We start from the raw sequence: 72089 nt of genomic DNA, 5'->3' as shown, positions 1-72089 counted from the left end.
GTTTGCAGATCATGAAATATATTACTTGTGAAGGCCGGTTCAGCATCGTGTATGCATATCACTTTCAGCTACTCACTGAGTTGAGGCACCGAATTGACCTTCCTGTAGAGCAAAAACTGAGCATCCCTTATTACCTCCTGCAGTCCCTAATGGAGTGTGCTACAAAGCTAAGAGAGGGCATACCTGATCAGATAGCCCACCATGGGTTAATAAAGCTTCTTGTGGAGGATGCATTGCACTCATATAAGGTCCCCCTCTCATGGGAATCCTTCCGGAATTTAACAAAAGATGGGGATATTAAAATGTTGATCGAAGAAACGGGTTCCTCCAGCAGTGAGGAACACGAAGCTGTGGCCGAGGAACAGAGAGAAGAAGGCCAAGAAACCCCAGCAACCGTACAGAAGGGAGAACAGAGGAAGAAGCATGAGGGAAAGGAGGACAAAGAAAAGGGTGGCACACCTCTCCTGTCAGCAAGGGAAAAGAGGATGAAGAGCAGAATGGACAAAGCAGAGGTGGCCCACGTCAGCCCAAGTACCTCAACAGCACCTGCACCCAAAGCAAAAAGCAAAACTCAAGCAGGCAAGCAAGCGGAAGTGGAGACAGCTGTGTCTACAGGAAAGCAAAAACAGGCTCCTACAGGAAGCCCGAAAACACAAACTCAGGCTTCTACAGGAAGCCCAAAAATCATTGAAAAACAGGCTTCTACAGGAAGCCCGAAAACAAAAACAAAGGCTCCTACAGGAAGCCCGAAGATCAGTAAGAAGCAGGCTTCTACAGGAAGCCCAAAAACGGAGACAAAGGCTTCTACAGGAAGCCCGAAAGTGCAAACACAGGCTTCTACAGGAAGCCCGAAGACAGAGACAAGGGCTTCTGCAGGAAGCCCGAAATTGGAAAAAGGGGCTTCTACAAGAGGCCCGAAAGTCATTGAGAAACAGCCTCCTACAGAGAGTCTGAAGGCAGAGAAAGGGCCTTCTTCAAGGAGCCCAACAGCGGGGAAGAAAGAATCTTCGACAGGAGGCCCGGAAGTGGGCAAAGCAGGGTCTTCCACAGGAAGCCCGAAATCTGAAAAGGAGGGGCCCTCTACAAGGAGCTCTGAGAGAGCAAAACGCAAGAAAGAGAAGGCTGGCATTCTCGAAAAGGAGGCAGCAGCGGCACTGGCTGCCCTCAGTACACCTCCAAAACCGAAGGAGAAAAGGGAGAGGGAGACCCCTCTACCATCTGAAGCCAGGAGAAGCAAGAGGATGACCACGGGCAAGCCACAGCCTCCACCCAGCAGCCAAACCACTTCAGGGGATGTCCCTACTTCACCCAGTGCAAGAACCCCATCTAAAACATCAACCACCCCCGAAAAGGGGAGCCCAAAAATAACTTCCTGGACACGAAAAATAGGCCAGTCGCCTTCCGAAGCCCGGCTCAAGGAAATAGGAAAGGGGGAGGAAGCATCACCTTCGTCACCACCAGGGGCAGCAAAGGCAGGGCCGCCAAAAACGGGAAAGGAAGAAGCGCCACCCTCGGCAGAAAAGGCAGAACCACCAAAAACAGGGGAGGAAAGGCGTGCTCCGGGCTCTAGTTCTCGGCCAAAGACGAGGAGCCAGGGCAAAGTTGCTCAAGGATGAGCAAATAGTTTAGCTGGGGGGTGATGATGAGCCCCAATTTTTGGTACAATTTGGGCTCATTTGGCCTACTTGCTCTGCTCAAACCATTCATTTTTTATTGCTTATGCATGCATTTCTTGGTTTATTCGTGTTGTTTGTAGGAAGAAGGGTAGACATTTTATCTACGTGACTAATGCATGATGCTTTCAGGTTTTTGGCATTAAAAGGGAGAAAAAGACAACGAAGAAGGAGACAAGGAGACAATGAGGTGGCACTACTGGTTTTTAGGAGAGGATGTCCACGGTCTTGGGGACCTTCCTCGTGATTCCCACCAAGAACTCCGAGCTCCAATCCATCTCCCCACCGAGCTTAGAAGCAGCCAGCTGTTCTACAGGAACAACAGTTATAACTGTTCTACAGGAACAGTAGTTATGACTGTCCTACAGGATCAGCAGTTAAACTTTAGTTGGACAGCCGAGCTCCTAAAATCAAGGACACCTGTTGGATGATCGTTTTTGCATAAATACTGAGGCCGTAGCCTTGGATAGAAGCTTTTTGAACCTTGGCATTACTCTTGTAATTTGGAAGTACGAGCTAGAGCTCGGTTTTTGTTCCTTTTTGTAAGCCAATTTGGCATGACATCAGATTATGAATAAAGAAGGCAGATTTTGATCTAGTTCTGAGTTTTCTCAAGGAGCTATAGCTCTCAGGTTAGGGCCCAACCTGAGAGCAATAGATCTCCTCAGTGTTGTAATGTGTTTGCATTTCGTTCCAGCACTTTGAGTTTGTTTACTTTCACATGCAATTCGAATTTACAGTTTGTTAATTTAGTCGTTTTCATGAGCATAGATAGGACTAGTTTATGGTGATTTGCTTTCAGTTGCTTAAGTTTGATAGGAGGATAGATATAATCTCTTGGAGCTCCAACAAAAAGGTTGTAAAGGCTCACTGCCATCTCTCTGTTAGGGATTGGGGTGCAGTCCATGACCAACCACCAAAAAGAAAAGCAGTTCTTCTCATTCCCATGCAAGCTGCAACATAAACGTTTTCATTGAAGATCCATCCATGCATTTTTGACATCGAACCATACTTTCACATTTCATTTCCACGCATAGGTTTCATGGCACAGTTATCATAGGTTAATGAATTTCTCGTTTTGATGCATAAGTCATTTGTTTCATTTACGCTGCTCCTTCTCAATCCACTTTTTTCTTCTTCTTCTTGATCTATCCTCAAGTCCTATTTAACCTCTGTCTTACTCATTTACCCTCCAACTCTCTCATTTTCCACATAGCTCCATCTCCTTCAACTTTCATAGTTCCCATCCTTCCAATCATCAAACCACTGCATACACTCTTCCTCCATCTGATTCCTCTGCTCCTGAGCCATTACCAGCTCCATCTCCATCTCACCTATCCTTCCACACCACTCCAACCCTTCACCATCTTCCAAAACTTCCATGGCCAATCATCCTGTAGAATTGCATAGCCTTCCTGTAGAAACCCCTGAGTTTCCTGTAGGATCCCCTGCAGACTTCCTGTAGAAGTCTGCAAACTCGGTTGCTGAGCATCCGAACGTGGTAGACTTCTGGGGATTGATGCTGGAGACCCTTTGGGACCTCCCATAGCCATTCTGACCTTGCCCATGCTTTCCTTCCATTCCAACCGCCCCTGCACAACCAAACCCTAATTAAAAGCATCATCACAATAAGTCCAACCACTTAATGAAAAAGTACAAAAACATGACTTTTCAGATGCAAGTAGCTTAGATGCATGTATTTCAGTTCACCGCAAGTAATGGCATTATTGGTAGTTGTTTCATTCACGGTTTTGCATAGTTAGGGTCTAGCTAGTCAAATTAGGGTTTCCTAGGGTTTCCATGCTTTATTGGTTTTCAGTTTCCTTCTGCAATTAGACTAGTCTCCTTTGAGTTAGCTTTCGTCCATCATTGATAAAGCTTCTTCTGTGAGCCTATAGAAGTTGGCTTGAGCCCTAGCGGACTTGTGCCAGCTGACCAAGTGACAGCTGCGACAAGAGCTAGTACTTGTGCATACAACACCGTCGCTTCCAAGTTTGTACGAACTACCGGGTTGATAAAATTAAGAGACAGGAAGCTCCAGGAGTTGTAGCATTATTGCTACAATACTGGAGCCCACCACCAGTCTCAACCAACCCAAAGTCAGCGTCATAGTGAGTACAACTCCAATGGTCCCAGACCAATATCATCCTCCACTGACTCAAAGTTAGTCTCAGAGTATGTACCACTGATCCCAGACTAGTCTCAACCGACCCGAAGTCAGCGTCATAGTATGGTACAACTCATACCACTGGTCCCAGACCAGTATCATTGATCCCAGATCAATGGAGGTCATCCTAGCGTAGGGAGTGCGGTAGTTACAACGATGCGTCCATTGGTACTACTATGGTCCCTAACTTCATTTCCCTGCTCATTGATCAGATGAGAGGTACTTCCCATGAGTCCCAGACTGCATGGGTAGGATGCCTCGATAGGAGAACTAATCAATCCTGTTCTCACAGGAGAACACATCAATCCTGCTACAATTGCCATGGAGAACACATCAATCCAGGCCTCACAGGAGAACACATCAATCCTGCTACAATTGCCATGGAGAACACATCAATCCAGGCCTCACAGGAGAACACATCAGTCCTGCTACAATTGCCATGGAGAACACATCAATCCAGGTTTCCATGGAGAACACATCAATCCAGGCCTCACAGGAGAACACATCAATCCTGCTACAATGTCACCACGGGGTGTACATGTATACCACCAGGGGATAGTGAATAATCCTGTGGTCATATGCTGCTCCAAGAAGCACCCCGCACCCCCCTGGAGCTCTCAGAGCTCAATGCATCATACATGACCCTCATTGGAGGGTCTTTGAACAACTCCAAGTTTTTCACGGAAAGTCAGAAATTTTACTTTCCCAAGGGGTTTTGTCAGAATGTCGGCGACCTATTCATCTGTACCGATATGATGGAGCCTTATAGGTCCCCGTTGCACCATATTTCGAATATAATGGTATTTGATATCAATATGCTTGGAGCGATCATGGAATACGGGATTATCTGACAAACGAATCCCACTTTGGTTGTCACAAAGGATCACAGTGGTATCCAATGTGAATCCAAACAACTCACTGAAGAGCTTTCGCAACCAAACTGCCTCACAAGAAGCCATGCTAGCAGCAATATACTCTGCTTCGGCGGTGCTCAAAGCCACCGACTTTTGTTTCCTGCTCATCCAGGATATCGAAGCAGATCCCAAGGAGAAACAACACCCAGAAGTGCTCTTACGGTCCTCCACATTGCCTGCCCAGTCAGCATCTGTGTATCCAAATAGTCTCACATCTCTGGCAATGTATCTTAACCCATAAGTGATAGTGCCACGAAGATATCTCAGTAGATTCTTGGCACCAATCCAGTGTATGTGGTGGGGTTCAACCATATGCTGGCTCAACGTGTTGACTGCAAAACATATATCTGGACGGGAGTTCGCTAAGAACATTAATGCTCCGACGAGTTGCCGATACTCGGTAGCATTTCATAAAACAGGTCCAGCAGCATTATCGCTTAACTTCTTGAAGTCAAGCTCCATCGGAGTAGTTACAGGCTTGCAGTCCACCATTCCGAATCTTTCCAATATCTTCACCACATATTTTCCTTGAGATAGGAAAATTTCTCCTGGCTTTTGCCACACTTCAAGTCCTAGGAAGTAGTGCATCAGTCCTAGGTCTTTCATTTCAAATTCAGAGGCCAGCTCCCTCTTACATTTGTGAATGAGAGGGTCTGCACCTGTTAGAAAGAGGTCATCCACATACAACACCAGTATGAGAGGCTTGTCATCTTAAACCTTAAAGTAAAGGTTAGGATCGGCTTCACTCCTAGTGAATCCTAGCTTCATCAAGTAGCTATCGATCCTCTCATACCATGCTCGGGGTGCTTCCTTCAGCCCATATAGAGCTTTCTTCAACCTGCAGACATGAGAATTCGATCATAAATCTCAAATCCTTCAGGTTGCTCCACGTAGACCTCTTCTTTGATCGAGCCATGCAAGAACGCAGTCTTGACATCCATCTGATGTAGGTTCCATCCTTGTGAAGCGGCAAGGGCTATGATCGAGCGGATGGTCGTATATCTGGCAACCGGTGCAAATATCTCATCATAGTCTATACCTTCCTTTTGGGAGAAACCTCGAGCAACAAAACGAGCCTTATACTTTTCCGTGCTTCCATCTGCGGCATGCTTTATCTTGTAAAGCCATTTGGAAGTAACAACAGTCTTGTCCTAGGGTCTGGGAACTACTTCCCAAACATCATTCTTTATGATAAACTCATATTCTTCGGTCATAGCATCCTTCCATACTTGATGCTTGACGGCGTCTGAGAATGACGAAGGCTCATTTTGTATGATCGTGCTCATGATGGTCAGGTATCCTTGATACCTATTAGGTTTCTTACTTTCATGAAAGGTTCTTCGGGGTGCAGCATATCCTTCAGCATCATCAAGTAACCCCTTAAGCCATGAAGGCCTCTTCCTAGAAGAGGAAGGCTCATATGGAGGAGGATCAATCAGATCATGGGTTCTTCTACATCAGGCATTGATTCATCATCCTTTTCTTTCGGTTCCCTGGTGTCAGCTTCTTGAGAGCTCCTCAAAGTCGGAAGATTGATCACCTTGTTGAGAGCCATATCTTCGTCAAAGGTGACATCATGACTAATTATGACTTCCCTTTGACCGGCTACATAGATTCTATAGCCTTTAGTATTTTCACCATAGCCCACGAAAATTCCCTTCTTTCCAGATGCTCCCAATTTATTTCTTTTCTCTTTCGACACATGAAAGTATACAGGGCTTCCAAAAATTTTAAAATGAGAAACATCAGGTTTCTTACCAGTGAATTTTCCTTCAGGAGTCTTGGAACCCAATGCTTGATGAGGGCATCGATTTTGTACATATACGGCAGTGTTTGCAGCTTCAGCCCATAGAAACTTAGGAAGACTTTGATCATGTAGCATGGCCCGGATAGCTTCCATAATTGTGCGGTTCTTCCTTTCTGCCACACCATTTTGTTCAGGAGTATATGGTATAGTAGTCTCCCTCTTGATGCCAGCCTCTTTAAAAAAATCATGGAACTCATTAGATTCATATTCAGTCCCATTGTCAGTTCTTAAGATCTTGATCTTATTTTCGGTTTGATTCTCGATTAGGGCTTTGAAGTGTTGGAACCAAGGGAACACTTCATCCTTCTTTTTCAAGAAGTATATCCAGGTCTTTCGAGAATGGTCATCTGTAAAAGTGAGATAATATGAGTATCCTCCCAAGGAGTTCACAGGCATCATACCTGATATGTCTGAGTGAACTAGTTGTAATATATCGGAGGTCTTGCTTTGACTTGAAGGGAATGGTCCCCTTTTGAGCTTTCCTTCGGCACATCCCGGACATACACCTTCTTTCTCTACTTGGAATTCAGGCATCCCTGTTACCATCTGTCTTACATCGGGTAGAGCTTTGTAATGAAGGTGGGCAAACCTCCGATGCCAAAGTTCGGACTGAAGCATTGTGTCACAAGACATGACACCTAGCGGACTTCTACCGACTTGATATAGAGAATCAACTCGAAACCCAAGAGTGAAAGCATCTTTAACATTATTTTTCCATATGCGTACCTTACCATCACTGAAGGTTACCTTATAGCCTTTGTCTTCCATTGCCGAGATGGATACCAGGTTCTTTTTGAGATCAGGTACATATAATACATCTTGTAAGTGAATCGTATTACCTTGATTCAGTTTAAGAGAAACATTGCCTACACCTTTCACTGGGTATTTCATGTCATCTCCAAGGACAATTTCCAGGTTAGTTTCTTTCTCTACCAGATTATAGAGTACTTCTTTGTAACCAGTGAAGTGTCTTGAGGCACCACTATCAATGAGCCAAATTCCCATTGAGTTCGAAGGAGCGGAGGTAGATAGAGCAGCTGGTAGATAATATTCAGCCTGCTTATCGTCAACAGTGTTAGATTCATACCTGGAATTTCTAGCCTTCTTGAATGGTTGCCCTCTTCCTTGATTTCCCGCATTCCTTTTTCCTTTGTTGTTGAATTTTCCATTCCTTCGATTACCATGAGAGGGATTTTGATCATCGTCACGGTGAGAGTCCTTTCTATCAGGGCATTCCCTTGCATAGTGACCTGCTTTATTGCAAATGAAACATCGTCCTTTTCTTCCACCCTTAAATCCAACCTTTCTTTTCGATTTAGACCTAGAATTATTTCTTTTCTTAGCATGAGAAGAAAAAGCAGCAGGAGGACCTTTAGGCAAGGGCATTTCCTGCTCTTCTACCCTTGTTTGTTCTTGAATGCATCTAGCCATTAATTCCTCGAAACTAGGAATTACATTATTGTTCAGAAGAGTAGTCCTGAACACATACCATTCAGATGGTAATCCTCCGAGAGTTGTGAGTGCCATTTCTCTGTCAGTAATGGTTTCCCCAATAGATAGGAGATCGTTCTTGATCTCGGTGATTCTTAAGAAGTATGCTTGCATACTTTCATCTTTACCCTTCTTGATTTCCCTCAACTTATTTCTAAGAAACAAAACTTGATTTGCATCATTAACTTTAAATAAACTCACCAGTCTGTCGTAGATTTCCTTGGAGGTGTCTAGATCAGAGATGTAGGCCACCAAGCGCTTGTTGATAGAGTCCCAAATGATCTTCTTTGTTTTGACTTCTCCATTTTTCCATTTGTTCCAGGCAGCAGTGTTGGGCCTTAGTTATGGTCTTATTTTGCTTTAAGAAACTTACCTAACCATCTATTTATCATCCATTTTCACTCCATTCATTCCATTTTAATGAATATTTGATGTCCAATCAGGTATTTAGCTTTAATTTGTCAATTTCTAAAGTTTTTATAAAAGTTTGATTTTAAGTGCAATTTTGGCAATTTCAGAAATTCCCGTAATCACTTCATGGTTGATATGGATGCAGGCCACTTCAGCACGATTGGGATACATGAATGGAAAGCTTGGGAACTAGGACCAAGCCACCTATGCTTGGTTCCAACAGAACGAGCTTTATTATGCCTATTTGGAGCTAGTCAATCATGACTAGTCATCCAGAAATCCCATCTAAATAGGGCAGTTTTGAGATTCCATGATATTGGTCATATTTCTTGGGATGAGGGTAGTGAATTCAACTTGGATAGATGGATTAGAGTAGCTAGGTTTGTTAGAGTGAATGTAGATCAGTTTGTTTCATGAGACTCCTTATTTAAGAGCCACAACTTTGATGGCTCATACATTGACTTATTATACTTTTATGCTGTAATACTTTTGGTTTGAAGACTTAATTTGAAGACTTCTGCTATTCTCATTTTGCTGCTCAATGCTATGGATGTGTGACTGATCTAAGCTTCTGATATCATCTTTCAAAGTGTGCAAGGCAAGGGTGGAGGGCCCCCACTCCAAGCTAAGTAAACTTCCATGTTAAACTAGTTTTATTTCATTGCAATTTGGTTGATTGTAGCCTTAGTTTTTCAAAGCCTTATTTCAGATTGCTTTATGATTATGCATAGTGATTGATTTCATTTGTTAATGGCTTATTCATCACTTTATTGAGTTGGAAAACAGATGTTCAAGTTGGGCATCCCTTCTACTAAATGATGGATCAAAACTAGTTTCTTTTGTTTACATGCAAGTAGTTTTATTTCCATTTAGATTTAGATATTGAGATGAATGAATTATGATGGAATATCTTATGTGTCTCTTAAGTTAAGAGCTTCTTTCATTTATAATTTATGCATCTTGAGTTTTTTTGGTTTCAATCTCTAATTCATTAAGTAATAATTGAGGTGAAGGTGGACTTCTTGAGTTCAAGAACCCTTTCAATGTTTTTCTCTTTTGAGCTGATTGAATTAGAGTTATAAGATGTATTTTCTTTAGCTTTTAATCATTTATCTTTCAAGGTTTGGTTATATTAGATCTTCACAAATAGTGAACTTGCCTCAAAGAATAAACAACCCGGATTGATAATAAATAATTGTGTTAGTTTAGGAACATAAATTAGCTCAACATTTTGGCGTCGTTGCCGGGGAGGCAAATATCGGCATAGTCAATAGAGAGATAAAATCCAAAACAAACAAAAACATTAGTTACGTTTCATTTCTTTAATTATGTTTCTTTATGCCTAGATTTAGAGATCCTCAAGGTAGATTTATCAAAAACCCCCCACAAGTAGAGATAGGATCATCACATACACTAGTTACTGGTAATCCAATAATTGAGGAATTGGTAGAAAAGCAAAGAACTGGCCAAAGATTAACCTTGATTGAAAGGCAAAATTTGTTAGCTTGGGAAGCAAAGCAAAAATTCTCAACTTCCGGAAAACAAAAAGAGAAGGGAAAACAAATTGTTTTTCCATCCATCGATCCTCCTATCTTCCCACAACTTGAAAGTCCACTTGAAATTGAAATAACTAAAACAATGGCAGAAGAGGGACATGGATCCATTCATCTTAATCCTGAACAACAAAGAGCTGAAAATGAAAGACAACAAAGAGAATGGAGAAGGAAGAGAGAGGAAGAGGCAAAACAAGAAAATGATAGGAAGCTAGAAAATGACCGGAAAAGACGAGAAGATGGACTTGACCAAGAATCTACTTTCGGTTTTCCAATAATAGATACAAGTGTAATACTAGGAGAAGAAGTAAAAATGAAAAACATTCCACCTTCTGTGTTGCCAAACTTCTATGGAATGTCTACAGAAGATCCTGATTCATTCATGTTTGAATTTTATATCTTATGTAGAACATATGGTTATAATGATGATGTTCATAAGCTCTGTCTTTTTCCTGCAACATTAAAAGCAGCAGCTTTAAAATGGTTTATGGGTTTAGGAGAACAAACAATAGCCTCCTGGGATGATATGCGAACCATCTTCCTTAAGAAATATCAACCTTATTGTAGATCTAGAGATTCAAAGGAAGATGTGTTTAGAATGACACAACAAGAAGATGAAAATCTAGAAGAATATTTAGAAAGATTCACATATAATCTTCAGAAGTCTAAACAACATTCTCTAAATCAAGAAACTGTTCGCACAATCTTCCTCAAAGGCATAAGAGATGAATACCTTGACATTTTGAATGTGATGGGTAAAGGAGATATTTCAAACCTTCCATTCGATGAAATTGTCGAGTTATGTCAGAAATATTCTAGAGGAAGATCAAAAACTGGAAGAGGGGAAGTAAGTTCCAAAGCAGCCAAGTCAGCTGCAGGAGGGATAACAAGAGCTGAAATAGGAAGTCTATTGGAAAATTTTAAAACAGATCTTTTGAGTACATTAGGGACACAAGTAGATGTGCTAAAGGCAAACAAGAAGAAAGAAGAACAAGAACAAGCCTTAGCAATATTTTGTTCAAAATGTAAAAAGAAACATCCTTTGAGAGACTGTCCTTTGGATAGTATTCAAGTGTGTGGTCTTTGTACAGGTAATCATTCCACAGAAAATTGTGTAACATTGAAAGACTTACAAATGAATTCAATGGAAGAAGTGCCAGGAACAGATGGTTTCTATTATGTTGCACCAAGAAGACCATGGCCACCTAGAATGCCTCAACCGAATCAGCCACAATTCCCTCAGCAAAATTATGCTTATCCATCTTATAATCCTTGGACCCCTCCAATGCCATGGCAAGCTTGGCCTCCACAACAATATCCACAACAACCTGCACAAGGTTGGAGGGGATATGGTTATGGAAACCAACAACCTCAACAGTATCAACAACATTACCAGCAACAATACGAACAACCATTTTCATACGCACCATATCCTCCATCCATGCCATTTCCGCAACAAAATTCTGCATATCCATTCCAACAGCAGAATCCACCACCATTGTTGACACAACCACAACAGTTACAGTTACCTTCAAATCAACCCAGACCAACGCAATTGCCAGCCCAACCGGTGGCCAATCCGAATAACAAAGTGGACAAATCTGCATACACTGTAGAGGAAGCAGCATGTTACCCTACATATTCAATTCTTCCTCTTGATGATGTCCATCTAAGGTCTGGAAAAGTACTTAAGAAGGATTCTCCTCCAATTATAGAAGAACCAACTGAACAAGGAGAATCATCTGAAACATCACAAACTAAGGTACAAAATCAGAAAGGAACAAATGTTACAACACAAACACCACCTTATCCTGAAAGGTTGGTAGAGCAACAAAATCAAAATCAAATAACACTTCCTGAATTTGATATCTTAGATGAGTTAAAAAATGCATATGTTAAGATTCCTTTGTTAAAATCCATTAAAGAAATACCGATATACGCAAAAACAATAAAGGAATTGTGCATTCGGAAAGAAAGAAAGAAAAAGGATCCTACAACAATCCAAGTCATTGGTAAATTAGCAAGTCTCATGTCTACTCAAACTATAGTAGAAAAATATATTGATCCTGGTATCCCAATGGTTACCATATCAATAAATAATTTCTCTGTACCAAATGCATTAATAGACTTGGGAGCAGCTATAAACGTAATGACAATGGGGACAATGAAAACTTTGCAATTAAACAACATTAGATCAACTTCAACAGTCTTGGAATTAGCAGATAGATCTAAAGTTGTTCCTGAAGGAATGTTAGAAGATATCATAGTCTCCTTGGATTCATGGGAATATCCTGTTGACTTCTTGATCTTGCAACCAAAGACAAACTTGGGAGGACATCCTCTGATTTTAGGCAGACCATGGTTAGCCACTGCTGATGCCTTCATAGGATGCAGATCTGGAAGTATGATAATTTCACATGGAGATGAAAGGAAACATATCACTCTTTATTCACCTGCACAAGCCACTTCTTTAGAATCAATACTTGAAACTCAGGAAAAGCAACAGACAAAAGCAGTTTTAAGTATCAATCAATTCTTTGATTTTAGAGAAGAAGAAGAGAATGAAGATTTGATGGACCTTTTTATCTCAGAACCAAGTATTTCAGAGCAGCTTAGGAAAGCTCAATATGAAGCTGCAAATGAACTTCTGAATCAATGTTTTCAGGAAACATGTACTGTTCAAACTTTGCAGAATTCTTTGGTAGACATCTTTCCTGTAAACACAGTTATCAACCCAACAATCAAAACAATTGAGGTACATCCTGGGAAACATTTAAATATTGGAAACCAGCTGCAATCAAAACAAGAACAAGAGGTAATTGCATTACTACAGAAATACTCAAAAGCATTTGCCTGGGATTATACTGATATGCAAGGAATCCATCCTAGCACATGTATCCACCACATCTATACAGATGATAAACTTAAACCTGTTAGACAACCTCAAAGACGAATGAATCCTATGATGAAAGAAATAGTGAAAGAGGAACTGCAAAAACTGTTAAATGTTGGATTCATCTATCCTATTTCAGATAGTCAATGGGTTTCACCACTGGTTGTTGTACCAAAGAAAAATGGAAAGTGGAGGGTATGTGTAGACTATCGAGAGTTAAACAAAGCTACATTAAAAGATCATTTTCCTCTATCATTCATTGACCAGGTGTTAGACTCTTTGGCTGGAAAGAAATACTTCTCTTTCTTGGATGGGTTTAGCGGATACAACTAGATTAGAATAGCAACAGAAGACCAAGACAAGACTACATTTACTTGCCCATGGGGAACCTATGCATATAATGTTTTGCCATTTGGTTTATGCAATGCACCTGCAACTTTTCAAAGAGCAGTGCTTGCGATATTTGCTGATCTAGTCCATGAGTGTGTAGAGGTTTATATGGATGACTTCACAGTTTATGGAAATACATATGATGATTGTCTCAACAATCTTGAAAAAGTCTTGAAGAGATGTATCGAAACAAATCTGTCATTAAGTAACGAAAAATGCTATATGATGTTGACAGAGGGTATAGTTCTGGGACACCATATTTCCGGTTCCGAAATTAAGGTGGATCCAGCCAAAATCCAAGTCCTAGTTAACCTGATGCCACCTACAACACAAAAGGAGGTAAGAAGTTTCTTAGGCTATGCAGGCTATTATAGACGATTTATTGAAAACTTTAGTAAAATAGATCAACCCCTGTTTAAACTATTAGCACGAGATGTTGAATTTCAATGGACAAATAATTGTCAAAATGCTTTTCAAATTCTAAAAGACAAGCTGTCAGTGGCACCCATACTTCGAGGGCCAAACTGGTCTTTGCCATTCCATATTTCCACTGACGCATTAGATACTGCGATAGGTGCCTCTCTTGGACAGAAAGAAAACTTGTTCAATTATGCAATATACTTTATAAGTAAGAATCTGACACCTGCAGAAATGAACTACACAGTCACAGAAAAAGAAATGTTAGCCGTCATACATGCAGTAAATAAATTCAGGCATTACATAACAGGATATCAAGTTTTTATTCACACAGATCATTCAGCAATAAAATACTTGATGAATAAACCCATCACCAATGGACGAATTACAAGATGGCTCCTGTTATTGCAAGAATTTAATATCACAATACAAGACCGGCCAGGCAAAGAGAATCAAGTGGCTGACTTTCTGTCCCGCATACAATCACCTGACGACCCAAATCCAGTTATAGACAACTTTCCAGATGAACATCTGTTTGCCATAACAGTAAAGACACCTTGGTTTGCAGATATTGCAAATTATTTGTCATCTGGAAAATTTCCAACTCAATTCACTAGCAAGCAAAGAAAGAAAATTGTTAGAGAAAGTTCTAGGTATAGTTGGGTGAATGGTGATTTATTTTATACTGGTTCAGATCTAATGATTAGAAAATGTGTGCGTGAAGATGAAATATTAGACATTCTCAGAGCATGTCATGATGAACCATGTGGTGGTCATTTTGCAGATAAACGAACAGCATATAAGGTGCTGCAATTGGGCTATTACTGGCCATCCGTCTTCCGAGATTCTAAGGCATATGTCAAGCAATGTGACAGTTGCCAAAGAATAGGGAGACCAATCATGTCAGATGAGATGCCGCTCAAGCCACAGGTTCTTATTGAGCCATTTGAGCAGTGGGAACTTGACTTTGTTGGACCCATTAATCCACCATCAAATGGAAAAAGGTACATTCTAATATGCACGGACTATGTAACCAAATGGGTGGAAGCCAAAGCAGTGAGCAGAGCAACAGAAGACACAGTGGTCACCTTCCTCTTTGAAGAAATTTTTGTGAGATATGGAGTACCTAGACAAATTGTAACAGATCAGGGAACACAGTTTACATCAAAGTTAGTACGGGATCTGACAGATAAATACAAGATTAAACACAGGAAGTCTACTCCATATCACCCTCAAGAAAATGGTCAGGTAGAATCCATGAATAAGGTCTTAGAAAATATCATGACTAAGACAGTGCAGCTGAACAGAAAAGATTGGTCTGAAAAGTTAAAGGATGCACTATGGGCCTACAGAATCACATGGAAAAACACAACTGGTTTTATTCCATACCAGTTGGTCTATGGGAAAGAAGCCTTATTGCCTATCGAATTTCAGATACAAACATATAGACTAGCAGCTGAATTGGGCATGGACCTGACTGAAGCACAACAACAGAGGATCATGGAACTGAATCAATTGGATGAGCATCGTCAACAAGCTATAGAACATACTACATTAGTGCAACAACAAAGAATGAAGTGGCATGACAGATACATCAAAACAAAGACATTTCACAAGGGAGACTGGGCCTTACTTTTTGACTCCAAATTCAAAGACTTCAAAGCAAAGTTTACAACACACTGGCTAGGCCCATATGAAATTGAAGAAATCTTTGACAATGGAGCAGTAAAGATCAAGACAATTGACCAGGACCCCACCTCATTTGTTGTAAACGGACATAGGCTGAAAGTTTATCATCAGCCTATCAGTAAAGAAGCATTCATGAAACAACTGGTAGAAGAAACAGGACTGGAAATCATGGCTCAGCCATCTTCCAGTTTGGAAAATGAATAAAAAAAAAAAAAAAAAAAAAAAAAAAAAAAAAAACATGTATATAGAAAAAACAAAACATAAAAAATAATTTGTTTGCTGGTGAAAACCAGGCAACTGGAACCATGCAAACACGAATTCATAGGGGAAAACCAGGGTAACCTGGACTCTATGAATTCTATATTCTTGTTCTACTGTTCTCACACAATTTCAATGCAGGGCCTTTCCACAATTGACTTGAGGACAAGTCAAACCTTCAGCAAGGGAGAGTTGTAGCAAGCTTTTAGCTGGAATAGCTAAGGTATTGTATTGTCCACACAGGAACCTGAAGCAAACTTGTTGCAGCAGAACCTGAAGGGACCTGAGCTGAGACATTATTACAGAGGGACCTGAAGCAAACTTGTTGCAACAGAACCAAATCAAAGGCAACACAACATTCCAGAAGCATTGCAGAGGGACCTGAGATGAGACATTATTACAAAGGGACCTGAACAATTCAAGAAATGGAGCATGGTGAACAAGGAGCAGTAATAAAAGTCTACTTTTCATCCATCTACAACATTTTGATTCCATTCCACCTGTACAAACAACATTCAAGGGAGTATATTCATAGCCATTTTGTGCTTGAAATTCAAATTTTTTTAGGAACTTTTAGTTTTTGATCTAATTGAAGTTAGTATCTGAGAATATTCATTAACATTCATTCCTTATATATATCCCAAATTCCCTATACATATTCCATTTCATTCATATACATTCCCTATACATCTTCTTATAACCCTAGGTATTTTCTTTAAAAGCAAAAGACCAAGCTAGGACAACTCTTTTCACCTGCACATAAACTCAGAGCATTAGAAATGGTTATAATTTTAAATATGACCCCAATGGTCATTTTAAAATTATAAAATTATGTTATAAAAATTATGCGCTATATGGAAATAAAAAATCATTAACATATATATCATAGTTTATGAATGCGCTAAAGTCATTTCCCAAATGCGCATAAGCTACATGGTATAAGGTATATATAAATCAAATGCGCATATCAAATGGAATATAACATAGTTATAAAGGGCCGAGGGTTATCATATCAAAGTATACGGGTTGCAATGGAATGATATATGGTGGAGGCCGTAAGTATTAAAACATGACAGCGGGAGAATGGTATTCAAACAAAAATCATTGCAACCAACGATCATTACACCATAAGCGGAGAATGGTTATACGATGGGTATAATGACAAAGCAATTGCAATGAGTCAAAATGATAAACCATAAGCACCAAACAGGCCAACACGCAGGTACGGGTTTGACACGGTGTCATGGCAACTTATGGCCATTGGACAATGTAACGGTGGAAGAGTCATGCGTTTGAAACAATAATTCGGCCATCCTCATGACGCAGTCGGGCGACTGGTCAAAGAGGACGGCCAAGTAACCACGCATTGAAACACCAATGGATGGGAGGCGTGGTACAGCCTTGAAACGGTCATAAACCAACCTCCCCTGCGCTGTTTAAACCACAAATCTTCATTGCCATAGCTCAGAGAGATCATGTTGAAGCCGCAGCACAGTAAAAGGAGAGAGGAATGAGTTGAGGCGATTTTAAAGAAGAAATCCGAGTTTAATGTGCAGAGAAAGCCGAGTTTCGGGATCTAGCAAGGTAAGACTGGAGTTTATTTCGCTCGGCGACTGTGGATATGTATGATTGCTTGTCATTAAACTGATCGATTTACTGCCTTGCCATCAGTTTGACTGACCGAAGAAATAGGGATTTGAAGCGCTCGGTTACATTCCACGCGCCCAGTGACAGACAGGTAACACTATAAAACCATGATAACTCCAAGTTGACAGCACTTATGGATAGATTAACAGATTTTTATGCGTCAATCATGGTATAAAAACAGTGGTCAACCAGGCAGCATTTAAAGTTTAGATATTGCATGCATAACACGTTAGAAGAATTCGAATTAAATATGGAATATGATGCATTAAACACGGAGAGTTAGTTTGAACAGGAGAGGCAGAGAGCACCAAAGGTTGTTTATATGAGCGCTGATTGTTTAATTGATGTTTCATTTAACATTCCCTTTTGCTGCGCGCTATTAGCTGTGAGACATTGGTGGTCTTTGTCATGTGTTTGTGCATGTTAATATATGGTTTGACCAGAACAGAGGAACGCATACTAAATTGTCATATGTGTTATTGGCTGCCAAAAGAAGTCGGATTGTTGAGTAATGCTGAGTACGTAATGTCATGCTGAAGCAAGGGAGTTTTGTGAATATTTGGTTGAGGCCGAGAGCCTTTTGTGCATTTCTGTGTTTTTATGATGAACCATGTATGCATATTCTCTAAATCAAATGCTACATTCGAATGCCTTCATCATTGGTTTGCTTAGGACGAGAAATTTTGTTGAGAAATTGTGTTTAATAATGAGGCCGCAAGCTATATTCTCAGAATTCTATGATACAATTGAAGCCTTAGGCCGCGAACATTTTAAGAATTTTGGTTTTAAATGATGAGGCCGAGAGCCAAATTCTTTAAGTTTTTGTTTTAAATACACAGTAAATCATGTTTTTTTTGAGCTGAGTAAACATGGTTATTGCTGCATGTGTATTTAATTTTCAAAACAAACAGAGATCAGTATATTGACAGAAGAGATATTCAGGTGTTGTTTGCATTAAACAGGGGATTAACACAGTGCTTGTGCAAAGGGAATATAACAGAGGTTAAAGAAGGCAGAAGTTGGGTTGAGTCAGAGGAGGAAGGTAAGCCTCGTTGCTTCCAGAATTTCATTTTAAAAAAAACAATAGTCATAATTTTTATTGTTAAAATGAAGTTAGTAACAGCAGAAACTATGACAAACCGAGTAGAGCCAAGATTTCAGATAGAAAGCTGGGGAAAAGAGATTGTAGAAAAACTATATCAGTCAGGGATGATAGGGTTTTTACAGAAGTTTAATGGCCATTCTGAGGAGATAACCAAAGATTTTATAAATAATTTCAGTCAAGACCAGACTCGAGTAGGAGAAATCATTGTCCCGGTAACCCAAGAATACTTGTCCAAAGCCTTAGATTTGCCAATGGTAGGGGAGAAGTATTATAAAGGTTTACACTTCAAGGAGAAAGCGTGGACTTTCTTCCTTGAGAAAAACCGGAAGGGGACGTTTGATAGGACAAAAGGGATACCCAGGGAGTGGTTTAATGAACCATGGGGGGAATTGGTCTTGGTCCTCCAAAAGTTCTTGACTTGTGATCGCGGATACAGTATTGCCCACTTGTATCATGTTAGATTACTACAGCACATCAAAGGGTAGGATAGGATTAATCTACCATATTTCCTATATAAAAGTCTTGTGAAAATGATTGAAATAGTAAAACAGGAACATAGGCCTAAAGCAGCACAGATATACCATCAGGGGTTAATCAAAATCCTAGTGGAGTACCAGGTGAGATCACATGGCATAGTGTGGAGAGAATTCATGAATAAAAATCATTTTACTGAACAGATTATTGAGGTACAGGACAAAGTAGAACAGGAAAACAGGAGCTTGATGACTTCTCTCTTATATCCAAGAACAAGAGCTAGAAATATGGCCATGCATGAGACTGAAATATCTGTCATGTCTATTCCTAGGAATAAGAATTCTATTGACTTGGAAAAAGAAGTAGAGGCATATTCTCCCAGAAAACAAGAAGAACATGATATTACACAAGAAGTCCTTGAAAGGGATTCCACATATGATGATGATGCAGCAACATCATTAATGAAAACAACACAAGACTTTGAAAAGGAAATCAATTTGGCCAAAATCCAAGACTTAACTGATCAAATGGAAATTAGCAAAATCTTGGAAAAGCAATTAAAAAGAGAGAACAAGGCACATAAAAATGACAATGCTAAGCTGATCAAAACAAATGAAAAGTTAAAAGAAGAAGTAGGCAGACTGAAAAGAAGAAATGAATTACTTTCCAAGCAAGCATTCAAATGGTTAAAGGACAAAAATATGTGGCAGGCCAAATATGAGAAACAAAAGGTTAAAGCAACAATGTTCAAGGTAAAGCATGAATTAGGATTTGATTGTTTGGGCAAGGAAACAACTACAGGTACAAAATCCACTACAGAAGGCAGAGGATCCAAGAGGAGCAAGCAAGCATGGGGACATGCTTGATGATAAGCAAGGGAGAGATGTTGGGCCTTAGTTTTGGTCTTATTTTGCTTTAAGAAACTTACCTAACCATCTATTTATCATCCATTTTCACTCCATTCATTCCATTTTAATGAATATTTGATGTCCAATCAGGTATTTAGCTTTAATTTGTCAATTTCTAAAGTTTTTATGAAAGTTTGATTTTAAGTGCAATTTTGGCAATTTCAGAAATTCCCGTAATCACTTCATGGTTGATATGGATGCAGGCCACTTCAGCACGAATGGGATACATGAATGGAAAGATTGGGAACTAGGACCAAGCCACCTATGCTTGGTTCCAACAGAATGAGCTTTATTATGCCTATTTGGAGCTAGTCAATCATGACTAGTCATCCAGAAATCCCATCTAAATAGGGCAGTTTTGAGATTCCATGATATTGGTCATATTTCTTGGGATGAGGGTAGTGAATTCGACTTGGATAGATGGATTAGAGTAGCTGGGTTTGTTAGAGTGAATGTAGATCAGTTTGTTTCATGAGACTCCTTATTTAATAGCCACAACTTTGATGGCTCATACATTGACTTATTATACTTTTATGCTGTAATACTTTTGGTTTGAAGACTTAATTTGAAGACTTCTGCTATTCTCATTTTTCTGCTCAATGCTATGGATGTGTGACTGATTTAAGCTTCTGATATCATCTTTCAAAGTGTGCAAGGCAAAGGTGGAGGGCCCCCACTCCAAGCTAAGTACACTTCCATGTTAAACTAGTTTTATTTCATTGCAATTTGGTTGATTGTAGCCTTAGTTTTTCAAAGACTTATTTCAGATTGCTTTATGATTATGCATAGTGATTGATTTCATTTGTTAATGGCTTATTCATCACTTTATTGAGTTGGAAAAAAGATGTTCAAGTTGGGCATCCCTTCTACTAAATGATGGATCAAAACTAGTTTCTTTTGTTTACATGCAAGTAGTTTTATTTCCATTTAGATTTAGATATTGAGATGAATGAATTATGATGGAATATCTTATGTGTCTCTTAAGTTAAGAGCTTCTTTCATTTATAATTTATGCATCTTGAGTTTTTTTGGTTTCAATCTCTAATTCATTAAGTAATAATTGAGGTGAAGGTGGACTTCTTGAGTTCAAGAACCCTTTCAATGTTTTTCTCCTTTGAGCTGATTGAATTAGAGTTATAAGATGTATTTTCTTTAGCTTTTAATCATTTATCTTTCAAGGTTTGGTTATATTAGATCTTCACAAATAGTGAACTTGCCTCAAAGAATAAACAACCCGGATTGATAATAAATAATTGTGTTAGTTTAGGAACATAAATTATCTCAACAAGCAGTAGATGCATTTGATGAAGGCTCAACAATATTGCCTCTTACATGGTCCAGCACTCCTTGATCTTCAAGGGTTAGATCGATAGACATCTTCCATCCGTGATAGTCAGCTTTCTCACGGAGCTTGTCTTTGGCAGGAAAGAGTGTTGAGGACCCCATAGTTCTTTTAGGATAGCCTTGCCAATCTTCTCTTCAATGATTTCTCTTGCTCTTGCTCGGGCTTTGTCTTCACCTCAGCTCTAATACCATGTTAAATTATGGTATGTTCTATGGTTATAACAGTTTACTTCTTTTTCTTATTATATTCCACCGATTAGCAATCACATGTACATAAAGTAAAGTGCAGATAGAACATTAAACGATCGACGAAAAACAAGCTAAGACAAGAGACACAAGATGTGGCGGCTAGCCAGGGACAAACCCCACAATGTGTGGGGAAACCATTTGATCAAATCTTCTTTTATCTTCAATAATTCAGCAGAGAGAAATAGTACAATAAATCTGATTCATATCAGCAGTAGCAAACCCTAGATTAGTAGCATCAGCATTAGCGGCTTCATTATCAAACTAGGGCAGACCATATCTCACAAACCGACAGTCGGATTGACTTCATTCCACCACCAAAAGTTTCAGCTTCCAGAGGAGGTTTAGATGAACCTACAGCGTAGTTTAGATGAGAAGATCTTCTAGGCCATGCAAGTCAATCTTTACTTCTGCAGTTGCAGCTTCAGTTTCAGCAGTTTCTGGCTTCAAACTAGGGCAGTAGATATCTTGCAAACCGTTCGTCGGATTGACTTAATTCCACCACCAAAAGTTGTGGCTTTCAAAGGAGGTTTAGATGAACCTACAGTGTAGTTCCAAAGAGGAGATCTTCTAGGCCACGCAAGTCAATCTTTACTTCTACAGTTGCAGCTTCAGTTTCAGCAGTTTCCGGCTTCACATGTGTGAGAGAGAGAGACCCATTTCAGTGCAGTAGAGAAGAGACTCATATCTGCGCAGTAGAGAGAGAGAGATGTGATGAGATGAGTGAGTCCAAATGAGGAAAAGTCCTCTTATATTTATACACAACGTTGGTGGGTGAATAGATGCGACTGTTGGGCTTCTGAGCCTACATGAGTTGTAGGTCGGCTTGATAATAATTCCATAATCAAAATAAATTCATATCTCCATGAATACTTATCAGAATTGGATGATATTTATATCAATCCTACACCTCCCGATGAGAGGAATATAATAAAAATATTATTAGCCATGAATAAGATGACCCACATGAAGTTTTGCCCTGGTTGCCAATTTTAACACTGTCCTTTACACATTCTACAACAACACTCAACATTTTGTTCTTTTCTATTAGTCCTCTTCCTCAGGAAATCTTGGCCTCTTTTGATCTAAATTGGATCCTAAAACTCGCTAAGTATTCATATATTTAAAAATTATTGCAAGCGGAAGGCAGATTACACTATTGAGCCTGAAAAACATGAAGAAACAGTGAAAAATAGAGCTATCGGAGGCTTGAACAACAATGCACAGGAGCGGTCAGATCTGGCTGATCAACGGTCCAGATTCAATCGGCATATCGCAATCGGTAGTGGCAAGATGATATTATCGAAGGCGGAACTATGGAAGTTGTGACAACGATCAGCGCGAGTCAATAAGGACCGTCGATCAAGCGCGCAAATCGACGGCCTAGGTTAACTCACGATATCGCATCGACAGAATACAAAGGAGCGCTTACCGACTGCCCGGGGACTGTGCGATGTGCGATTGCTATATATCGCATCGGAGCAATACAATGGAGCGGGGCCGATACACTTGCGACTTGCGATAGCCGGACCCGATGGGAGCTATGAATGAAATTTAATATATTTTGAGTTCTGGAAAGTTGGTTTTTCCTATGTATTTTGCATTTTCGTTAAATAAAGAAAATATAAGGGAAATGCGTCTGATGCGATAAAACTGGACCCGAAAGGGTTTAGGAATGCAATATTATAATATTTTAAGTCCGCCATAAAGCCAATCGTCGGGATTTCAGTGTTTTAATGTATTTCACAAATACAAAGGAAACCACAGAACAAGGGCACTTGCGATTTGCGATAGTGGTTTAAAGCCAGGCCTGATAGGAGTTTAGGGTAGAATTGATGAGATTTGAAGTCTGATAAACAACAGTTTGGCAGTGTTTTTGTGTATTTCTCTGTGTAAACAGAGAACAACAGTTTTGGGGATTTCGACTGCGCTGATGGTCCCCTCCGTTGTAGAACAAGTGGCCACCTTCCCTAAAGGCGTTAACAAATGATTTTTTAATGCCATGAGGGATTTGAACAGATAGAGGCCAGGAGATAGAAAGCCCGAACAGGAAAATGAATAGACAAGCAGTGATTGGCTTAAAAGCCATGTAATGACAGAGACAGAGACAAGCAGTGCTGAGACAGAGAGAAAACGGAGACAGAGAATGAAAGGGAGAGTCTGTGTACTCAGAGAGACTTGAGGGATTCAAGTGAACTCCTGTTGTTTTTTATCTGTTGTGAGACTCAAATTGAGCTCACTTTGTAAAAATCTGCTCTTGAAGACATAATAGAGAGGTCACCATTGAAAGCTAGACTAGGAGACATAGCCCAAGTGTTTTGGGTGAACTCCTTGTTTATTTGTTGTGTTATGTTTCTATAACTAGTTCATTGTCTATATTATTCAAAATCTTTTTGATCTGTTGGACTAAGTAATATAGAAAAATCATGCACATGAGCGTGTAATACCTTAATATTAGTCTAATATCTCATTTTCAAATCAAGTGGTATCAGAGCCTTAGGTTTGCTAAGGTTAGAAAAGCTTGTGCTGGATTGTTGAATGCTAATTAGTTCAAAGCTCAAACTAGGAGAAGGAGAAGCTGTTGAGTCTAATCTGGAGATTGGAAGAGTCTACTCTTAGAGGAGAATGGCCGGAGAAGTCCCATTGGAATCAGAATCTCAATTCATGGACAGTTTCATGACCATGACAACCATGGTGGAAGAGATGTATCGAGAATTTAAGAAAGGTCGAGGTGAAAGTACTTCAACCTCAAAACAAGATAAAGGAGCAAAGGAACCTTCTCTAGATGCCCATCCAGAGGGCAAAGGGAAAGGGGAAAAGCCTCCTCCATCATCTCCTCCACCATCACCTCCATCATCCTCATCTCCTAGCCCTGAAAAGAAAAATATGAAAACATCTTTGATTAAATTAGATGTAAAGTTTGATTTGCTAATCTATGATGGGGAATTAAATGCAGAAAAGCTAGATAACCGTTTTAGATAGATTGATGTATATTGCGCGGTGCAGAACATTGATTCAGAGAGGAGAAAGATTCAGCTGGCTAGCCTTCACCTTGGAGGAACCACACTAGTGTGGTGGGAAGGTAAGACATAAGCTGATTTGAAGAAGCATGGTAAAATTCTTTCTCCCTGGAATGAATTTGTTTCTGCCATTAAAAAATAGTTCTATCCACTAGCTTATATGCAACAAGCAATGATGAGTTGGAAAACTCTTCGCCAATTAAAGGGGAAAAGTGTACAAAGCTATACCCAGGAATTTAGAAAAAGAGCTTTAACTCTTGACATTTCTCTAGGCTCACCTAAAAATTTGTTGAAGTATGCAGGTGGTCTGCATAGCTATTTGACACACACCATTCTCATGTTTAACCCCACTAGCCTAGATGATGTATCAGTTCAGGCTACACATCTAGAGGCTAGAGGTAAGAATGTTAACCCAAAGATTAGGGGATCATCAAAACCCTCTGCAAGCAAGAATAAGGAAAAGAATAAGCTGAAATGGAAAGAAAGGAAGGCAAATGCTATACAGAAGGACAAACCTTCATGCACACACTGCAAGAAGGATGGACATGATGATGAACACTGCTAGTCTTTGCATCCGGAGTTGAAACCTAAGAAGTTTGGTGGTAAGAAGAAGAAGATGGCTATTGCTATTCAGAAGGACTTGGGGTTAGACTTAGGTGATGAAACAACAGTCACAACCACATGTATAAAAGGTAAAAATTCTGAAGCATCTACAAGCAATTCTGCTCAATCTATTGATAATGAAGATAATGAGAGGAAAAGACATGAGATTTTTCACATTAGAGTTATTTCCAAGCACCAAAAGATTGATACTTTATTTGATAGTGGATCACAAGTAAACTTGATTTCTGAAACAATTGTAAAGACGTTGGGATTACTAACAACACCTCACAAGAAACCATATCCATTAGGTTGGGTATGTGATAAAGAAAAGCTACAAGTGACTAGACAATGTAAACTTAGGTTTTCTATTGGGTCAACATTTATAGATGAGGTTGAGTTAGATATAGACTTTCCCTTGGATATATGTGGTATTGTTTTAGGAAGTCCTTACTTGTATGATAGAAAAGCCATTTTCTATAGAACTGAAAATAAGTATCAACTCACTAAAGATGGAACAGAATACATTGTAAGAGCTCATAAACTCAAAAATAACTACTCTCTCATAAACTCAAGGTAGATGAAAAGAATTGTAAACTCATGCAAGTAATTTTTACTAATGGTTGTAAAGGAAAAGAATCCTGATAAAACCAATGTATTTGAAGGCTATGATGCTAAACAGAAAGATGATTTAGATAAAGTTGTTTCAAAATATGATATCCTATTTCAAGAACCTAAAGGTCTACCACCCAAAAGGGAAATAGTACATGATATTCATTTGCAGCAAGATGCTCCATTACCTAACATTGGAATGTACAGGTTATCTGCTTTAGAGAATGTAGAGATCAAGAAGCAGGTACAGGAGCTGCTCGATAAAGTTCATAAGACCAAGCACATCACCATGTGGATCTCCAATTGTATTGGTGAGAAATAAAGATGGTTCATGGAGGATGTGCATTAATTATAGAGCATTGAACAAAATAATGATCAAGAATAGTTATCCTCTTCCTCGCATTGATGATCTATTATATCAATTGAAAGAAGAAGTTTACTTTTCCAAGTTCAACTTGCGTAGTGGCTATCATTAGGTCAAAGTTGCAAAACAAGATGCATGGAAGACTGCCTTCAAGACAAAGCAAGGGCTATATGAATGGCTAGTTATGCCTTTTGGCTTAACTAATGCTCCTGCCACTTTCATGAGAGTTATGAATGATGTACTCAGGCCTTTTATTGATGATTTTTTAATTGTATATTTAGATGACATTCTTGTTTTCAGTAAAACATGGGAAGAACATTTGAAGCATGTAAAGCAGACTTTAGATGTTTTGAAAAGAGAAAATCTCAATGTGAATTTATCAAAATGTGAATTTGGCAAAACATCTTTAAATTATTTGGGTCATATTGTAGGGGGTGGTGAATTGAAGATAGATCCCTCTAAGGTTGAAGTCATTGTGAAGTGGCCTAAACCTAAACCCAAATTTGCTACAGAAGTTAGGAATTTCCTAGGAGCAACACAATATTGGAGAAAGTTTATTGCTAACTTTTCCTTGATTGTAGCTCCCTTACATGCTTTAACAAGATTGAACAAGGTGTTTCAGTGGGGAGGAAAACAACAGAAAGCCTTCGACACCTTGAAAGAAAAAATTAGTATAGCACCAGTACTAGCACTGCCAGATCTTCAATGACCATTTGAGATTGAAACAGATGCCAGTGACTATGCCATGGGAGTAGTGTTGATGCAACACAGTAAACCCATATGTTATCATTCTGAGACATTTACTTCTGTAGTAGTTAATTATCCCACATATGATAAAGAATTGTATGCATTAGTACAGAGTGCGAAAAAGTGGAAATATTACCTAATGGGAAAATAAACAATTATACATACAGATCATCAACCACTTCAATATTTTCACTCACAAACTAAATTGCAGCAATCAAGACACTATAGGTGGATGGGTTTGCTACAAAAGTTTCATCTTGTCATCAGATATAAGAAAGGCATGCACAATAAGGTTGCAGATATTCTATCAAGACCAATCATAAATTCATCTACTATACTTAACCATAACTCAGTATTGCATGAAAGCTACATCGAACAATATGCTCAAGATGTAGATTTTAAAGATGTATATGCAACTTTAAGTCAGGGAAAACAAGTAGAAGAATTAGATTATCATGTTAAGGACCAACTCTTATATCATTTGGGAAAGTTATGCATTCCTCAAACTGAAAGAGTCAACATAATCTGAGAAGCACATACTTCTCTAATATCAGGTCATTTTAGTGTAAGTAAAATAGTTGCACATCTGCAAAGGTTCTATTATTGGCCAAGAATGCATGAAACAATTTCTAGATATATTAAAGGGTGTACCATGTGTGTTACAAGCAAGCCCAGTAATACCAAATTAGGCTTGTACACTCCACTTCCAGTTCCCTCTCGTCCTTGGGAAAGCGTTTCCATGGACTTTGTTGGGGGATTGCCAAAATCTAGAAAAGGTCATGATTATTTATATGTTATTGTGGACAGGTTCAACAAAATGTGTATTTTAATACATTGTAACAAGCAGATTACAGCTGAACAAACTGCGAAGTTGTTCTTTCAACATGTATGGGTTCATTTTGGGTTACCCACTTCTATTGTATATGATCGAGATTCCCGATTTGTTGGGAAGTTTTGGTCAAGTCCATGGGAATTGATTGACACCAGAACAAAGAAGAGCACAACATTTCATCCACAAACAGTTGGCCAAACGGAAGTGGTCAACATGACAATGATCCAGTTTCTCAGGGGCTATTGCAGCAAGCATCCCAAGCTTTGGGATGAACATTTGTGTTATGTGCAACATGCTTACAATTGTGCCAAGCACTCTTCTACTCAGAGATCTCCTTTTGAGACTTGTTTTGGTTCTACACCAAGTTCTCCCTTGGATTTTGTCTTTGGAAAAGACATAGTAGTTGATGGACACAGTGATGTGGACAAAGCAACCAAGTTCATTGAATTAATCCAAGAAATTCACTAGGTAGTATAGGAACAGCTGGAAAGAAGCCAGGCCAAGTACAAGGCAAGGCATGAAAAGCATCGAATTGAGCATAACTTCCAAGTTGGTGATCAAGTCTGGCTGTACATCAGCAAAGACAGAATGCAAGATGAAGGTAAGAAGCTGAAATTAATAAGGTATGGGCCTTTCAAGATACTTGAGAAATTTGGTGAAAATGATTTTCGCCTTGATTTGCCATCTTATATGCATATCTATTTAGTAATTAATGTGGAGAACTTGAGACTATATGAACTTTCATTGATTGGAGATCCCAAAGAGAAAAGTCAGTTGCCTTTTATTGATGATTTGTTGCCTGAATATCTCAATGAGTTGCAGGAAGACACAGTTCTGGACAGGAAAGTGAGAACTAAGCGCAGAGGGGATGTTGAGTACCTGATAATCAGACTCAAAGGTTCAAAACCAAGAAGTGCAAGATAAATAGAGATTGGACAAGTGAGGAAGTTGTATCCTCACTTGATTGATGCTTAAAAACCAACTTTTGGTGATCCAAAAGCTTTTTCAGTGGGAAGGCGTGATCCAAAATGGATCCTAAAACCCTCTAAGTCTTCATATAGTTAAAAATTATCGCAAGGGGAAAACCTTAGAAAAAGGTGGATTACATTATCAGGCCTAAAATACATGAAGAAACAGTGAAAAATAGAGCTATTGGAGGCTTGAACAACAATGCACAGGAGCCGTCGGATCTGGTTGATCAACGGTCCAAATCTGGTCGGTATATCGTAATCGGCGATGGAAAGATGAGATTATCGGAGGCAGCACTATGGAAGTTGCGACAACGATCAGTGCGAGTCAATGAGGACCCTTAGCTCAAGCATGTAGATCGACGGCCCAAGTTAAGTTGCGATATCGCATCGGAAGAATACAAAGGAGCGCTTACCGATGACCCGGGGATTGTGCGATGTGCGATTGCAATATATCGCATCGCGTTATCGCATCAGAGCGATACAATAGAGCGGGGCCAATACACTTGCGACTTGCGATAGTCGAACCCGATGGGAGCTATGAATGAAATTTAATATATTTTGAGTTCCGGAAACTAGGTTTTTCCTATGTATTTTGCATTTTCGTTAAATAAACGAAATATAAGGGAAATGCGCCCGATGTGATAAAACTGGACCTGAAAGGGTTTAGGAATGCGATATTATAATATTTGAAGTCTGCCATAAATCCAATCGTTGGGATTTCGGTGTTTTAATGTATTTCGCAAATACAAAGGAAACCATGGAACAAGGGCACTTGCGATTTGCGATAGCGATTTAAAGCCAGACTTGATAGGAGTCTAGGGTGGAATTGATGAGATTTGAAGTCCGATAAACGACAGTTTGGCAGTGTTTTTGTGTATTTCTCTGTGTAAACAGAGAACGATAGTTTTGGGGATTTCGACTGCGCCGATGGTCCCTTTTATTGTAGAACAGGTGGCCACCTTCCTTGAAGGCGTTAACAAATGATTGTTTAATTCCTAGAGGGATTTGAATGGATAGAGGCCAGGAGCCAGAAAGCCTAAAGAGGAAAACGAACAGACAAGCACTGATTGGCTTAAAAGCCACAGAATGATAGAGACAGAGGCAAGTAGTGCTAATACAGAGAGAAAACAGAGACATAGACCGAAAAGGAGAGTCTGTGTACTTAGAGAGACTTGAGGGATTCAAGTGAACTCCTGTTGTTTTGTATCTGTTGTGTTGAGACTCAAATTGAGCTCACCTTTTTAAAACTCTGCTCTTGAAGACATAATAGAGAGGTCACCACTAAAAGCTAGACCAAGAGTTGTAGCCCAAGAGTTTTGGGTGAAATCCTTGATTCTTTGTTGTGTTATGTGTGTATCTGTTATGTTTCTATAACTACTTCATTTTCTATATTATTCGCAATCTTTTCGATCCGTTGCACTAAGTAATATAGGCAAATCCTACACATCAGTTTGTAATACATTAATATTAGTCTAAGATATCATTTTCAAATCATCTTTCCTTTGAACAGGAACACTCTTAGCCTCTCTTTGTAGCCTAGGCACACTCGACCTTCTCTTAACAATGCACTCACCCACTGAGATCTCCACTTAGTACATTCAACAATGTTGCATACCCTATTTTCTCAATCAAAATCCTGGATTTTGTTCCTCTGCTACACAAGGAACGGTGTAGTCCCTACTATCAATTGCATTGCCCATGAGTGTACTCAAACACATGGATACCCTTTCTTTTGTTGCATCAAATTGCTTGAAAATTGTAACTGCATTAAGCATCAGAATGGGCACCTGTGTGATTCTCCATACTGAGAATTAAATATTAGTCGACCTGCACACTTATTGTAGCGGCTACAACCACCCTCCAAAATTCTGTCCTGCACCAATTTCGGAGCCTCCCTTGAAGAGTTTCACTTGATGACTGCAGACACTTAGGTTCACTCTGTGAGCTCATGTGAGTCTTTACATCTGCCTTGCTTGTTCATTGCATTCAATTCTCTACATGCTGATGCCTAAGTCATGCTTGTGACCATGTTCTGGTTATGCTCAAAGTCTTCACTTTGTATGTGCTTGTTGTGTTTGCTATGAAAGCATTTGTCGCACTCACACATGGAGTCACATTCAATTTCATGCATGCGTCATCTCGATCATGAATGATCAATCACGAGTGTCATGCTTGTCACTTACACTGTCGGTCAGTCATGTTGAACATGTGTGTCTGGATTGTTTGGGTCATTTCATCATCAATTCATGTGAGTGTGTGTTCGTATGATCACCTATACATCTTTCAATTTTTCACACACTTAGTCATTTTGCTGAAGTTCTGACAATGAAACTCCACTCTGACACCTAGACCATCACCTCGCTGTCGACTCGATCGACTGTTAACCAAAACAACACAGAAGCACCAAGCTAACCTATTCAAGCTGTGCTGCCCACAAGCAATGCAATCAACTCTCATGCTAGCCACCTGGACAGTCAGACCCGATGGTCACCCCAGACTAACTCCCTTCAAAATTTATGCAGAGGCCACTGACCTCATTTTCTCAACTGACCAAGTAAATTGTGCAGACAGGTCGTATAGACACCAAGTGCCCATCCCTGTCTCCTTCATAAAATTGCACAGTTTTCCCAGTCAATCATTTGGACAATCAACTGACTGTTCATCTCAAAAATTGCACAGTATTCAAGAGTAGGCCTTCCACTACCCATTAATCAGCGCAGCTCAGAAATTATGCAGAGATGATTAGCAGGCTGGCCTACGGCCTCGATGCATTTCCCTGCCAAAAGCTCCTAGCAATAGATTGCCAGTTCCCTCTAGGAATTGCACAGTTTCTGCTGCCAGTGACTGAGCAACCACTTGGCAATTTCCTTTGGGAATGGCACTGTTCTGGCTACCAGTGACCCCAGTAGCCAACTTGGAGTTCCCTCTGGGAATTACACAGTTCTAGTTGCCAGTGATGCTAGCAACAGACTGGCAGTTTCCTCTGGGAATTGCGCAGTTCTGGCTACCAGTCACCCAGGTGGTTCCCTAAGAAAATTGCACAATCCCTGCGAAGTGGCCCATCATGTAGCCTGACCCGCTCCTCTGAAAAATTGCGCAAATCTGGCTGTCCAAACCTTGTTGACTGTTCATTCCAAAAAATGTGCAAAGCATGCCTGCCTTGCCTTCCTACAGCCCAGACTGTCCCTCCCAAAATTTGCACAATTTTTTGTCTCCCAGTCGAGCCAAGCCTCGCAAATAGTCACTGTTGACTTAGATTATACGTCTCCATCAATCAGTGACTCTTGCATAGTTTTCATCAACAGTGCTCGAAGCCATCATCCCGCTTCACAACCTTGCTGCTTCTCCTGGTCACTTGCATTTGAAACAATCATGTGTCATGGTAGACTAGGAGGTTTCTGGATTTGATGTCGTCTCATCATGAGTGACTGCAAGTACAAGTAAAACAACAAACATGGCAAGACAACGAATGTGATGAACAAAGGGAGCACATATAGAAGGACACGTTCACAAATGGATGAGTGAATGAAGCATGCGAAGTGGACAAACATGACGATCTTGCACCTTCTGTTATAAAATTATCTATTACAGAGCAATGGAACACATAAAATATTGCAGAAATATAAACATAGAAAACACATAAAACAAGAGAGACACAGATATACATGGTTCACCCAATTTGGGCTACATCCATAGAGAAACAACCTGTCCTTCTTTAATATATTATCCAGCAAATTCAAGAGATACAACCTACAGCAGATCCGCTATAACCCCTTCTTCGATCTCAATCTCCTCTCTCTTCCTCACTCAGAATACAGATGTGCATAGACGCAATACAATGCCCTCATATATAGTGAGGGGTTGCCTTCTAGGGCAAAAAACCCTGAATTAAACATAACTTCTACCGTCAAATCATCCACCTAATGAACGGCCCAGATTGACTAGAAATTACTAGACTTTTACAAAGCAATTTTACATCTATTTTTACCTTCGAGCGCGCTGCCCCCGAACCCCCACCAGGGGACCGCTGGTCCCTGGACCCCCCAGCCGGGGGTGATTAGCCCCCACATACCCCCCCTGCGTGGAGGGGTGTACAGTCTTCCTAGGGTATACATCCGGTTGAGACATTTGAATACAGAAGATAATTAGTCTCCACACCCAACATCTTCATGAAAAGATGAGCCTGTCAAACTTTCAAGCATGCAAGAAAGGAACAACATTCTAGAGCTTCGTCAAGCGAACTAAGGACCATCAAGGACTCCACGCACTTCACCATGCGGGGGTGAAGTTGTGATACATCATGAAGACATCTATCACCCAGCAACACTGTAGCTTGACATATATTCCAGTAGTAGCAATGTACCAACAATGTCATTTCAAGTCATGTCAAGTCATGTCTTGAGTCATTTCGCCCACATCTCCACTGTGGGCTATGTTGTTAATCAATGTGATGTAACGTGGAAGTCCAAGAGACCCGCTTCTAAACAAAGAGTCATGTAAGTCAAAAAGTCATGGAAGTCAAACAATCATGAGGGTAGTTGAACAACCACAAGGGTCAGTTTCACCCTTGGATATAAATACCCCCTTATTTGTACATAGAAAGGACTTTTCACCTTAGCTCCTCCCACATAGCCAAGAGAGTCTGTAATATTTTCTTTGAGGAGTAAGTAGTGGCTCCAATGCCCTGCTGACAGGGATAGTGATATACGGTGTAACGATGTGTCTTGGAACGCCTGTTAACAAGCCAGCATGTTTTCACACATGTATTGTATTTTTTGTAAGACTAATCTTTAACACTTGTAATGCATGTTTGTTTAAGCTGTGTTCTACATTTGAACCGTTTCATTTGTTGTAATGCATAATTTATTAATGGAAATGTGTTTTATATGTTGTTAATGTCGTTTCATTCGTGTCAACTGCTCTGCCGGACATTAAACAAACCTTTCACATGAACCTTGATGTAACAACTGTTGCACTCATTCAGACTAATCTATGAGTGTTGTACGTGTTATCTTACCTTATATGTTGTGACTGCCACATCCGAGTGGACTGCTCTGCCGGAAGCTGTGTATCTCCTTTTGTGTTATGTGTTCCTAGCCGAGTTGGGATTGATCCCTTTCAACCTAGAACTCACCTTCATCCTCTTCCCCTCATAGTGAAAGAACCATTGACACAAGTACAATTACACTCACCAAGAATGCGAACCTCACTTCCCAAAGACAAATTAGACCACTCTCCTGTGCTGAGAAGCAAGAGTTGAGGCAAATCCTTAAGACAATGGCAACTGGGCCATCATACTAGATGGGACTCCCACACCAAATGGTGTGATGTCTAGTTGGGACTTCATACTGGGGTGTTCCCTTGGATCTTGATGGGTCCAACACCGTCAACATTTCTGGTGCTAGAAGGAGGGAAAGATGACAAGATATGTCCTCTCATATAGTTTTGAACCTTTACATATTTTTCATGGAATCTTTCACTCTTCTCCCTCCATGATGTTTTTCGAATCGTGAAGATGTCTCCATCACGAGGGAGTTATTTGATCTCTTGTCCACTTACACATATGATGGTGAAGCTAAAGTGGCCTGGCCTGAGTACTTACATGAATTTTTTTTCCATGCTTCATGAGGAATATGAGTTTTCTAATGAACAGGTCGGTTTGCTACTTGCATACACACTTCATGAATCCCAATTTCGTTGGTTGCTCGGCCTACAGGCTGATAACGTGCACTCATTTAAACACTTCTGTGATCTTGTTGAAGACACTTTCTATCATTTTGATCCAAGCTATCTTGACCAGAAACTGTTACAGTAAAGGAAGGCTCTGAATGAATTGGCTATCGATCTTTGGTAGCGCTTTCGTGACTTGCAGTTTCAAGCTCCGAGGAGCCATATGAAATTTGCCTATCTTTGGGATCGTTCAAGTATTGCCTTAAGAAATTTGCCCGTCACAAGAAGAAGCTTGAGATTAATCCTCACTCAACATTCTTTACTGATCATGCTCACTCACTTGTTCATCTTTCACAACCTTCCAACATCACTTCACTTAATTTTCGCACAAATTTGGTTGAGAGTCCATCGAGTTCTCATATGCATTCTATTCTACGACCTCCATCTTTGCACTCAGGTGTTCCTCCGGATGATTTTTTCTTGTGTTCATCCATTCTGAACTCTTTAGTTCTTGTGAACGAGGAACAAGCCATTGATGGAGTTGGTGTTGCACAACCAACATGTGATGTCATTCATGAAGAGTATGAGTGGGAGCTTGAGAATCACACTCAGTGAAGGATGACTCCCTTCCATCTTAGCCCCCTTCGTTCTTTCCTAACATCTTTGGTGAACCCACCATCCATGATTTTGCATGTATGTCTTCATTGAAAATCCACTTGATCTTTCATCTACTCTTTCCTGAAACGCAGAGGGTGAACATCCTTCCTTCTCATCTACCCCTCTGTATGACTCATCAAACCATGAGGATTCCAGCCAACATCTTGAATTTTCTAATCTTGGTTGTCACGATCCCTTCACCTCATCATCTGATCACAATGTTGATTCACTCGTTGTTAATCTGTCTAAGCCACTGGTCTACGAAGATCCATCTGCCAATGAAGTCGAAACCCCATATATTGTCGAGGCACTTGGGCCTGTGCTGATGGTTGTGTTAGGCCCTCGCTTTCCTGAGGTTGGTTTCACTTTTGATCAGGAAATTGTTTAAACACTCAAGGCTCCTCATCACTCATCTGTATGCACTCAAGATCAATCTAACACTCATATTTTACTTCCTCCATGCGAACTACACGATCTCATTTCTCATGCATTGGAGGAATCTTACACAGCAAGCACACTTGTGCAACACAAGTGGTCTACTTTTCTCACGTTTTCTTTCATATCACAGTCAAGGGAATGCATACACTCAACATCTGCATGTAGTGTATCACAACACCATGGCAAGTCCATAGAGTGCATGACATGCACTTTCACTCATTTTTGTTCTGTGGATGCTTGTAAGTTTGGAGTATGTTTGTTTTCATCGTTGTATCTTTCACATTTTATAGTTCACACAATTGGGTTGCTCGTGTACCAAGCCTTCACCAACATGGGTCAAAGAATGCGCTGGTGGCTGCATTGGAAATATCACTTTACGTAATTAGGATCATGCACCATTAGCTTAGGTGTAGGAGTAGTGTTTGCTTTCAGTTTGCTTGCTTGCATGCTTTTTTTCATTCTTGCTTTGCATGTTTGTTTGTTTGCTTTCTTGTGTGTTTGTTTACTCGCTTTGCTTTCTCTTTTACTTCTGCTTTGCTTTGCTTTCTTTGCTTACTATTTTTGTTTATGTTTGTTTTGTTTATTTGGTATATTACTATATTTCTGTATGGAAATAAGTGCTACCAACTATTACATTTTGGCTTTTGAATAGAGTATGTAGCTGAAATTTGAAGAGATATGTGACACTACAGCACTTGGCTAGTCTTGTGACCACCTTCTCTATGCTTGGTTGTAACCTTCGACCAATGAATTCCTAATGGAAAATAAGAGCCATCTTCAAGGGAAGTTTTGGTCCAACCATGAACCTATGTCCACATTGGTAAACCCCATGTCTGTACTCAACCTTCTTCTCTGCGTGTTTAAGCTCATCTAGCTAGTACAAATGAAGAAGGGGAAAATCTAAATGAGCAAACCTATGTCAGAGGTCTTACATACTTCTCTACAGGAACAACATCTTCTTCTCCCAATAATTCGGGATCCCTCTTCTGCCCCAAAAAAAATAAGTTCCTATGCATAGTTCTCTTGAAAAATACAAAGGAAAAAGAAGAGAAAGGCTTCCTAGACATAGAGGTGAAGCATGCGACTCCACTGGGGTACTGACCAAGCTCGCTGGCAGTGGAGCAATGTGTGTTTTCCTACATGACTCCGCCAGGGTACTATCTAGGCCTACTGTTAGTAGAGCAACACTAGATATGAAAACTTATACTCTGAAAATCTTCAACTCACGAGCTAAACTACCCTTCCCAGATTCAAAACACTGAGATCTAAGATGAACTTTTGATTGTGTTTGACTAAGTTGGCAAAGGGTGAACCATGTATGTCCATGGGGTAAATGGGGAAACTGAAGTAACCTGCACAATGATTAAATAATCCATGAAATACCAAGGCCTTGTGGTAGAAACGGACCAAAATAGAGAAGCTGGAGTTCTACTAGTGTGTCGCCAAGTGTTGTAGTCGCTACAACCACCCTCCAAAATTTCAGCCTGCACCAATTTTGGAGCCTCCCTTGAAGAGTTTCACTTGATGACTGCACACACTCAGGTTCACTCCGTGAGCTCGTGTGAGTCTTTACATATGCCTTTCTTGTTCATTTCTTTCAAGTCTCTGCATGCTGATGTCTAAGTCATGCTTGCGACCATGTTCTAGTTATGTTCAAAGTCTTTTCTTTGTATGTGCTTGTTGTGTTCGCTATGAAAGCATTTGTCACACTCACACACGGAGTCACATTCACTGTCGCACAAGCGTCATCTCAATCATGAACAATCAATCACAAGTGTCATGCTGTCAGTTACACCATCGGTCAGTCATGTTGAACATGTGTGTCTGGATGGTTTGGGTCGTTTCATCGTCAAGTCATGTGAGTGTGTGTTCGTATGATCACCTATGCATATTTCGATTGTTCACACACTTAGTCATTTTGCTGAAGTTCTGGTGACCAAACTCCACTCTGACAACCGGACCATCACCTCACCATCGACTGTCAACCAGAACAACGTAGAAGCACCAAGATAGTCTGTTCAAGTTGTGTTGCCCGCAAGCAATGCAATCAACTCTCATGCTAGCCACCCGGACAGTTGGACCCGATAGTTACCCTGGACTAACTCCCTTCAAAATCTACGTGAAGGCACTGACCTCACTCACTCAAATGACTGAGGAAGTTGCATAGACAGGCCAGACAGACACCAAGTGCCCATTCCTGTCTCCAGAAAATAGCACAGTTTTCCCAGTCAGTTATCTGGATAGTCGACCGACTGTTCATCTCAGAAATTGCATAGTATTCATGAGCAGGACTTCCACTACCCATTAGTCAACTCAGCTCAAAAATTGCGTAGAGATGATCAGCATGTCGGCCTCCTAGCCTTAGTGCATCTCCCCTCTAGTATCTCCTAGCAGCAGACTGCCAGTTCCCTCTAGGAATTGCGTAGTTTCTACTGTGAGTGACCGATCAGCCGCTTGGTAGTTCCCTCTATGAATTGTGCAGTTCTAGATGCCAGTGACCCCAACAGCCAACTAGTAGTTCCCTCTGGGAATTGTGCAGTTTTGGCTACCAATGACCCCAATAATAAACTGGCAATTCCCTCTCAGAATTGCGCAGTTCTGGCTGCGAGTCTCCCAGGCAGTTCCCCAAGAAAACTACGCAATCCCTGCTAAGTGGGCCATCATGCAACCCGACCTGCTCCTATGAAAAATTGCACAAATTTGGCTTTCCACACCCCACTGACTATTCACTCCAAAAAATGCGCAGAGCATGCCTACCTTGCCTTCCTGCAACTCGGACTATCCCTCCCAAAATTTGCGTAATTTTGCCTCCCAGCTGAGCCAAACATTGCAGACAGTCAATGTTGACTCAGATTGTCCATCTCCATCACTCAACAAAACTTGCACAGTTTTCATTAGTAGTGGCTGGAGTATCATCTCACTTCACAAACTTGCTGCCTCTCCTGGTCACCTTCATCCAAAACAATCATGTGTCATAATAGACTAGGAGGTTTCTAGATTTGATTTTGTCTCGTCATGAGTGACTGCAGGTATAGGTACATCAACAAACATATAAAAATGCAAATGGGATGAACGAAGGGAGCACATGCAGAAGGATAGGTTCACCAACGGATGAATGAACAAAGCATGCGAAGTGGATGAACGCAATGAACATGAAACTTCACGAAAAGATGAGCTTGTCAAACCTTCCAACATGCAAGCAAGGAACAACATGCTAGAGCTTCATCAAGTGAACTAAGGACCATCAAGGACTTCGCGCACTTAGCCATGCTGAGGTGAAGCTGTGATACATCATGAGGACATCCATCACCCAGCAGCACTGTAGCTCGACACACACTCCAACAACAACAAGGTACCAACACTCTCATGTCAAGTCATGTCGAGTCATGTCATGAGTCATGTTGCCCACATGTCCACTATGGGTTATGTTTTCAATCAATGTGATGTAACGTGGAAGTTCAAAAGACCCACTTATGAACAAAGAGTCATGTAATTTGGAAAGTCATGGAAGGCGAACAATCATGAAGGTAGTTGAACAACCAAAAGGGTCAGTTTCACCCTTGGCTATAAATACCCCCTCATTTATACATAGAAAGGACTTTTCACCTCAGCTTCTCCCACATAGCCAAGAGAGTATGTAATATTTTCTTTTAGGAGTATGTAGTGGATCCAACACCCCACTGATGGGGTTAGTGATGTATGGTATAATGACGTGTCTTGGAACTTTCGCTTAGTTCAAAAGCTTGCCACCAGGCCAACACGTTTTCACACATGTATTGTATCTGTTGTAAGATTGATCTTTAACACTTGTAATTCATGTTTCTTTAACCTATTTTCTACATCTCAAACTGTTTCATTTGTTGTAACGCATAATATATTAATGGAAATGTGTTATATATGTTGTTAATGTTGTCCTATCCATGTCAACTGCTCTGGCGGACATTAGATAGACCTTTCACATGAACCCTGCTGTAGCAACTGTTGAACTGGCTCGGACTGATCTATGAGTGTTGTACATGTTATCTTACCTTCTATGTTGTGACTGCAGCATCTAAGTGGACTACTCCATCGGAAGCTGTGTATGTCCTTTTATGTTGTGTTTTCCTAGCCAAGTTGGGACTGATCCCTTTCAACTTGGAACTCACCTTCACCCTCATCCCCTCATAGTGAAAGAACTATTAACACAAGTACACTTACACTCACTAGGCACACGAACCTCACTTCCCGAAGACAAAGCAGAACACTCTCCTGTGCTGACAAGTAAGAGTTGAGGCAAATCCTTAAGACAATGGCAATCGGGCCATCATACCAGATGGGAATCCCACACCAAATGGTGTGTGGTCTAGTTGGGACTTCATACCGGGGTGATCCCTTGAATGTTGGTGGGTCCAACACCATCAACAACACTCAAGGATTACCACTCATGAATTATGTCTGCACAAATAACATGGCTCTCCATTCCTTATTCGTTTTCCATAGAGCTCATATTGTACTACAAGCATGGATCTCTTGGTCTGAGATGAGATCTTTCTGTAATCAACAATCTCTTTGAGGCATATAAGTGTCAAGGGAAAACCTGCAACGCACCTATCAGAGCCCATAACCACAACACACCATATTTTCAATTCAATTATTTTTCGTGTGCAAGAAAGCTCAAGCATGGATGTTCTGGAGTCAAATGCTACCTCTACAAATTGTCGTCCTCTCTATCTCAGTCTCCTTCCTTTGAAAGTCACCATTGAATCCATTAAAGTATCTGTGCAAACATGGTCCTTTATGTTCGTAAGCTAGCAGTTCTTCACAGTCGCGATTAAACCAATGGAACCAACCTCATTATGCGCATGTAATTAGCTACTCGAGCCTTTCTTATCCCAACTATGGCCATGGCCAATTTGTAACTCAATGCCTAAGAGTTTCTAACTCATCCATGCCATTAATCATATTCCCACCATTTACCCACTTTTACAAGCCCTCCAAGTAAATGTGAAGCAGAGTGCTACTAATGATGTGACCTAACCTCCTAGTTTCAGTTAAGGAAGTGGGACCCATAATTGAGACTTACTGACCTTCTTGAGGAAAAATAGATCAACCAGAGGATGAACAACCACCATAGGTTACCAATCCCTGAGTTGGAACCATTTTTTGTAAACCTAGACCTATAACCACACCCTTGACACTGCTTGCATGCAGTTGTGAGCCTCCAACCACACTCAAAAGCCTTGCTCCATGTGGTTATGACACGAGATCCTCAATTTTGTTCCTGTAGTCGCGAGATCTTAGCCACTTTTCTAGGCTAGCAAACTATCCTAGGTGACTCCCAAAACACCTAGTGATCAAAGAGGGCTCAAGAAATGTTCAAAAATAAAAGTTATTGGATTACCATGAAACTAGAGTTGGATCGAAGAGCTCATCACAAGCTTTCCAACAGTGCAAATGACACCTCAATCTGACATGTTATGCAAAAGTTACGACCATTAAAAGTTTTCGCCAATTAGGCCCCTTGTCTAAAGTTAGTAGAGTGCCAACTAAATTTAGTGGAGCTACTAAATTTGGCAAAAATTAATCAAGAAACAATTTGGCACTTTGTGGCGACGGTTTCCAGCGGTTGGAACTAGGGAAGCTAGAACCTACTTAATTTTTCTGGGTGACCCCAAAATTTCGGCCAATGAATTTTGTCCATATTTTTTAAAAATAAAAAAATAACAAAAAAAATTGAAATTGGCCAATGACCCAACAAATTAACACTTCCAACCATTATGCCAAGCAGATAGGCTTAAAAATGAATGCTAAGTTTTTTATTTAAACTCATATTTTCCATAATAGGACGGGGGTGTGGAACCCAATGCAGAGGTGGAACCCTCAGTGGGCACAGAAACCGAGGAGTGGAACCCTAACACAGGGGAATATGCAAGGGATTTAAATGATTCCCCAAGGACTAAATTTTGATAGTTTCAGAACTAGGTCGACTTTATACTCATTTTACTCAGTTTTTAGCAAGGAGTGGAGTGGTGAATTCAGATTTGTCATCTGAGTAGTAGATCTTCAATCCACTCGTAGAGAGGAATCTTTGTGGAATCATGAGGAATCTAAAAGATTCCATAAGTGCCAAATTTTGTCAGTTTCAGAATTAGACCGACTGTATACTCATTTTACTTAATTTTTCCTAAGGAGCATAGTAGTGAAGTCATATTTGTGATCTGAGCAACAGATATTCAGTCAAATTGTAGAGAGGAATCTTTGCAGAATCATGAGGAATCTAAAAGATTGCCTAAGGGCCAAATTTTGATAGTTTTAGAACAAGACCAACTTTATACTCATTTTACTCAATTTCTTGCAAGGAGAGTTGTGGTGAATTCAGATTTGTCATATGAGTAGAAAAATTCCATTCAACTAGAAAGAATGAAACTTTGGGAAATATTTGAGATTCTCAAAGGTCTAGATTTTGACCAAAGAAGAAAGGCATTGAGTTTACAGTCATTTTTCATGAGTATTCTCCAAGAATTTAATGGTGCAATCCATTTCTTCAGTAGAGTAGTGCAATATTAGGTCATCCCCGGAAGTGGAGGTATAAGGTGTGTTTTGTACATGCATGTAATTTGATTTCATTGAAGATTAATGAAAGAGGTCTCCCCACATTGATTAGGGCCTGGAGAAGTAACCCACAATGGGTGAACTCCATTATCAACTTGTTTGTGTCTTTTCTTGTCATGGTTGTCGTTTATTTCTACTTCCTTTATATGTATGCATTTAATCATTACATGCTCTTTTAAATGCAATTTTTTATGCATCTTTGAAGTGAAAAGACTTGGATCAAGTTTGGTATCAGAGCAGGTCCTCTGTTTATGTGAATTTCAAGTGTATGATAATCAGGGCAAAGCTCCAAAGAGGTGAAGGAAAACTTAAGTCCTTTGATCCAGAAGCGGGGCGTGCAACATGAAGAAGGAAAATGGAAGATGAAGATGATCGATTAGAGGAAGAGCGAAATTATCACAAGGCCTTCTATGCCATGGCAGAAAAAGTGGACAAATTGTTTGCAGAGTATGAGAAGACAATGGTGAAACTAGAGAAGAAGGAAGGACTAGATGATCATGCCTCGGTGAATCATGAAGGAGGAGGAGAAGAGCCTCTTGAACCTCCCTCTCCATCTTCCAGTGAAAGTTATTCTTCTTCCTCTTCTCGTCATTCTAGAGGTAGAAAACTCATAAAAATCCCTTTTTCAAGCTAGATGTCAAGTTTGATTTACCTGTGTTTAATGGAGAATCTAATGTAGAAATGATAGATAACTAGATCAAACAGGTTGAACTATATTTCTCCATACAATAAATCAAAGAGGATGAAGCTAAGATCCAACTATCATACCTTCGATTAAGTGGCCGACTCTTGTCTGGTGGGAAGGAAAACCGTAGAAAGATAGTAAGAGTAGTTGTAAACTTCTTTCATCTTCGTCTGAGTTTGTTTTCGCTTTAAGAGGACAAGTTTTACCCATTGGGTTACAGATAGAAGGCCATGATGGAATGACAACATTTGAAACAAAGTAAAGGTTAAGATGTTCAAAATGTTATAGAGGAGTTTAGGAAACAAGAATTAGAAATTAATGTTCCAATACACACTCTTGAGATGTTGATGAAATATATTGCCTCTTTGCATAGTAATTTGCGTTATTCATTGTTATTATTTGAATTTGAAACTCTTGTTGAAGCCAGTGTGAAGGTTGTACATCTTGAAAGCATGGGGAAGCATGAGCAATAATACCAGCCAAAGAGGAAAACAACAACTATGAGAAAGGAAGCAAAGCCCTCTTGTACTCATTGTGAGAATGAAGGGCATGATGAGGACCATTACTGGAAACTACATCCATAATTGAGGCCAATGAGGAATGAGAGGAAGGAGAAGCAGAAGATGGTTGAAACTGTGCAATAAAACCATATGAATTAGAATATGATGGGAAGATCATTGATGTGGGATTTTTAGGTGTTGGACCAATTTACCTTGGCTTTGACTCAAGTGATGAGATGAATATTGCAACTCTTGGGATTGCAGAATATGGACCTATTGACTTGGGTTTCAATTCAGGCGATGAGACAAATATTTCAGCATAAATTCTGCTAAAGGTGAGAAGGGAACCAAAGGATTCATGGCTCCATGAATTCGAAGAGATCAACCAAAGCATTCAAGCAGAGAATACTGAACTAAAGAGACTCCTACAAGAAGCATAGGAGGAGAAACAAAGGCTACAACATCAATTACAAGCCAAGGAGGAGGCCTTGGAAACATTTCAACATAACAATCCTGAGGTAAAAAATGATTCTTCAATTTCATGTTATTTTATGATGATGATTTCAATTCTTTTGAGAAACATACTACAGGAATTGGATCAAAATTGTTGAAAAAGATGGGGTATCAAGGAAAGGGCCTTGACATTAGTGGACAGGGCACTATGAACCCCATCAAAGTGGAGGAATTTCCTCATTATGTAGTACATGGATATGACATAACAGAGGTTAGGGAATTCTCCAAAAAATCCAGTGACCAACCAACGTCAGATGATGAGAGCACTTCATCACATTCCAGTGACAGTGAGGATTCCACGAGCACTTATTAGAGGTGCACTAGGAATAAACGTTCCAAGATGATCCAGAAATTTTGGAGGAGAAAGAATCGTTGTAGTTACTACAATGAGGATGGAAACTAGAGAGCTACATGTCAGATACTCCATGCCCAAAAACACCTATGAAGAAACCAACTGGTGAAGCTGTTCAACTAGCAAATCCCATGATGGAATGACAACATTTGAAACAAAGTAAAGGGAAAGATGTTCATAATTTTATAGAGGAGGCTAGGAAACAAGCATTAGAAATGAATGTTCCACTAGACACTCCTGAGACATAGATGAAATATATTGCCTCTTTGAATAGTTATTTGTGTCATTCATTGTTATTATTTGACCTTGAAACTCTTAATGAAGCTAGTGTGAAGGATGTACATCTTGAAAGCATGGGGAAGCATGAGCAAGAAGACCACCCAAAGAGGACAATAACAACTACAAGAAAGGAAGAAAATCCCTCTTGTACTCATTATGAGAAAGAAGGGCATGACGAGGAACATTACTGGAAACTACATCCATAATTGAGGCAACAAGGAATGAGAGGAAGGAGAAGCAGAAGACTATTGAAACTATGCAACAAAATCAAGAATATGAATCAGAAGATGAGGATAAGATCACTTATGTGGGATTTTAGGTGTTGGACCAATTTACCTTGGATCTGACTCAGGTGACGAGATGAATATTGCAGCTCTTGGGATTGCAGAAGATGGACCTATTGACTTGGGTTTCGATTCAGGTGATGAGAGAAATATTTCAGCATACATTTTGCCAAAGGTGAGAAGGGAACCAAAGTTTTCATGGCTCCAAGAATTCAAAGAGATCAACCAAAGCATTCAAGCAAAGAATAATGAACTAAGGAGACTCCTACAAGAAGCACAGGAAGAGAAAAAAAAGTTACAACATCAATTGCAAGCCAAGGAGGAGGCCTTGGAAACGTTGAAACATAACAAGCCTGAGGTAAAAAATCATTCTTCAATTTCATGTTCTTTCATGATCATGATTTCACTTCTTTTGAGAAACACACTACATGAATTGGATCAAAATTGGTGAAGAAGATGGGGTATCAAGGAAAGGGCCTCGACATTAATGACCAGGGCATTGTGAATCCCATCAAAGTGGAGGAATTTCCTCATTATGTAGGACATGGATATGTCAGAGGCTAGGGAATGATCCAAGACATCCAGTGACCAACCAATGTCAGATGATTAGAGCACTTCATCACATTCCAGTGATAGTGAGGATTCCATGAGCACTTTTTAGAGGGGCACTAGGAATAAGCATTCCAAGACGACCCAGAAATTTTGGAGGAGAAAGAATCATTGTAGTTACTGCAATGAGGATGGACACCAGAGAGCCACATGTTAGATAATCCATGCCCAGAAATCACCTATGAAGAAACCAACTGGTGAAGATATTCAACTAGCAAATCAACCCGATGGAGATGACCCATTCAGTTTTTTGAGTGAGAGATGATTTTTCTAGATATAGTAGCACAATAGTAAAGTCATGTTTGTCATTTGAGTAGCAGATCTTCAATAAAATTGTAGGGAGGAATCTATGTGGAATCATGAGGAATATAAAAGATTCCTTGAGGGCCAAATTTTGACAGTTTCAGAACCAGGCCGACTTTATACTCATTTTACTTAGTTTTTCGCAAGGAGATCAATGGTGAAGTCAGATTTGCAATATGAGGAGTATAATTCCAGTCAACTAGCGAAAAGTAATCTTTAGGGAATATTTGAGATTCCCGAAGGTCCAGATTTTGATCGAAGTAGAAAGGGGTCGAGTTTACAATCATTTTTCATGATTTTTCGCCAGGAATTCAATGGTGCAGTTCATTTAGCAGATGAGTGCATTTTCAGGAAATCCCTGAAAGTTAAGGTATAAGGTGTATTTTGTACATGCATATAATTTGATTTCACTGAATATGAATGAAAGAGGACTCCTTGCATTAAGAAGGGCCCAGAGACGTAACCCACATTGGGTGAACTCCCTTATCAATTTGTTTGTGTCTTTGCTTCTCATGGTTGTTGTTTATTTTTGCTTCCTTTATATGTATGCATTTCATGGTTACATTCTCTTTTAAATGCAATTGTATGCATATTTGAAGTGAAAATATTTGGATCACCTCCAGAACACTACCCATAAGTTCTTTTCACTTTCTAGAATCATATTTCTCGTAATGACAATGCTAATCATTCTAACTTTAAGTGAGAATTGACCTAGACTAACTAGAACATACTAGACATTTTGTCAAACAGATGGTAAACATGTAAGCTACAGGTCGTGAATGCATATATGAGTGTAAATCTATGTAATTTAGCTTAAAATAGTTCTAATTCCCTATCAATTAGTTGTAACAACACTTTTTAGCCCATGCATTCATCAACCATTTATTAACTTATCATAGCATAACAAGAGCCATAGCTAGAGCACATCTTAAATCATGCTTCTAATCAACATATAACAAAAATATTAACCATGAAGGAACAACCATAAAATCAACATAATAACAATTACAAATGTGCATAAATCACAATAGGAAAATATCTCTTATTAACATATGAAAAATCTAACCAAGTTAGGGACTGTTGGTATTATGGCTACAGTGTTGTCCTTGATGGCAACCCATTCAGGTGACAGGTCACTGTACTTCAAGTCAGCAGCAGAGGTTGATGATCAGCTATCAAATATTGAAGGAAATAAGGAGGACGCAGGTATACCTTACAGAAAGTGCGTACCCGCAGGTAAAATATGCAGGGACCGCGTCCAGAGATGCAGGCCAGCCGTTCAGGAGGTGCATCCACCCAGTGCACACATTTTAAGGCAGATAAAAGCACACGTGGGGGTTTCTTGTGTTTTACTCTTGGTATCTAGCCGACGGTATTGTGTTACTATGGTGTCGGCTCGTGGTATTATTCCATGATTTGAGGAGGAGCTTGCCTATATAAAGCAAAGGAGATCATTTGGTTTATGAATGTCTTTGGTTGAATATCTTATGAGGCTAATTCTGGTCTAGATCTAAAAAGGCGAATCTTCTGAAAGACTGAGATCTCTTTGGCGCATGATCAGATCTGTAGATCTGACTGTTTGGGTTACTCTTGAAGTCTTGAAATCATCTATGCCCGAAGGTACGCAGGAGCAGTAAGGGTTCAGGTGCGCCGGGACGCAGGCACAGAAGGGTTCAGGTGCGCCGGGACGCAGGCGCAGAAGGGTTCAGGTGCGTCGGGACGCAGGCGCAGAAGGGTTCAGGTGCGTCCGGGACGCAGCGCAGTAACAGGAGATCTGCGTGGGGACGCAGAGCGACGAAGGTTCAGGTGCGTCCCTGGAGCAAAAGGACGCGGCGCGATAGCATTTCTGAGTGCGTCTCTGCAGCAAAGTACGCGGCGCGATAGTGTTTCTGGGTGCGTCCCTGCAGCAACAGGACGCAGTGCAGTTCAAGTAACAGTGCGTGGGCACGCAGTACAGCAGAAGGATCTCTGCGCGTGGACGCAGGGGAGAAGAAGGTTAACTGCGTCTGGTCGCAGGACACAGAAGGGAAGACTGCGTCTCTGTCTTAAGATGTTCTGTTGATAAGGTGTTCTGGGTTAGTTCTGTTATTACTGATCTGATAACTGTAGTGGACCGTAACTGTTATGTACTTGATGATCATTTGATGCTTTATGAAAAGAAGTAGGGGGTTGTAGCTCCCTTCCAGGAGAAGACTGGAAAACAAGAGAGAGAGTTGTAGCTCTCTGCAGGTTGCAGCCTGCGTACTGGTAAAGGACTGCACCAGTACAAAATCATTGTAAAAGGAGTTTCTAATTTGAAAGAAGATAGAGACATATTGCAGCAGGTGGTTTTCACCCACATTGGGTTTCCACCTTACATCTTGTGTTCTTTGGTGTGACTATCTGTTTTCTTTGTTCATGCTCATTATTTTATGGTACTGACATGCAAAAATAATTCAAAGATCAAATAAGGAAGATTTATTAAATTGCTAGATAATACTGATTCACCCCCCCTCTCAGTATTATTTCCAACAATTGGTATCAGAGCAGGTCCTTCAGAGAAGCTTGATCGCTTGAAGGTAGATTGTTCATCATGAGCAACTACGAGAGAGAAGCATCAATCAGGCCACCGATTTTTGATGGGACAAACTTCAATTATTGGAAGGTAAGAGTTACTGCATATCTTCAATCTCTTGGTACAGAAGTTTGGGACATTGTAGAAACAGGCTATGCTTTTCCTTCAGCTACTCCTACAGATCCAGCTGAGAAAAAGAAGTATGAAACAAATGCAAAAGCAGTCAGTACTCTGTTAGGATGTATATCCCAAACGGAATTCATGAAGGTAATGCACTACAAATCCGCAAAAGAAATATGGGACAAAATTGTCACAAGCTATGAAGGAGATGAACAGGTAAAGCGTGCTAAACTTCAAACTCTCAGGATTCAGTATGAGACTCTCAAGATGTATAATGATGAAAGTGTGGCTAACTATTTTCTTCGGGTAGATGAGATTGTTAATTGTATGAAAAATTTGGGTGAAGAAATAAGAGAGGCTATAGTGGTTGAAAAGGTTCTAAGATCTTTGTCTCCCAAGTTTGAATCTAAAGTATCTGCTATAGAAGAAAAGGAAAATCTACGAATTCTTACTATGTCTCAGCTACATGGAATTCTAACTGCTTATGAAATGAGAAAGGGAGGTCCTTCAGACAGAAGAGAAGTTGCTTTCAAGGCATCAGGCAAAGGAGATTATTATGAAGCAAGCCACGTCCCAGAAGAAGAGGAAGAAGAATCAAATTTTGTCAGAAATCTTCAAAGGGGTTCTGGAAGGTTCAGAGGTAAGTTACCTTTTAAATTCTTTGCTTGTGGAAGAGTAGGTCATTATGCTGCAAAATGCTCTTATAAGGATAAAGGAAAGGAACCTGCTAGATGGAACAAGAAACAGAACGCAAATAAGAAAAGCTACTACACTCATGAAGATAGTGATGGTCTATCAAACAGTGATGAAGATGAACAAGGTAATGAATATAAGTTGTTAATGGCATTTGAAGATGATGATTATATGGATGCTGTAGATGTGGATAACCTTTATGATGAAATTACTAGACTCAAGAGATGTATAGAAGAAAAGAACATGATCATTGATACTCTACAATTTCAAATTGATGAAAAGGAAAAACATCTTGAAAAATTAGAAGGTGAAATTGTTGGTCTTAGAAAAGAGATTGAGAAAACAAAAGCTATTAATCTCAAGTTTGTCAAAGGATCTGAAACTTTGGATGAGATTATCAATGTGCAGTGATCTCCTCTAAACAAGACAGGTCTGGGCTATAATGGAGAAACTTCTCAAGCATCCACCTCAAAAAGTTATCTTGATGCAGCAAGAAGAAATGAGCAAAAGCAAAATGAAGATCATCAGGTAAAGCAGGGACGAATTACAAACAGAAACTATCAGGGGCAATCCATCTTAAGGGTGAACAAAAGCTACAACCAGCCACAGGTAAAATCTTCTCAATTTGGTTCAAGAATGGATGACAATAGAAATTACAATCATTTGGCCGGTAGATCTGATAACCGCAGAAGTTTCTTCAATGGACAATGCTTTTCTTGCCATAACTTTGGTCACAAAGCAGCTCAATGTGTTGCATATAAAACAATCATGACTAGGGAAGCTCAAAAACGAAGAAGTATGACAGGGATTACAAAAAGGACCTATAACAACTTTTCGGTTCTTGAAAATGAAGTTGAATGTTCTATTTGCAATAACTTTGGTCATGAAGACTTTGAATGCAGGAGCAGGTTCCAGCAGAAAAAGGAACAAGCCTCAAGCACCAAAACATGGAGAATAAAGGAACCTCAAACAGAAAGATGTGGGATAGCATTTTATGCAGAGGGACAGGAAAATCTATGGTACATTGACAGTGGATGTTCGAAGCATATGACAGGTGATAAAGAAAAACTTGAATCTTATTCTGCTCTAGAAAAGGGAAAGAAAGTCTCTTTTGGAAATGATACTCCTGCGACTATAAAAGGAAAAGGCATTGCTCAATTAAAAGAAAAGGTCAAGGTTGGAAATGTTTTGTATGTTGATGGATTGAAGCATAATCTTCTAAGTGTCAGTCAGATGTGTGATCAAAGAACCGAGGTTATATTCAGATCGAATGGATGTCTTGTTCGTGATCTTGATACAGGTAAAACAGTGCTCAAAGGCAAAAGAACTCCAAATAATCTGTACATATTTGAAGAAGGACAACAACAATGCTATCTGAGCAAGGATGAAGAGCACTGGTTATGGCATCGGAGGTTGGGACATCTAAGCTTCTCACAAATAAGGAAAGCATGCAAATATCAGGCAGTTCGCGATCTTCCAGATATTAAAATTCCTGACAACACCATATGCAAATCATGTCAGTTTGGAAAACAAACCAGAACTAACTTTCCAGAGAAAGAAGGATCAACTAGCATGCCTCTTGAGCTAGTACATACAGATACATGCGGTCCCTTCAGAAAAAGGACACCTCGAGGAGAAGAATACTTGATATTATTCATTGACGATTTCTCCAGGTTTGTCTGGTTAGGACTTATGAAGCACAAAGATGAAGCATTCGAAAAATTCAAATCCTTCAAAGCCTTGGTTGAAAATGAATCAGGTCACAAAATCAAGTGCCTCAGATCCGACAGAGGTGGGGAATTTACTTCAAATGAATTTTTCGATTTCTGTGATGAACATGGGATAAGGAGAGAATTCTCTACAGCTAGAACTCCTCAGCAAAATGGAATTGTGGAAAGAATGAACAGAACAATCCAACAAATGGCTCGTGCTATGCTTGATGAATCAGGAACTCCCGCAACTTTCTGGGGTGAAGCTGCACATGCTGCGGTTGTTATTCTCAACAAAACAAATGTCTGGGTGAACAACACTCAAACTCCTCATGAGCTTTGGAGTGGTAGGACTCCTTCGGTAAAACACTTCAAAATCTTTGGGAGCAAATGCTATATCAAGAATACTGATGAGCAGCTTGGCAAACTTGAACCCAGGGCAGATGAAGGCATTCTTCTTGGTTACTCTCCATATAGCAAAGCATACAAGTGCTACAATAAAAGACTTGGCAGAATTGTTGACAGTATTGATGTAGTGGTTGATGAGAAGGGATACATTCCTAGGCAAGTACATCATGAAGACATAGAAGAATATGAAGGCTACCCTCAAAGACAGAATGATGAAGAAGAAGAACCTCAAGCAGAACCTCAAGAAGAACCAGTGGAGCAGACAAGAATAGAAGAGAAAACCCCATCCAGATATGTTCAGAAAAATCATCCAGAATCTCAGATTGTAGGGCAGAAAGAAGCAGGTGTACAAACAAGAAGAACAGTTGCAGAAGCCTCAAGCTATTTGGCATTACTCTCCTCTACTGAACCACAAAATGTGAAAGAAGCATGCAAAGATGAATGTTGGGTGAAAGCAATGGATGAAGAACTTGAGCAAATCGAAAAGAACAACACTTGGGAGCTGGTTCCTAGACCAAAGGATAAGAATGTAATCGGAACAAAATGGGTCTTCAAAAATAAATTGAATGAAAATGGAGAAGTAATTAGAAACAAAGCCAGACTTGTTTGTAAAGGATATGCACAGCAAGAAGGAATAGACTTTGAAGAAACCTTTTCTCCTGTTGCAAGACTTGAGGCCATCCGAATGTTCCTTGCTCTCTCAAGTTTTCAAAACTTCAAAGTATTTCAAATGGACGTGAAATCAACCTTTCTGAATGGAGACTTGGAAGAAGAAGTGTACATTGAACAGCCAGATGGGTTCATTCTTGGAAATGATCCAAATCTTGTATGCAGATTGAAAAAGGCTCTCTATGGTCTCAAACAAGCTCCAAGGGCTTGGTACTACCGTTTGGACAAATATCTTCATCAACAAGGTTTTTTCAAAAGGATCAGCAGATAGCAATCTTTATATAAAAGTTGAAAAGGACAAATTACTAATACTTGTTGTGTATGTAGATGACATTATTTTTGGGAGCAATGAAGAAGCTATGAGTCAAAGCTTTGCCTCGGTCATGCAGAATGAATTTGAAATGTCTTTACTAGGAGAACTGACATATTTTCTTGGTTTGCAAATCCAACAAAAAGAAGGAGGAATCTTTTTATCTCAAACCAAGTATCTCAAACAGATTTTGAAGAAATATGGTATGGAAGATGCAAAACCAGTATGTACACCCATGGTCACAGGATGTAGCCTTAGTGAAAATGATGAATCTGCAGTAGTACATCAACCAACCTACAGATCTATGATTGGAAGTTTACTTTATTTGACAGGTACCCGACCGGACATCATGCATGCAGTTGGAATAGTTGGAAGATTTCAGGCAAATCCGAAGGAGGCTCATCTTCAGGCAGTGAAGAGAATTTTCAAATATCTTCAAGGGACTCAAAATTATGGCTTATGGTATCCTAGAGATACAGATCTTACTCTTCATGCTTATACAGATGCAGATTGGGCCGAAAGCGTGGATGACAGGAAAAGCACAAGTGGTGGTGCGTTCTTTATGGGTTCCAGACTGGTATCTTGGTTCAGCAAGAAACAGAGTTCGATTGCCTTGTCTACAGCTGAAGCGGAATATGTTGCTGCTGCATCTTGTTGCACCCAACTTCTTTGGATGATGCAGACTTTGCAGGATTTTCAAATCACTTGTACACCACCTATCCCCATCTTATGTGATAACACAAGTGCAATCAGCATCTCAAAGAATCCGGTTATGCATTCAAAAACCAAGCACATACCAATCAAGTATCATTTTCTCCGGGAACAAGTGCTTGAACAGAAGGTCAAGTTGGAGTATGTTCCTTCTAAGGAACAAGTTGCTGATATTTTCACCAAACCTTTGCCCAGGGACACTTTTGAATACCTCAGGCAAAAGCTGGGGGTTGTTGATGCATCATCTTATTGTTGAATCTTTTTTTATTGATGGTACATATTCAGGGGGAGCATGTCCTTAGGGGGAGCATACCCCTTTGCCCTTGATGTCAAAGGGGGAGAATGAAGCTGAAGTTTGTGAGGTTGCCATCAAGTCCAAAGGGGGAGATTGTTGGCATTATGGCTACAGTGTTGTCCATGATGGCAACCCATTCAGGTGACAGGTCACTGTACTTCAAGTCAGCAGCAGAGGTTGATGATCAGCTATCAAATATTGAAGGAAATAAGGAGGACGCAGGTATACCTTACAGAAAGTGCGTACCCGCAGGTAAAATATGCAGGGACCGCGTCCAGAGACGCAGGCCAGCCGTTCAGGAGGTGCGTCCACCCAGTGCACACATTTTAAGGCAGATAAAAGCACACGTGGGGGTTTCATGTGTTTTACTCTTGGTATCTAGCCGACGGTATTGTGTTACTATGGTGTCGGCTCGTGGTATTATTCCATGATTTGAGGAGGAGCTTGCCTATATAAAGCAAAGGAGATCATTTGGTTTATGAATGTCTTTGGTTGAATATCTTATGAGGCTAATTCTGGTCTAGATCTAAAAAGGCGAATCTTCTGAAAGACTGAGATCTCTTTGGCGCATGATCAGATCTGTAGATCTGACTGTTTGGGTTACTCTTGAAGTCTTGAAATCATCTATGCCCGAAGGTACGCAGGAGCAGTAAGGGTTCAGGTGCGCCGGGACGCAGGCATAGAAGGGTTCAGGTGCGCCGGGACGCAGGCGCAGAAGGGTTCAGGTGCGTCGGGACGCACGCGCAGAAGGGTTCAGGTGCGTCCGGGACGCAGCGCAGTAACAGGAGATCTGCGTGGGGACGTAGAGCGATGAAGGTTCAGGTGCGTCCCTGGAGCAAAAGGACGCGGCGCGATAGCATTTCTGAGTGCGTCTCTGCAGCAAAGTACGCGGCACGATAGTGTTTCTGGGTGCGTCCCTGTAGCAACAGGACGCAGTGCAGTTCAAGTAACAGTGCGTGGGCACGCAGTACAGCAGAAGGATCTCTGCGCGTGGACACAGGGGAGAAGAAGGTTAACTGCGTCTGGTCGCAGGACACAGAAGGGAAAACTGCGTCTCTGTCTTAAGATGTTCTGTTGATAAGGTGTTCTGGGTTAGTTCTGTTATTACTGATCTGATAACTGTAGTGGACCGTAACTGTTATGTACTTGATGATCATTTGATGCTTTATGAAAAGAAGTAGGGGGTTGTAGCTCCCTTCCAGGAGAAGACTGGAAAACGAGAGAGAGAGTTGTAGCTCTCTGCAGGTTGCAGCCTGCGTACTGGTAAAGGACTGCACCAGTACAAAATCATTGTAAAAGGAGTTTTTAATTTGAAAGAAGATAGAGACATATTGCAGCAGGTGGTTTTCACCCACATTGGGTTTCCACCTTACATCTTGTGTTCTTTGGTGTGACTATCTGTTTTCTTTGTTCATGCTCATTATTTTATGGTACTGACATGCAAAAATAATTCAAAGATCAAATAAGGAAGATTTATTAAATTGCTAGATAATACTGAGTCACCCCCCCTCTCAGTATTATTTCCAACAGGGACTTCCACGTACCACCTGACCATAGATTGAGCTAAACCAAATATTTCTTTCAGCCAATCACCTCCATGCCATAGTCCAAGAATGAATGTGGGATCTCATGGGATAATACAAGACATAAACAACCGAGGGAATCTAGAGGTTAAACCACCTCCACCATCAAACTACCGTGATCTCACCTAAATTGGTCCTGAGATCATGAAAACAAACCAAGCTTGGATGCCTCAGAATTCCTTCACCATAACTTGAGGAATTTTCCTATATCCACCCACCTGTTGAGTGTTACCCGGAGAAAACCATCTCCACCCCCAACCCTTGGGAATTTTCCTGAGACCACCTCACCTGGATCTAAAACCTTCCGGTAATTCAAAACTTAACCAATAACGAATCCCATCACACCATAGCTATCCGAAAAAATGGACAGGCAAGGATGAAACGAATTTCAAAGCTAATAAAACCCATGCCAATGATAGCATATGAACCAAATACAAAATTCATGAAGCATGTATTCACACCTTAGCTCATAAATCACACATGCAACCTATTACTTGTAAAATCTTCTTGCTGAAGCCAATTATCCAACCTTCTGCTTACTTTTCTTTTCTTTCCTTTCTTGTTCATTTTCCTTCCTTTGATTACTTGCTTGCTTTCTCCTCTTGGTGCTCTCTCTCTCTCTCTCTTTGAAACTAATTCCAAAGACAAACTGGTGGAAAGATGTGAACTGATCCACAAAAGATTTTTCATTATTGAGGCCTCTATTTTCTTCATTCTCATTCATTTTTCTTCTAAATATGTGTCTCTTCACCTTCCTTTTCTCCTATTTTCCTTTATTTTCATAATTAAATACCAATTAATTCCACTTTGCCTTTGCCAATTTCCTTAGCCATTAATAAAACCAAAGTTTTGCCCACTATAATGCTTTTCCAAACATTCAACTTGGAGTACATGTCCCATGACCTTGGTCTTATTTTTATTTTATTAACCTTTCTTACATGAAATTTTAACCTGGGGCTATTACAAACCACTCCCTCTCAGGGAACATCATCCTTGGTGTTCTATTACACCCCTAACCAACAAACCTCTAAAACCAAAACATACTGCCTATGGAGCTTTATAACATAGCTCGATGCAATATTTACAATGAACATCTACTACAAACCATGGCCAAAATGACAAACATGAAAATAATGCCGCTTATTGGAGATTTATAACATAACTCATTGTGGTACTTACAACCATATACATACATACATACATACATACATATATACATACATACATACATATATATATATATATATATATATATATATATATATATATATATAGATAGATAGATATATACATATACATATACATATACATATACATATACATATACATACATACATACATACATACATACATACATACATACATACATACATACATATATATATATATATATATATATATATATATATATATATATATATATATCAAAACTCATTTGCTTGAACCAACAAATAATGAAGGATACAAAGCCCACATCTGATCATCCATCTCCCATGTATCTTCATCAGGCCCAAAGTGTTTCCACTACACCTTAGCTTTCTCTATTTCTCGGTTCTAGAGCATGAGTTATTTTTGCTGCAATATGCATTGTGGTTTTAGTTAGAATTATTCTTCTAGTTCCACGTGTAATGCACACCAGTCAATCACATGATCAACATCATAGGCATACTTCTTAAGTAATGAAACATGGATAACATAATGGACTTTCATTGTTAGAGGCAGTGCAAGTTGGTAGGCCACTGATCCAATCCTCTCAAGTATTCAAAAGGCCTGCAATATTGAGGTTCCATCTTGACACATGATCCAATCCTTAATGAGCTCCTCTTCGGCTTGAGGCACAAGTACACATGCTCCCCAACCTGAAACTCCTTAAATACCCTATGATGATTTGCATAAATCTTCTACCTATCATGTGCTTCCTTTAAATTCCTCTTAATAACTTACATCTCCTATTCCATCTATGCCAACATGTATGGTCCAATCAACACCCTATTCACTTGATCAAAACTAGTTACATACTCCTCAATCCATAAATAACCTCAAATGGAATCATCTTCAAGGAGTCTTGGTACCCATTGTTATATGTAAACTCAACTAGTGTAAGATACTCCTCCCACTTCATTTGCAAATACATGATGTAAATCCTCAACATGTCCTCAAGAATCATGTTAATCCTCTCTATCTTTTCATCTGTCTATGGATGATAAATTGTACTGAAATGAAACTTTTTCCCCAAGGTTGCAAACAACTCCTTTCAAAACCGAGAAGTGAAATTGGAATCTCTTCCTAATATGATCATCTTGGGAACACCATGCAACCTCACTATCTCCTTGATGAGGATATGAGCTGCCTCATTAGCTAAATTCGTAGACCTAATTACAATTAATTGAGCTACCTTACTTAACCTATCAACCACAACCATGATGGAATCGTGTCGCTTCGATGTCATAGGTAAACCTATAATGAATTCCATGGAAATGACTTCCCAATTCCACTCTCGAATTGAAATTGGTCACAGTAAACCACCCTGCTTCTTACACTTTGCTTTTATCTACCGACAATCCAAATATCTAGAAATAAACTCAACCACCTATTTCTTCAATTTTAGCCAATGATATAATTTCTTAATGACTGTCAATGTCTTATTATATCTTGGGTGACCTGACTAAGGATTAACATGAAACTCCCTAAAGATAAGCCTCTTGATCTCACTGTCATCTGATACATAAATCCTATTCCTAAATTTGACCAAGCCATTTTCTATGAGATAATAATCCTCATCCTTATCACCTTCACCTAGTTGTTGTAACCTATGCCTCAACTACTGATACCTCTCATCATGTTGTCTTGCATGCAAGATATGCTCCTATGCATTTTTACCATAAGAACTCACTGTTGTGATATGATTCACTTGCACTCTCCTACTGTGAACATCTGCAACCCTATTCTCATTTCCCTTGATGTACTTGATCTTGAAATCAAGCTCACTGAGAGTAGCCAGCCATCTAACTTGATAGACATTAAGATTGGGTTGGTCAAACAAGTACCTCAATCCACTATGATCACTCATCAGAATAAACCTCCTACCAAGAAGATAATGTCTTCACATCTACAAGGCATGAATAATATCTTCCAACTCAAGATCTTTAGAACCGAATTAGTTTGTATGGTATAGAGGGTTTTTTTCTCATAAACCACTTGTCACCTGGTCAATTTTCATGGAGGAAATGATAGCACATTATGAGGATACAAAGAGAAACACCTTCTTTAATCAATTGCTAAATCTCAAACAAAAGGGTTCAATGGTAGAGAACATTGAGGACTTCCAAAAATTGAATATAAGGGTAAATGGTATTCCAGGAAAGCATAGGATTGATGTCTTCATAGGAACTTTAAAGGATAACATCCAACATGAGTTACGCCTTTGGGAACTTGATTCATTGGAGAAGGCATACAGGTTGGGAAGAAAAATTGAAAGAAAAATTATGGAAACAAGGAAGCCTACCACTCATTGCTATAAATATGGAAGTGTTGTTGCTCCTAGCCATCCACAACCTACAAGGTTGACACCACAACAATTGGAAGAAAAAAGAACAAAAGGGCTTTGTTACAACTGTGATAGAAAATACACTAAAGGTCATAAGTTTTCTGAGAACAAATTAATTTACATAGATGAGGAAGAAGAGGAAGAAAAGGAACAAGAACATCAAAAGAAGAGGATATCCACCAGGAACCAACCCCAGAGAAAGAAGAAATGAATATGACCATATCCTGTAATGCATTGATAGGAATTTCCACTCCTCAAACTCTCAAGATAGAAGGACATATCAAGAATAAAAAGGTAATAGTGTTGATTGATTCAGGTAGTACCCATAATTTTATTCATTGTAAGATAGCCAAGTAATTGAATTTCTTCCTATATCCAACACCAGAGTGTCAAGTAATGGCTGTAAATGGAGGAACCATAAATTGCTCTAGAAAGTGCCATAATATCAAGCTATCCATGGGAGAATATGTCTTGAATATTCCAATGCTTTCCATTCCAATCAACGGTGCTGATGTTGTACTAGGACTCCAATGGTTACAATCTTTGGGGACGATAGCTTTCAATTTTCAAGAATTTTTCTTGAAATCTTTTTGGGAAGGAAAGGAAGTTGAATTAAGGGGTATCACAGGGAAACCAGGACAGATAATTAGCTCTAATGGCATGACAAGGCTTCTAAAGAAAGAATAATGGGGTGCAATATGTTCACTACATGTTCAAACAACGAAATCATCTATTTCTCTAGATCTCCAAAACGTCTTGGACAATCATTCTAAGGTTCAAGTAGTGGAAGATCACATCAAACATCAACAACAAGTTATCCAATTCTTGAAGGATAAATTCACTTTGGTGCATAATCAAATGAAACAATAGGCAATTCAACATCACAGCAAAACAAATTTTGATGTAGGTGACTGAGTATTTTTATGGCCACAACAATACAAACAAATGTCCCTCAAGCAAGCTAAGAATGATAATAAATTATCACGAAATACTATGGTCGTTACAAGGTGTTGCAAAAGATTGATACTATGGCATACAAATTGGAGCTTCCCGCATCTTCCCGAGTGCACCCAGTTCTCCATGTTTCATGCTTAAAGAAGGTTATAAGTGAAAATATCTAAGTTCAAACAACATTATCGGATATTGAAGATAAAGGAAAAATCATAATGGATCCTGAAGCAGTCATGAAATCAAGAACCTGACAACTATGAAATCGATCAATTTCAAATTATCTCATCAAGTGGAAGAACTTACCCACTGAAGACTCCACATGGGAGGATGATAATTTTATACAGAAGCATACAAAACTACTCAAGCGTTGAGGACAACACTTTTTTGGAGGAGAGGGGCATGCTAGGTCCCTATACTGCTAGTGTACCCCCCTATTGTAATTAGTTAAACCCCCTTATTGTATTGTTGTGCCCATGTAGTCCCCATGTTGTTATTATTGTGCCCCACAGAAGCCCAGTATTATTGTTGTTCTGCCCCTACAATATTATTGTTATGTAGGCTCTGATTATATTGTGACCCCTTAGACTCCTATATATAGAAAGGAGGCCTTGTCATTTGTATTATCTAAGAATTGTTCATTTGTGTAATGTAAAGGAGGTTTCCCCCTCGAAGAGGCTTATTTTGAAGTCATTGATCCATCTCTTCTATTTTGTGAGCTAGTTTCATAACATGTGCTCATTCAACTTACTTGATTCATAGCATACTACTTGTCCTTCTGGCACTAGGACTCCACCAAGTCTCCTCTTGCAAGAATTTGTATGTATCACAAACTCTTTTCTAGTATATGTAATATTCATGACTAGAGCATTTGTAAGCAAATGCTTCAAGTGCTAAAAACTAGTCACACACTCCTTAGTTCATTCAAACTTCTTTTCTTTTTACTGCAAATATATAATAATATAGCCAATTTGTGTTAAGTTCTTGATGAACTGCCTATAATACCCTGTTAGTGCCATGAATGATCTGACCTCATCCACATTCCTAGGAGCTTCCCACTCCATGATAGCTCTGATCTTTTTCGGCTCCACTCCTATACCTTCCTTGGGAACAACATGTCCCAAGTAATGAACTTCTTTCTGAAAGAAACTACACTTGCTAAGCTTGGCAAACAATTGATGCTCTCTCAACAATATTAATAATACTACTAGGTGTTTTTCATTCTCTTCCTCGTTCTTAGAATATATCCATATGTCATCAATAAATACCATCATAAACATTTTCGGAGAAGGATGAAACACACTATTCATCAAACACATGAAATTAGTTGGAGCATTAGTAAGACCAAACAAAACCACTACAAACTCATAATACCCATACCTGGTATGAAATGCAGACTTGCAGATATCCTCTTCTTTGATGTGTACTTGATGATATCCTGATATCAAGTAAATATTTGAGAATATTACTACTCCCTTCATCTGATCAAGAAAATCATCGATGCACGATAAAGGATACATGTTCTTGATCGTCACCTTGTTCAAATTATTTTATTCAATGCATAACCTCAGAGTAACATCCTTTTTCTTCAAAAAAACATGGGTGCACCCCAAGGTGAGACAATTGGCCTATTGTATCCTTCATGAAGCATTTCCTTAAATTGCAAACTCAATTCCACTAACACTAGAGTGCTTATCTTGTAAGGTTCCTTTGATGTTGGTGTTGTTCCTAGTCCCAAACTACAATAGAACCCATAACCACTGCCTCTCCTATGAGGTGTATCCATCCATCTGTTACCTCTGATAGTGTCATCCTTGTTCGAAGTATGCCCTCCATGATACCTACTATCATATGCCCAAGTTAGTCATTTCCTCCTTTCCGTAACTGATTTGTTGTTGTCCCTGCCTCTGCAAATTTGATAAAATTTGAAGAGTGACCACATTCACCTTGACTTGTTTTTCCTGAGCCCTGGAAATCCTTTCCTATGACTGAATTATTCTGTCACTATCCACCTTTGGAGTCCTGATATATCCCTTCATACTTCTCAAGGTATCTGCTTTGTGAGGAGAATACTCTTCCCCATGTTGCTCATTTGACATATAAGGAGAGTCACATGAACTATAATCAACCATTCTGCTTGTCATATGTGATCTTCTTCTTCCTGCAAACATACCATGTTAGATAATAAAATACAAACATACGTTAGTGAAGTCCATGGGAGGCTATCTCGTCTGCACAAATCAGTCCAGATCAACATGATATACATGTATATACACTTAATGACACCAACATATCAACCTATCAACATTGGCTCAATCATTAGGCATGATATGTAAAACCGACTATATACATGAAAACCATAGCTATTACAATGCATGCATATGATTGACATGAATGCATAACAATCACATCCCTCTCATCCAGTACAAGTGTTCGAAATTGGAATCTTGATACCAATCTGTAACATGCCCCTTCCCACATTTACCTACTTTTACAAGCCCTTTGGGTATATGTGAAGCAGAGTGCTACTAATGAAATGACCCAACCTCCTAGTTCCAGTTAAGGAAGTGAGTCCCATAACTGAGACTTAACGACCTTCCTCAAGAACTACAAATCGCTCAGAGCATGAAAAACCACCCCAGGTGACCAATCCTTGAGTTGGAACCCTTTTTCTCATACCTAGACCTATAATGCACCCTTGACACTGCTTTCATGTGGTTGGGAGCCTCCAATTGCACTCACAAGCCTTGCTCCATGTGGTTATGACCCAAGATCCTCAGTTCTGTGCCTATAGTCTCAAGATCTAAGATACGTTTCTAGGCTAGCCTCCAGAGCACTACCCAAAACCTCTTGTAACTTTCCACAATCACATTTCTCACAAGGAAAATTCTAGTCATTCAAACTTTAAGCCAAAACATGACCTAGATTGAATAGAATTTACTAGACATTTCATCAAACACTTGGTAAACATGTAAGCTATAGGTCATGAATGCATATCTAAGTGTAAATATTTTTACTTTATCTTAAAATCACTGAGAAGGTCTAATACCCTATCAAGTAGCTACAAGAACACTTTTTATCCCATGCATTCATCAACCATTCATTAACTTATCAAAGCATAATAAGAGCCATAGCTAGAGAACATCTTAAATCATGCTTATAACCATCATATAACCATAATATTAACCATCTTAGAAAAAACATAAAATAAACATAATAACAAGTAAAAATTCTCATAAATCACAATAGAAAATAGATCATTAACATATTCAAAAGCCAACCAAGTCAAGGACTTCCATGTACCACCTCACCATAAATTGAATTAAACCAAATCTTTCTTTCATCCACTCAAACTTGTTCCATATTCCAAGCATGAATGTGGTATCTTATGTGAAAAACTAAGACTTAAAAAACTAAGGGAATCCAGACATTAACCCACCTCCACTCTCAAACTACCATGATCTCACCTAAACTGGTCTTGAGATCACAAAACCAAACCAAGGTTGGATTCCTAAGAATTCCTTCACCATATTAGGAGGAGATTTCATGTCTCCATAAACCTACTAACGGATTCCTGGAAAAAGACATATCCGCCCCCAACCCTTGGGAATTTTCTTGAGACCACCTCACCCAAATCTAAAACCTTATGGCAACCCAAAACTTAACCAATAATGAATCCCATCACACCATGTCTATCCAAGAAATCATAAGGCAAGGCTGAAACAACTGTCAAACTTGGAAAAACCCATGCCAATGACATCAAAGAACCAAATACATAAATACATGAACCGTGCATTCACACCTCATCTAGGAAATCACACATGCAACCCGTTACATGCAAAATCTTCTTATTGAAGCCACTAATCCAACCTTCTCTTTACTTTCATTTTCTTTCCTTGCTTTTCGTTTATTGTCCTTTTTCTTTCCTTTGCTTTCTTTCTTGATTTATCCTCTTGGTGATTTCTCTCTCTCTCTGAGCCTAATTTCAAATGCAAACTGATAAATTTCTTTGAAACGATCCTCAGAAGTCTTTTTATCATTGAGGCCTCTATTTTCTTCAGTTTCCTTGATTTTTCCTCTAATTTCCTTGCCATGTAAATTTGTGTCTCTTCACCTTCATTTTCTCCCATTTTCCTTTATTTTCATAATTAAATGCCAATTAATGCCACTTTTTCTTTTCCAGTGTCTTTCTGAATTTACTTAGCCATTAATAAACCAAAAGTGATGCCCACTATAGTGCTTTGTCAAACATTCATCTTGGAATACGTGTCCCATGACCTTGGTCTATTTTTCCTTTATTAAACTTTCTTACATGGACTTTTAACTCGAGGCTATTATGATGTTGCAACATTAAATACAAACCGAGAGGCCTGCATGCCCATAAATTCTTATAAAACTTAATTGTGAACTCTTTTAGGTTTGTGCATGGCTTAAGACCTTTCCCTTGATGCCTTTCCCATTTTTTCTCCATAGAACTAGGTGTTGTGACCTCAAGTTAGGCCTCTTGGTGTTAAGCTTATTTGCTGGCTTGCAGGGGCTTAATTCCCTTTATAACTCTCTGCAGCCATGGTCACTAAAACATGCGAAACGACTGCGTCCAAGTTCACTGGAACTCACTTATATACATATGTCACTTTCGAGTTAGAGCTTGGATGCCTGCCTGCCCATATCTTCTTTAAAATCAATTGCATACACCTTATAGGCTTGGAAGTTTCCATCTTGGCTAACTTATGTTCTCTACAGACAATACCTTAGCATTTTCCCCTGGAACCTTTACCTATTTTCCACCATTGGACCAACTATTATGACTTGTAGCTTGGCCTCTAAGTGCTAACCTTATTCACTGGCCTATGGGGGCTTAATTCCCCTTATAAACTTTTGTGCCTCTAGTTCTCTATTTTAGTATAACCTTGTGCCAAGATTTAGCCTGTAGTCCTGTATCCTTGCATGAACCATGAACCTAGAGGCCTGCATGGCCATAATTTATTATTAATCATTAATTATAAACTCTTTCAGGTATGGCCCACTTTCCACTTGTCAGCCTCTTGTACTTAAGACCTCTTCCTGTAGGTCCCACTGCAATGCTTGACTATCAATTCAAATTGCTTTGGGGCTCAAACTTCCAGGAAATATTTGTTATGGGTTTCATCGATTGAAAATATATCAATTGTAGTTCCCTGCTAGACTTAATCCATGCTATCTCATGTTTCTTATTTACCAAACTTCCAGGCTTTTGAGCTTCCGAGCATTAATCCTGCTAGTTGTCAACTAGCTTCTAGTCTTTCAGGCGCTACTACTTTGATCTTGGAGATCCTGATTTTGACTGTCAATAACTTTCAATCTAGGAGGCCATTCAAAGACTTCAACATACTATTGGAAATATATCTCCAAGGACTATCTAACTATGTTGTTTCCAAGATATTTTGAGCTAACCTTTTGATTCAAAAATGCTTCCAAATCCTGGGTCCTTCTAACCATACTAAGTACAATATTTTAGCTTCTTACCTCAAGCTACTACTGTGATGGTTCTCTACCAGATAATACATCAACCATGGGACTCCCCTTGAGCTTGACACACCAAGAAAATCAATGCTCATCCATTTGACATCAATGGCGACATACTTTCCCATTGTCAGATAATGCTAACTGTCCAACACATCTCCCCTATGGTTGTTGACATCAATGGAAACATACTCGGTGTGACTAGCCATGCAGGTAATGTCAACTATCTAACATCTAGGAGGATCTGGGATGGCCTAAAATTCAAATTCTCCAAATGCTCTGTATTTAAAACTTGAAGGTTTACAGAAAATTTGCAAGTAAATTTTTATGTCTATTAGGAAATGGATAAATTTGAAAAAGTGCATAAATTAATGGTTTTAAACTAAGTTTATAGCATAAAAATAGAGACAAATATGTCATACACAACAACACAAGACAAAAAAATGATAAAGGAGTTCACCCCTCCTGGGCTACATCTCCTGGTCTAGCTTCCCATGTTGGGCCTCTTTCATTAAGTGATAAAATCTGGGATTTCATGGATTTATAGTGCTCAGAATGCAAAGAATGCTCAAAAACCCCAAGCTGGGCTCTTGTTGGGCTCAAATTGGGCAAAAACTTACAAAGTTATGGCTTAGAGAAGTTTTGCTGCTAACTGACCTACAAACTGGAAATTTTGGCTAACCATCCTACGTTTTCCACCATTTTGGAGACCTCCGAGTGACAATTTCACCTGACGTTGGTGGGATTCACACCACAAATAGTGTATTTTGTCAAACATATAGTTTAACCAATAACGCCTTAGCTCCAAAAACTTCGCTTCCACTCCTAGTCATATAGCGCATGTGGCCAAGGGGTCGGGCTAACCACGCCCCCACCACTTTGCACCTTCTGCCATTGGGAAAGGTCATAATAACTCCCATGACACCAGGGGCTGGGATGACCACCTTCCCCCACCGAGCTAACACCTAATCTCTTTTCAGTGGTTACGTGGAGGATTTCGTGACCTGGGGCCGGTCCCCATAACTCAGCACATGTTGCTTAACACCTGCCAAGGTCCTATGTGATGGTTATGACCATGACCTGGGGCCAGGCCTTGAGTCCCTTAGTCATTTCTCCATCATGGTCATGTGGGGTGTGTGGTGACTGGGGTCTAGGGCTTAGTCCTGGCCCCTTTCCCCAACTGCAATCGACATAAAATTTAACATAAAGTCGGGACGCATATATGTTAAGAAACATGTGAGCGGTGTAGTGGTAGAGATTTGTTGTGCTAGCCAAGAGGTCTAGGTTTGATTCCCCTTGGATTGCGGGCCGACCCCATAAATTTTTACTGCATTGTGGTGGTGTCACGTGGTGACCTCTCGTTGGGCCATGTGGCATCCTCTCACTGGTCCAGATAAAATCCCAAATCCAATGAAATTCAACCATACAAACGAACCACAAGAGGACACTTTTCATCACCTAAATGGCCCGATGGTACAACCAATCAGCCTATTGACTCAACTGTACGAACTACCCAATCAACAGTCTAGTCAACAACCTACAAAATTTTTACCTATTTAAGAAAATGATCATATCGCGATATCTTGAGCATACGATGTCGGTTTTAAGATATTCAAGTTACATTGGATTCAGGACGATGAGCTATACATTTTGTAACTAGTTTTGAGCACTTTTGAAAATTTTCATTTTGAGAACCTCACTGATCCACTGGATCACTCCTTCCCACTAGAAGCTTTTGGAACACCAAAAGACTATTTTCAGTCAATAGATATGTGAGGATACAAATCCCTCACCCTTACAATCTCAATCCATTTGGAATTTATTTGATTTGTTCTTTTGAGCCGCACATGAAGGTACTCCACGTTCCCTCTTCTTGAATTTTTATTTATTTATTTATTTTTTATTTTATTTTATGTAATATCTTGCTGCAATTCTTTAAGATATTCAGGAAAAAAATCTTTTATTGAAGCAATTTGAACGTTCTCTCCTTGATATAATCTTAAGTTATCAACATTAACAATTGCACAGACTTGCATATATGGAGACAAATCTAACTGGAAGGCATTATTACCATTCTTTTCTAAAATCTTAAAAGGCCCATATTTGATTGGTTTTAGTTTTTTACATTCTCCTTGAAGCCTCTTCTTGCTAATGTAAAGGAAAACTTCATCTCCAACCTAAAAAATGTGGTCAACACGATGCTTATCATGTCTTTTATTGTACTTGGATTGACTTTTTTCCAAGTGTTCTTGAACCATTTGATGGACCAATTGAACTTGTTCAATGAATCTCTTGGCCTTATCTATGTCACTATGTGCATCAATAAAAACATATTTCCCAAAGATATAATCTAAAGGAGATTTTGGTAAGTATCCCAAGCATTCCTCAAATGGAGATGTTTGAGTCGATGAATTCTTGGCCCGGTTGTAAGAATGTTGGATGTAGTGTAAGTGTTCATCCTAAAGCTTGGGATGTTTTCTGCAATAACCATAAAGAAGATGTACTACTATGTTTCTCACCACTTCTGTCTGACCATGTTGTGCTCTTCTTCAACTTGGTGTCCATGTGAAGGATTTGGCCAACTTTGACAACCCGATATAGTTGTATAAATTGCTGGAGAGTGTTCTTGATTTGTGTGTCCATGATCCGATCAATTGTGGCATGTTCCATGCAGTCTGGGTTCAGCTCTGTTGGTGTGATTTGTTTTGCAACATCAGATGTGTCCAACAATGGTGGAAAGTATGGCCGAAGGCGGTCTACATTGAACACTAGGTGCATACCAAGGAATGATGGAATGCTAAGCTCGAAGGAATTTTCCCTAACAACCTTGATGATGGTGTATGGCCCATATCAAAGTAGACGAAGCTTGCGGTGGGGTCCAGAGAGGCGCTCCTTCTGCAAATGTAGCCAAACTTTGTAGCTCACCTAGAACTTGTGCAACACCCGATGCTCATCATGGCGCTTGTCTTACTTAGCATTGGCTCTATCCAATATATCATGGACATGCTGGTGGATGTGTTGAATGCACTCAGTGAAGTTGTTAGCCCTGCTGGATTCAGACTAGACATGAGCTGAGTTTGCCTAAGTAGATGCAAATGGTATGGCCACATAAATGGGTTATAATGGTTGAAATACCAGACCTACCTGAAAGGGGATATGGCCCGTTGAGCTGTGGAGAGCTCTGTTGTAGTTGTGTTGGACATAGGGGAGGCTTTCATCCCATGATCATGTATGCTTCGAGTTTTGCATGCATAGAATGTGTACAATTATCCTGTTGACGACTTCTGTTTGGTCATCATTTTGGGGATGGAAAGCTGTGGAATTAGCGATTTTGGTATCTAGCATCGACCAAAATATTGACCAAAAGTTACTTAGGAATCTACTATCCCAATCAGAGACAATGGACAATGGAATCCCAAAGTGTACCCACACTCGCTCAAAGAAGATCTTAGAAGTGGCCTCTGCTGTGATACTCTTTTTGTAGGCCACCATAATGGTCATCTTAGAGAATCTGTCAACGACCATGAAAATGTAGTCTTTTCCATGCTTAGTAGAATGAAGGCTTGACATGTAATCTATGGAGATGGATTCCCAAGTTTGACTAGGAGTAGGCAGAGGAGTATATAGGCCTTGCTTCTTGATGGTTGGTTTGGAAATGGTGCACATAGTGCAAGATTTAATTTACCTCCCAATATCCTAACGAAGGTTGAAAAAATAAAAATACTTCTGCAGTACTGCCACTATTTTCTCTACTCCGAAATGTCCAGTGACCCGACTGTAGTATGCCTCCCAAATCATCTTGGCACGCTCGTTTGAAGGAACATAGATGTGTCCCATGTGGCATAACAATGCATCCTGAAGGTGAAAATTTTGAACTTGCTTACCTTCTAGGAGTGTCTGTTATGCATGGCTGAATTTTGGATTTCTCTCGTAAAGATGCATCCACCTCGAAGTCCCGTGCCCATAAGAGTTGAGCACGGTGATCAGTGCCATGACTAGTGGTCGGCTGAGGCAATTTGCAACATTATTGGTGCTGGCCTTCTTGTACTTATAGAATTGTTGCAAGTGTGTGGACCATTTATGATGGTGATCGTTCTGCAACTTCACTTGTGTTTGTATGAACTACAGGGATCGATGGTCTGTGTGGATGACCGTTTCCTTCCCCAGAATGTAAGGCTTCCATTGATGACATGCCTGCACAATGGAATACATTTCTTTTTAGTAAGTGGGATACTTTTAGACTGTGTCTGAAAGTGTCTCATTATGGTAAGACACTATATGCCCCTACTGAGTAAGTACTGCACCAATAGCATAGTCAATGGTGTCCATCTCAATCTCATATGGTTGCTTCAGGTCTGGTAATGTGAGCACTGGTGTAGAGCAAAGGCGATGCTTCATTTTGGAAAGCACCTTCTGTTGGATTTTGGACCAATTTTTTTTTCTTTTGCTCTGCCTTTGGTGACTTGACTTAAACGCCAAGTGATATGAGAGAACCCCAACACGAACCTATGTGTTGATGATGCTAGACCCACAAACATTTAGCGGATCTCCTCGGTATGAAGTCCCAACTAGACCTCACAACGTTTGGTGTAGGAGTCCCATTCAGTATGATTGCTTGATTGCCATTATCTTAAATGTTTTCCTTAGCTCTTGCTTGTCAGCACATGAGAGTGGTCTTCTTTGTCTTTGAGGGTCACGTGCTTGGTGATTGCTAGTGTTACTTGTGTCAAGGTTCTTTCACCACAGAGGGAGAGGGTGGAGGTGAGTCTCTAATCGTAAGGGAGGAAATCCATGCTCTGTTAACGACACAAAACACAACAGGACATGCACAGCTTCTGGAGGAGGAATCCAGACGGATGTGACAGTCTCAACACACAAGAGGTGATAACATGTACAACACCCAGTGGGGCAGTACACGTGAGTGCGATGATCATTATAACAAGTTTATGGGAAAGGTTTTGTCTGATGTTTAGTGAGGCAAACCACACAGGCAGGACATCGTTAAGAACTTATACAACAAATTTTCATCAATATATATGTATTAGAGAAACTAAAAGTGTTCAATTGCTTAAGACAAGTTAAAACAACATGCATTACACGTGTTGAATATTATTCTTACAAACAATTACAATACATGTGTGAAAACGTGTTGGCCTGTTATCAGGATTTTGAATTAAGAGAAAGTTCCAAGACACATCAATACACCATACATCACTAACCCCATGAAAGGGGTGTTGGAGCCACTTCTCGCTCCTCAAAGCAACGACTACTCGCTCTCAAGGCTATGTGGGAGGAGCCAAGGTGAAAATGTCCTTTGCATGTACAAGTGAGGGGGTATCTATAGCCAAGGGAAAAACTGGCCCTTGTGACTATTCAACTTCCCTCAAGAATGTTTGACTTATTTGACTCTTCAACTTTACATGAATCTTCATATGACATGTGGGTCTCTTAGACTTCCACATTACATTACATTGATTTACATAGTATGGCCCACAGTAGTGATGTGGTCGACATGACTCATGACACCACTCAACATGACAATGCTGGTATGTTCATGTCGTTAGTGGTGTCCATGTCAAGTTCTAGTGCTGCTGAGTGATGGATGTGATCTTGGTGTAACTTCATGTCTGCATGGGAAGGTGTGCAGATTCTTCGATGGTCTTGGTGTTCACTTGATGTTGCATGTGCATGTCACTCACTTGCTTGTACTTTGGCATTCTTCACATGTTTGTCTGTTTGTGAAGAAAATCCTCGCATGCATCTTCATTTGAAAAAAATTCCCCTTGCATGGATCATCCGTTCTTTCGTTCACGAACACATCTCCTTGCATGTGTTCTCCTTGTCCATCCTGTCCGTTGTTGCATCATGTCTTATTAATGTACCTGTATCTGCAATTACTCATGATGAGACGACATCAAATCCATAAACCTCCTAGCGTACCATGACACATTGTCATTTTCTTTCATATGTAGGTGACTAGGAGAGAGGACAAGGCTATGAAACTGTGCAAGGGAAGTTTCAAGATGAGATGCGAACTTTGGGCACTGTTGGTGAAAATTGCGCAGAAGTCACTGGGAGACATAGATGGACATTCTGGATCAGTAGTGACTGTCCATGAGATTTGGCTCGGTTGGAGGGCATATCTGCGCAATTGCTAGAGGGAAGTAGTGCAAACAGTAGAGGAGCTTGGTAGCAAAAACTGTGCAATTCCTGGAGGGAGCTGGCAGTGAGCTGTAGGAGGGCTTGGTAGCAAAAACTGCATAATTCCTGGAGGGAGCTGGCAAGTGGCTGCAGGATTGCTAGTGACAGGAGCTGCATAATTGTTGGGAGCTTGACCTTCTGAATACTTCTACGCAGTTTCTAAGCTGATCCAGTTGTTGGGCAGCTGAGGGATTTCTCATGAAATCTGCGTAGTTTTCTGGGTGAGCATCTGACCGGCTGACTTGGTGGATGACTGGAAAAACTGTGAAATATTTTGAGGGAGACAAGAATGGACACTGGGTGTCTAACCGACATGTCTGTGCAATTTCCTCAGTGAGAAGAGCAAACAATGTATGTAGCTTTTGTGCAATTTTTGAGGGGAGTGAGTCCTAGGGTCAATGCCCGGTCAAACTCTCTAATTGATAAGAAGGAGTGTTGGTTCATTAACTTATGGGTAGCATAGATTGAAATGGCTTGTTGGACACTTCTGCACTATTATGTGTGATAGTTGGTCGAGTGGATTATGGGTGTAGGTCTAACTGTGAAAGGGTGATCCAGTCGTCAGAACTTCAACAAAATGACTTAGTGTGTGAGCAAGTGAATTTGTGCATAGAAGACCTTGCGAAAACACACTCAACATGACTCAACGACAAGATGCCTCAAACCATCAAGACATCATATACTCAACATGACTGACCGACGATGCGAGCAACAAGCGCGACGCTTGTGATAGATTGCTGAGTGACCACGACAATGCTCGCAGGATAGTGCATACAACTTTGTGTGTGAGTGTGACGAATGTTTACATAACGAATACAACTTGTACACATGAAGTGGGACCTTGTGCATGACCAGAACATGGTTGCAAGCATGATATTGTGACAAACATCCAAAAAGTTGTCTGTTGAACAGTCAAGCGAGGAGGGTGCAAAGACTTAACACAAGCTCACGAGGTGAGCCCAAGTGCTTGCAAACATCAAGTAAAAATCCAAGGGAGGCTCCGAAATTGGATGTAGGCCAAAATTTTGGAGGTTGTTTCAGCCGCCACAACACTGTGGTAGAAATTGGCAAGAACCAGAAAGCAGCGGAGCTTTGTTAGAGTGGTTGGGGCTGGCCAATCCTGAATGACTTGTATCTTTGTTGGATCCACATGCACACCCCTCTCATCAATGACGTACCCCAGATATTGAACCTGGGTCATGCCAAAAGTGCATTTCTCCAAATTGGCACACAACTTGTGTTGTTGTATGGTTTGAAGGACTTGTCGAATATGGCGGAGGTGCTCTTCCCAAATCTATTTGAAGATCAAGATGTCATCTAAATAAACCACCATGTATGCATTAGTGAAGGGTCTCAAGATGTCATCCATCGGTCTCATGAAGGTTGTGGGGGATTCGTCAACCTGAAAGGCATGACCACCCATTC

Source organism: Pinus tabuliformis, chromosome 5_2 (genome assembly GCF_031772625.1).
Source record: "Pinus tabuliformis cultivar Carrire ecotype Pingquan chromosome 5_2, CPIR1, whole genome shotgun sequence".
Lineage (NCBI taxonomy): Eukaryota > Viridiplantae > Streptophyta > Pinopsida > Pinales > Pinaceae > Pinus > Pinus tabuliformis.
This window is presented reverse-complemented; position numbering follows the sequence as displayed.